Raw genomic sequence first — 72,089 nt, forward strand, 5'->3', positions numbered from 1 at the left:
TTGGAAACCAAGGTTATGCAAGTCATTATATATATGCCATTGCCCTAGTTTCCTTTCATCAACTTTTAAGCATCACAAGAAGTCCGTTGTATGTGCTAGTGCCTACTGTAACATAAGAACTGCAGTTTTATTTTGTTTCTTTTGTCGTTCAGAACCCCATCAGTTTACCAGGTATAAATAGGTTAAAATAACTTATTATTTCATTATAATGGTATTTTGTTCCAGAACCATTGTGTCCAAACTGTAGACAATTCCTTTATCACCAACACAATTTCCAAATCAAACGATAAAAAATGAGGAAAACGACAAAGCTGACATGTTTTTGCCCGGAAGAAAAAGGTCAGGTCTGTTGGCCCCTGGATCTCCCGCACGGGTGAGCCGACCGCTCACCGTCGTTCCCGACCACACACTATGGCTGGAGGAACAAGAGGGAGGGAGAACAGAGCGCGCACACACACAGCACAAGCACCAGCATTGGCCGGAGCTCTGCAGAGGAGATGACAAAACTGAACTCGCACTCTTTACTGAGTTGCAGTGGAAAGCTATATATACAACTATACACATCTAATCCTAGTACACAGACATGCCAGGCTGCCATGCTGCTACAGTGACTAAATGTGACAGCAGGGCTGACTTTGACGCCTGCCCCTGCTGTGGCTATAGTGCGACAGGAGAGCCTTTCGGCACCTGCCCCTGCCGCGGCTACAGTGCAACAGCAGGGGAGCCCTTTCAGCGCCTGGCCCCGGCCACGCATACAGGGAGGGCAACAGATTACTTTACAATTCTTTCCCTAATCCTGCTACTAACCCTAACCTCCATCATACCGATCATCTTCTTTAGCTCTGTAAACCGAAGACGGCCGAGCGGCTTGGTGAGGACATCCGCGAGTTGCCGACCAGTTTCGACGAACTCGATGACTGATCTGCCCTCCATCGACACAGTCCCTGAGGAAGTGAAACTTGATATCGAATGTGCTTGCTCCGGTCGTGGAGAACAGAATTCTTCGCGAGGGCAATGGCGAGCTGGTTGTGCACCATCAGTGCTGGTGGATGAGCTTCCACACCTGGTCAGCTCACCCAGCAGCCGCCGCAGCCACACAGCTTGGCACGCCGCTATGGCCGCCGCCACGTACTCTGCCTTACATGTGGATAGCGCCACCACCTTCTATTTCAGCGACAGCCATAAGATTGGAGCTGGACCCGAGCAAGACGAGCACGCCAGAGGTGCTCCACCGTCCGTCGATGTCCCCAGCCATGTCTACATCGCTGAACACAGTGAGTTGCAGCCTACTTCTGCTGGTATTGGGGAAGACGATCACCTGATCCACCGTCCCCTTGATGTAGCGCAGTAGCCGCTTCACCGTAGCCCAGTGATCCTCTTAGGGATCCTCCATGAAGCGGCTGACGTAGCCCTATGGCGAACGCAATGTCCAGCCTCATGTGGACTAGGTAGTGCTAGACCGCCGATGATGCCCCGATAAAGTGTTGCATCTACCTTCGCCCGCGGCACTGGCCTTCATCAGCTTCAGTCGCTCCTCCATCGGAGTCATGCACGACTTGCATTCAGCCATGTCCGCTCTGCTCCAACAGCTTCGAAGCATACTGCGCTCTAACCGAGCATGAGCGCCTTCTTTCCCCTACCTCACCTTGATGCTAAGGTAGTAGGAGAGCGCACCGAGATTGCTCATTTGAAAATGAGCCACCATCTCACGCTTGAAACTATCGATGTCCTCTACACGCTCGCCAGTGACGATCAAGTCATCCACATACACACCGACGATGAGCTCCTCCTTCCCCCGTCGCCGTGTGTAGAGCGCATGCTCGGTTGCGCACCACGTGAACCCAAGCTTGCCCAACGTGGCGTCAAGCTTGGCATTCCACGCTCACAGGGCCTACCGCAACCTATAGAGCACCTTGTGTAGTCAGAGCACCCTATGCTCCGCTCCCTTGATGGTGAAGCCTGGAGGTTGCCTAACGAAGACCGTCTCCGCTAGCTCGCCATTGAGGAAGGCCGATTTTATGTCCAAGTGATGGACGTGCCAGTCCTTCGCTACTACCAAAGCCAGCAGCAGTCGGATAGACTCCATGCGCGCTACCAGCGCAAAGACTTTCTCGAAGTCGATGCCCTTGCACTGGACAAAGCCTCAGGGCAATGAGGTGTGCCTTGTGCTTGACAATGGTGCCGCGCTCGTCTCGTTTGACCTTGTACACCCACTTTAGGCCGATCAGGACGACATCCTGGAGGTGGATCAATGAGCTTCCCAAGTCTCAGTTTTCCTCAATCGTCTTCATCTCCTCTAGCATCGCACATCGCCAATTTGTATCGCGCTCAGCTAGCGCGAACGTGGGTGATTCCTTTGCACTAATGAGAAGCAGCTCTAGGTCATTGAGCAGCCGACCCACCAGGCCTGAGGACCCTGTGCCACTGACGATGTTGTCCAGCCTGTGGAACCACACCTCCTCACCATCATGGAAGGCATCCATGAACTCGATGATGTTGCTTGGAGGTGAGGTGAACTCGATCGGCGTCGATGGAGTCCCCTGTTCTGCTGGAGTGGTCGGCACAGAACATGGAGTGCTCAGCACCCTGGCTATAGTGCTCGGCACTACTCATGGACCGCTTGTCACCACTCCTAGAGTGGTCGACACCACTGTAGGAGTGCTCGGCACCAGTCTTGGAGTGGTCGGTACCACTGCAAGACCTCTTGCTCCGCTATGGGAGCATTCGGCACCCACCCTGGAGTGGTTGGCACCATTGTAGGATCGCTCGACATCACTCCTAGAGTGCTCGGCACCCCTCTTGAAGTGCTCGGCACCGCCCTAGGAGTGCTCGGCTCTATTGCTAGAGTGGTCGGCACCTCCTTTCCAGCGTCTCCACCACCGTGGATGACCAAGTGCTCGACGACGAAGGTGCTAGCGAAGCCGCCAAGCTTCCCCCGTGCCCAGACTATCCCAGTCCTAGGCCACCTTCTCATCGAACACGATGTCACGCGAGACAACCACCTTGCCTCCGCATGGGTCGTAGAGCCGGTACGCCTTGGTACCTTCATTATAGCCCAGGAGCACCATCGGTGTGCTCCTATCCTCTAGCTTGGTGAGGACCGGCTTTGTCTTCCTGATGTAGCCGATGTAGCCGAATGTTCAGAGGAAGGACATGCTCGGCTTGCGCCCATACCAAGTTTTGAATGATGTCTTGCCCTTTAAAGCCTTGGTGGGCGTGCGGTTGAGGATGAACACCGCTGTGGTCACCGCCTCAAACCAGAACCTTACCGGTATGCTCTTGGCCTTCATCATGGATTGAGCCATGCCGACCACCATCTAGTTCCATCGCTCCACCACACCATTCTGCTATGGTGAGTATGGTGCGGTATTATGTCGCTCCACACCCTGATCCACGCAGTACACAGTGAACTCCACCAAAGTGAATTCGCCACCGCGATCAGTCCATAGCACGCACATCTTCTTACCGCTCTCCACCTCCACGAGCGCCTTGAACTTCTTGATTACCTCTGCTGCCTCATCCTTGCTCGTTAGGAGTTGTAGCCACATATAGCGACTACAATCATACACGAGCAGGAGGAAGTACCGCCGACCACCGTTTGAGGCTATTGTGATTGGCTCGTAGAGATCGCTGTGGACGAGCTCAAGAGCATCCACCGTGCAATACTTGACCGCCTTTGGGAACGACAGCCTCCTCTGCTTCATGGCCAGGCAGCTGTCACACAGTTCGCCTGCGTGCTTGATGTGGGGCAGTCCTCAGACCATCTTCTCCAGCCAACCAAGCGCATCGAAGCTGAGATGGCCGAACCGGGCATGCCACAGCCACGGCTCCTCGGTGTGCCATGCTACCAGGCACATCGGCTGCTCCACCTTCAAGTCGAGTAGGTACAATCAGTTACGTGAGCATTTTCCCTTCGTGACAAGATGTCGCTACCGATCCTGAATCTTCAGGATCCTGCTCTCGATCAGTACCTCGCATCCACACTCGTCCAGCTACCTGATGCTGACGATGCTTGAATGTAGTTGTGGGATATAGTACATATCCGTCAGCGCGCGGTGCTCACCGTTCTGGCACCTGAAGATGATGGTACTGCGTCCTTGAATCGCTACCCTTGAGCCGTCACCGAACTTCACCGTGCCGATCACGTTACCATTGAGCTCAGAGAAGGGTTCCTTGGAGCCTGTCATGTGGTTGCTGGTGTCAAAGTCTAGGTACCACCGTTGCTCCTGCTCACCCCCCACATGTTCGAGGTAGACTTGGGCGCGTGGTTCGTTGAGGTTAATAGCCTTCAGAGCCTTGCTGTGCCCTTTCACCGCCATCACCTCTCCCTTCTCTTTGGCCTCAACGTCGTGCAATGCATAAAACGTCGCCATCAGGAGAGTGGCCTCATCATCCTCATCAGCCTACGCTAAATGAACCTCAGCCTTCTTCTCCTACTTGTGATTTGAGCACTCCTTTGCCCAATGACCCATCTTCCCGCAGCGTCGATGAGCATTGGGGTAGACCTTCTTCTTCTTCTCCAAAGAAGCCTTGCCACGGCACTTGTCATCACCACCACATCTAGAGGAGGCTTCCTTGGACTTCTTCTAGGAAATCCACTCCTCCTCTATCACAGCAGCTTGCCGATGTCCGTCATTGTTGTGGCCTACTCCATGTGCTCATCCACCACCCACAGACGGCCTATCATATCCTCAATGTTGAGGGTGGACAAGTCCAGCATCGTCTCTATGGAGAGAGCGATCTGGATGTACTTCACTAGCACGGAGTGGAGGTACTTGGAGACCGCCTCTTCTTCGTCGATGGTGATGCCATGGCTCCTTAGCTTGCTGATGAGCGACTATAGGCAGAGGGAGAAGTCCTCCACTGATTCACCATTCTTGAACTTGAGATTAGTGTACTCCTGCTTCAGCAGCTGAGCCGTCGCCTTCTTTGCATGGTCGGAGCCGACGTGCATCGCTACAATGGCCTCCCATGGCCTCCTTAGTAGAGTTCTTCTCCCCCAACTGGCTCCCTATACTTTGCTGGCATAGCAGCGAGGATAGCCTCCAACGCTGACATGTCGTCTTCTTCAGTTGTCGGTGCCCTTGTTAATGGCATTCTAGAGCCGTCGGGCTCTGAGCTTGACCTTTATGGTCACCGCCCACTCGCCATAGTTGGTGCGAGTCAGCGTCGGCCTAACTGGGGCCTGCTGACCTCCTGCACCGTGTGCACAACGACCTCCTATCATGACTGGACAGCCACAACAGCGTCACTGCTGTCGTCCATCTCCAAACCATCCGTCATCACCAGCGGTTAATCCGGCGACTGGTGCTTGTATGACTTTTATACCACTTGTTGGCCCCTAGATCTCCCACACGAGTGAGTCGACCGCTCACCGTTGTTCTCGACCACACACTATGGTTGGAGGAAGAAGAGGGAGGGAGAACAAAGCGCACGCACACAGCACAAGCACCAGCGTTGGCCAGAGCTCTACAGAGGAGATGGCAAAACTAAACTCATTCTCTTTACTGAGTTGCAGTGGAAAGCTATATATACAACTCTACTCATCTAATCCTAGTGCACAGACATGCCAGGCTGTCATGCTGCTACAGTGACTAGATGTGACAGCAGGGCTGACTTTGGTGCCTGCCCCTGCTGTGGCTACAGTGGGGCATGAGAGCCTTTTGGCGCCTGCCCCTACCGTGGCTACAGTACATCAGCTATAGTGTAGCAGCAGAGGAGCCCTTTCGGTGCCTACCCCTGCCGTGCGTATAGGGAGGGCAGTAGATTACTTTACAATGCCATAATCCTTCATGAACTTCTTGAGACACCTGATGTGCAATTGGTACTGCCTGCATCCATCGAGCCCCATTCAGATTAATGAGTCCTTACCTATGAGCACGTGCACAAGCTTCTTATTTGCTATCCTATAGGATCAGCTTTATAAAAAAGGCATGGGTAATGGGTTAGGCATTTCATCAAATGGAAAGAGGATGGATGAACTTGAGTCATGGATGAACAACTATAATCATCAAATGGTGAATTCAGTATAGGGTACAGAGCACAATTTTACCTTGCAGCAGCATGAGTAGTGTCGAATCCATCTGTATTGGCCAGATCACTGAATCCGTTCTACCATTGGAGGTCAGAAACTAGAAATTTATGAAAGCATTAGTTAGCAATCTGGTCACCGGCAGTCCAGCGCCCTGGTCTAGCGACCGGCGGCCTAGCGGCATGCGACATGGCCTGGTGTCCGGCAGGGCTACCAGGCTGCCGGCCGCTAAACCAGGGCGCTCATCGGACGCCGAAGATCCCATCAAGGAGCCACCGCCGCTGGAGGAGAGAGATCCATGGCGTCCTCGACGCGTCCATTGGCAGCGGTGGTGTGGAGCGTTGGCATCCGGTCGACACCGAGGACGTTTCGCGCCCATTTCCGGAGCCGAGATCCGCTGCGGGCGCTCGTCTTGCCGCCGTTGCCAACCTAGCGTTAGGGCTGAAGAAGAACCAGACTCCCTTGTCTCTACCGCCGGTGAGACTGCCAGGCGCTCGTGCTTCCACATGAGATTGTAGGGGTGGTCGGAGTTCACGTCGGTGTCGTGGATGGAGCCGCCGGCCACATCCTTGCCGGTGATCTTGGGGCGAAGGTACATGTTGATGAGCCTTTGATGGCTTGCATTTCTTTTTTTATTATTATTCCGTGTTCCCAGCCTTCGAACCCTGATCGCTGGTGTGTGCGTGGGGAGCATTGCGTTTGAATCGCGTGATAGGGCGGAGAGCGGAGGGCATGCGAGGGACGAAGGGCGCGGGATGAGAAGCCTCATCAAACATCAGCGGTCGGATGCGTTTTGGTGTTTTATTAGCATTTTAATGGAGACAAATTCATGTGTGTATTTTTTTGGGTGCATAATGATTGGAGACTCTTGGCGGGGGACGTTTTCCTAGGGAGACCTAGTGTAATTTTGATTGGTCCATTATAATAGAGATGTAGCTTGCTTATACGCTAAGAGCAAGTATAATAGTAGGCTGTAAGCTGGCTAAATACTGACGTGGAGGAGAGAGAGAGAAGAAGCGGGTTGTAAGCTTACAGACGGCTTAGGCACAAAAAACAAGAAATTTTGTGAGAGAGACATATGGACCGTGTATTAATAGTGAAGATCTAACTACTATATGGGTGAGCTGAGAGAAGGCTGCAAAGAAACCTTATAGTCGGTAGCCGGCTGTATTACTAGCCTTGCTCTAAAGAAACCTTACATGGTAACTTTAATATTATAAAGACCCCACATGAAAAGAATAACTCAAATTACAATGATAGCTGGCCTTACGTTGACAGAATTTTAGTCTAAACAAACTGGGATTCGAAGTTCAATCGCGCTTAGCTAGAGATATTTTTGATCGCACGTCCATAAAGTGGATCGCCCCTTCCATTACGATTTGAGTTGGGGTGTCTACTTAGAGATGATTTTTTTAGGGAGGCACTAGCGCCCGGACGTCCGGCGCCCGCAGCGCGTTCGGACGTAGGTCCCAGCGTCTGCCAGTCCCTAGCGCCCCCGTCCGTTAGCCCCCCCGGCGCACCGCGTGCCCCGTCCGCCGGCCCCCGGCTCGCCCCCAACCGAACAACATAAAACACTTGCAACATGAATGCAACATAAGACTGAAAACAGATGAAACATTTTAAAACATGCTTTTGCAATATGTGTGTGAAACACAAGAAACATCCAAAATAAAATACTTGCAACTTGTAACATGAAACCACTTGCTGCAACAAAAGACTAAAACGACTGAAATATTTGGAGCATACTGTTGCAACATATGCAACATCCAGATAAAAATGATCGCAACATACATATAGAAATAGATAAAATATTTTGAACAAACGCTTGCAACATGCCTCTCAAAACACTTACAACATGTGCAACATCCCTCGATCTACTTTTGCAACATCAAGATGAAATAATTACAACATATATCTAAAACGTCTGAAACACTTAAAACATACATATGCAACATACGGGAGGGGAAGGTCGGGCCGGTCGATTCCGGCCGTCGGGGTTGGAGCCGGCGCCGAGCCACGACGAGCAAGCACCACTAGAACCGCCCACGCTCGTGGGTGCCCTTGCTCGGCCAGGGAAGACATGAGGCGCCACGGCACATGTGCCTAGCGGCCATGCCGGGGTCAGCGGCATGTGCGACGGCAATGGAGATGGATGGACAGACGAACGGTGAGAGAGCGAGTGGCACAGGTGTCTGAGACAGGTGCGCGGCTGGCTGGTGATGGGGCACGGGGCGGTGGGGCATGGTGTGGTAGCCGACGCGTGGTGGGGGAAGGGCGCGGATAATGAGCGGCCACGCTGCTTCAGGGTTGTGCGGATAACTACGAAGGAGTAGGGGCGCACGGGCGGATAGACACGAGTGAGTGAGGATTTTTTTTTGTTTTTTTTTTGTTTGGGGCTGTTCCTAGGAGCCGTGTCTAGACGGAAGTCACGGAAGGACGCTGGCGTTGGATCATATCATTTTTTATATGGTTATAAGGAAGTGTCGATAAGTGTGCCCTTAAGAATGATTTTAAGATTAAGACTAAACGCCTTCGCCAGTACTAAAAATATATCAGTGCAGCCTAGAATAAAGAGTTTTCATGATGGGCGAAAACTTGCATGAGATGAGATCTCTTCATCAATTGTGGACGCACTAGCAATTAGCAAATACATCCAACTTTCTATTGGTCGGAATTGGCCAGCTGGTCTGAGAAATAGCTTCTACGGGTCATACTGTTAGGATCGATGTGTGAGTGTACCTCTCTGTGTAACCCGTAGATCCGGGTAGACTCCTCGCCTTTCTCTGTTGCAACGCATCGGCAAGCATAGACGCCGGTGCCACGGCATTGTAGTCGTCCAGCGCGGTGGAGATGTAGTCCTAGTGGCGCCGACGGTGACCTGTAGGGACGATGCAGAGTCGGTGGGGAGGCACATCCCATCGCTGGCAGCAGCTCTTTAGGATCAGATTAGGGTTTCTCTGTAGGTGGGTGGCGGCTCCGTTCAACCTCATGAAACGAGCCCCGATCCCCACCTTCTCTATTTGTATGTGCTATGCGACAGGGGCCCACCAACCAGTTAGGGTTGGGCGCCCCCGATCAGGGCGCAGAGGCAAGGGCCCAATAGGCCGTTGGGCCTATTGGTGGAGATCAACTAACATTCTCCCCCTTGATCTCATTCCATCTTTCAATTTCATATCATTTACTTTTGTTCATTCCATTACAGATTAGCTCATAGAGCATGTCTCATCGTCATGGTCCATTGCCGATAGACTTAACAGCTACAACTCACTACTCTATTCTGAAATAGATACTTATCTTTGGGCCTTCTTTTGTCTAGAAATTTTAGGCTTTCCCTTAAACCCATGCTAGCTACATGTTCTCTGAACACCATGTTCTCTGAACACATTGGGTGGTAAGCCTTTTGTAAGCGGATCCGCGAGCATCTTTTCTGTATTTATATGCTCAAGACTTATGACTTGATCCTAGACTTTATCTTTCACAACATAATACTCTATGTCAATGTGTTTGGCAGCACCACTTGACTTATGTTGTGAGCATACTGTACTACCAAATTATAATCGCAGTATAACTTTAAGTGGTCTATAGATGTCATCAACCACCTTCAAACCGGGTATGAACTTCATTAGTTAGTTCACCTGCCCGTTGCCTCATAACACGCTACAAACTGTCATACATTGTGGACGATGTAGTGACAGTTTGCTTTGAGCTTTTCCATGAAATAGCTCCCCTTTGTGAGATGATAGAAAATCCACGTCTGGATATGCATTCACTCTCGCATAATCAGAATCTGAATATCCCACCATGTGGAGTGAATCAGATCTTCTATATGTCATCATGAGGCCTTTCGTTCCTTGCAAACAATGCAAGACTTTCTTTACTAATTTCAGTGTTCTATTCCAGAATTGCTCTGGAATCTGCCAAGTAAAACCTGGTAACAAATGCCAAGTCAAGGCACGTACATACTTGAGCATGTTGCAAGCTTTCGACAGCTGAAGCATATGGAACCACTTTTACTTTATCGATTGAGCTCATATTGGTTCCTAGGGCATTGAAAATCCCCATATCTGTCGCCCTTGACTATAGGAGCAGGTGAGGGACTATATTTGTGCATACTGAATTTCTTTAAGATCTTTTCTATGTATGCCTTTTGTGACAGTCCTTATACCCTTTTTCTTCTATCTTGGTGAATCTCGATCCCTAGAACGAACGAGGCTTCGCCAAGATCTTTCATACCAAATTTCTTTGTCTCCAGTAGTAGACTGACATCACTACTAGCAAGTAAGATATCATCTACATACAGGACAAGGAAGATAAACTTCCCATTCTTAAACTTTGTATTGACACAATTGTCCTCTACATTCTCTTTAAACTCAAAATTCTTTATTGTCTGATCAAACTTCAAGTACCACTGTCTTGAAACTTGCTTTAATCCATAAATGGATTTCTTTAGGCGGCATCCCATTCGTTCTTTTTCTTCCATGACAAAACCTTTCGGTTGTGCCATGTAAACATTTTCCTCCAAGTCTCCGTTGAGAAATGGCGTCTTTACATCCATCTGATGTAATTCTCAATCGTAATGTGCCACTAATGCTATTATGATTCTGTAGGAAACTTTACATGAGACTGGAGAAAAGGTCTCATTATAATTAATCCCTTCTCTATGCATTAAGCCTTTTGCCACAAGTCACACTTTATATGTCTCTATATTCCCTTGAGAGTCATGTTTAGTCTTGTAGACCCATTTACAGCCTACTGTTTTGACTCCTTTAGGAATTATTTCCAAGTCCCAAACTCTATTGGCATTCATCGATTTCATTTCATCTTCCATGGCCTCAAGCCACTTTGATGAATGATCACTTCTCATGGCTTCTTCAAATGAGGTGGGATCATCCTCCATTTGAAATTCCTTAGTGTTATACACTTCATAATCAGCAGAAATAGCTAATTTTCTAACTCTTTGAGACCTTCTAGGGGCCTCCACATTTGGCACATCTACTATTTGAGGCTATTGTTGCTCCCCCTCATGTGTGGCAATAGGTTCTATAGGATCCTGAAGAACAGGTTTCTCATTTTCATTCATTGTTGCCACAGGTGGAATAACAACAGGTGCTGACACCACAGTATCTAGCACTGTCGGTGTAGCGACAGTAGGTAGTGAGAAAATTGGCTCATGAATCATTGGAGTGGGCACATACACCCGCTTCACTTCAAGGTCAATTTCTCGAGCTACCATGCTCCCCCTCATCTTTCATCCTCTATGAAAACAGCGTGTCTCATTTTCACAAACTTTGTGTGTCTCTGTGGATAGTAGAAACGAAAACCTTTTGACTTTTCTATGTAGCCAACAAATGACAACTTACTGTCTTGGGATCTAACTTCCCAATGTTTGGGTTAACTACTTTAGCCTCAGCGGGGCTCCCCCACACACACGCAAGTGGTTTAGTGAGAGCACTTTTTCTGTCCACAACTCATACGGTGTTTTGGGCACCGACTTACTTGGTACTCTTTTGAGAGTATGAATGGGGTTTTTAACGCCTCCATCCACAGGCTCAACTATAAGGTGGAGTAACTTATCATACTGCCCACCATATCTATCAGGGTATGATTGATTCTTTTAGTTACTCTATTATGTTGAGGTCCATCCGGTGTAGAATACTGGGCTACTATGCCATTCTTTTAGGGTATGCTGACCGTAGTACTCCTCCACGGTCAGACCTGACTATCTTAATCTTTAATATCTTAAATTTATCCAATACATCTTTTCTTTCTTTGATTGGATAAATATAGCCATAACGGGAGTAATCATCTGTGAATGTTATGAACGAATCATAACCATCCACACTCTTTACAGGAAAATCGACCACAGATGTCAGTGTGGATAATCTGTAAAATTCCTGTGCTTCGTTTGTCATCTTTCTTTATATACTTTCCTTTTATGCATTCTCTGCATTGTTCTTAATCTGAGAGCTCTAATGGAGGAAGAATATCATTCTTAACTAGTCTTTCTATTCTCCCCCTCGAAATATGGCATGAACGATAGTGCCATGATTTCGACGACGCATTGTGAGCTCTCTTATGCCACCATTATCAAAGTGACTATCTATCGCCAGTTGCTTTATCAGCTGGATAGCACATGTCTTTGAAGAGCTAGTGACCTGACTCTTTATTCTATCGAGGTACTCGGTGACCGTGTCACACTCTGAGATTGAGCCCACAATTGCAAGCTCAATCATGTTCTTTATCATAGCCAAACTTTTTCTTGTTGGTAGTGATTCATTTCCTATGTCCAAGGAGTCATAGGATATCTTTTGGGATTCAAAATCCCTCTCTTTAGTTGCCCAAGTGGCATCATTCTCTTTTGTCTCCCTCACCGGTGCCACAAACTCAGTGGAACACGGTGAGGTGACTACCCAGACCACCTTAGACAAGATGAAAACCAGATCAAAACTTTTCTTAACATAAAAATAACACCATTTGCATGCCTTGATTCCAACGTTGGTCAAAATCAAAATATACAATTATTCTTATACACTAATTCTACATCACCGTTAGGCAGAAATAGAATTAATGCATAAATCATTAACATTATCAATTTTTCTTATACACTAATTCTACATCACCGTTGGGCAGAAGTAGAAATAATGCATAAATCATTAACATTATCAAATTTTCTTATACACTAATTCTACATTACCGTTGGGCAGAAGTAGAAATATTGCATAAATCATTAACATTATCAACTTTTCTTATACACTAATTCTACATCACCGTTGGGCAGAACTAGAATTAATGCATAAATCATTAAAATTACGATATTGTTATTAACAACGTTGGTCAGAAAATAACAACATCATAATCATATCAAAACTCTCTTTCTCCAATTAAATACCACATTGGTTCAAAATAACTGGAGAATGAACAATTTCTTTAGCAGCGAAAAAACTTTCTTTTTCTCCAATTAAATATCACGTTGGTACAAATTAACTGGAGAATAAACAATTTCTTTGGCTGTGGAAAAATTCTCTTTTCCTTGAATTTCACCCACAGGAAGAATTGCTTTTTCTATTTTCTTTAATCCATTAATCAATTTCCAGGAAATAAACATTTACTAGAAAATTTTTCTTTTTCTCCAGTTAAATAACACGTCGGTTCAAAAACACTGGAGAATATACTTTTTCTTTAGCAGCGTAGAAACTCTTACTCAATTTCTTGAATTTTACCCACAGGGAAAATTGCTTTTCTATTTTTCTTTTGAGCCAATTTGCATTTTCAATTTTCCAGGAAAAAAACGGACTCACTCTTTACTGTTTCGGCCCAAAACCGGCAAAACCGACTCGGCCCATTTCTTCGCGCGCGCGCAGGCCGCACCCAGGCCGTAACCTGGGCCTAGGCCGGCAAAGTGGCTCGGCAGCGCGCGCCCGCCTGGGCCTCGAGTTGGCCCATTCAATCTCGGTCGTCCATCTTGATCCGACGGCCGAGCGTGCATCTCGCTGAGGATAAAACCGCGATGCCGCGCGCCCCCGAGCAAACCCTAGGTCATTTTCATTCAGTCTCTCTCTCTCTTCGCCTCACTGCTCTCTCTCTTCTTTCCTCAGTGCCGCCGCAGCAGTCACCGAGCGAGCGAGCTTTGACGGCGAGAGCGAGCAGCGAGCCCCGGCGCCATCGCCGGCTCCCTCGCCGGCGTGCGCGCTCCCCAGCGAGTGAGCGCGCCGCCGTCGAGCGGCCTGGCCGCGGCGCCCCTGTGGCCTATTCCGGCGAGCAGTTCACCCGGGTTCGGCCCACTTTTCCTCGCGCGCCGGCGTGACAGCAACGCTGCACGGCGGCGAGGTAAGCCACCCCCTTCCCCTTCTTTCCCCTGCGGTTTTGATTCTCTTTTTATGTTCTCAGATTCGACCGATTGGGGATAGTTAGGGTTAGGGTTTCTTTTCTCTTTAGGGTTTTACTGTTTATCTACCCCGTGATGTCTTCACGGGTTTGAGGTTCGGTTTCCAGTTGAAACCATGTTTTCATCCCTATCCCAAAAACCCGATCTAGGGTTTGGATGTTCCTTTTCTTCACTTTTCCCGAACCCGATCTAGGGTTAGGGTTCGGTTGAACCCTATTCTTGTTTTCTTTTGGTTTGATTCAAGATCTGCGAGATTATCCCCTTCCCCTCTTCATTTCTTTGGTTCTTGTGCTCGGATTTCATCCGATTTGGGTTAGGGTTGGGATTCTTGAGATCCTTTTCCCCTTTCTGTTCACTATTGTTTCACCCGATTAGGGTTAGGGTTGGGATAACCCGAGAATATACTTTTTCTTTGTCGTGCGCCGTCGAACGCTGCGACATCTTTTCTTCCCGCGCGGTGGCGGTGGTGACCGGCGTGACCGGTAGACAGTGATGTCCGCCACCTCGGTCTCTCTTTCTTTTTGCTTTTACCCGGTTAGGGTTAGGGTTACACAGAGGCAACCTAGCTCTGGTACCATTGTTAGGATCGATGTGTGATTGTACCTCTCTGTGTAACCCGTAGATCCGAGTAGACTCCTCGCCTTTCTCTGTTGCAGCGCATCGGCAAGCGTAGACGCCGGTGCCGCAGCATTGTAGTCATCCAGCGCGGTGGAGATGTAGTCCAGTGGCGCCGACGGTGACCTACAGGGACGATGCAGAGTCGGTGGGGAGGCACATCCCGTCGCTGGCAGCAGCTCTTTAGGATCGGATTAGGGTTTCTCTGTAGGTGGGTGGCGGCTCCGTTCAACCTCGTGAAACGAGCCCCGATCCCCACCTTCTCTATTTGTATGTGTTGTGCGACAGGGGCCCACCAACCAGTTAGGGTTGGGCGCCCCCGATCAGGGCGCAGAGGCAAGGGTCCAATAGACCGTTGGGCCTATTGGTGGAGATCAACTAACACATACATGCAGCAAACATCCAGCTTCTATTGGTCGAACCTGCAGCGAATTTGCACTAAATAGTTTTATAATTAGTCTACGTCTAATACTTTTAATTAGTGTCAAACACTCAGATGTAACAGGGATTAAAGTTTTGGTGGCGTATCCAAACACCCCTAAGCAGCGAGATGCCGTGCCGAGACCAATATTTGGCATATGCTTTTCCCCGTCGGGTTGTTTAATTCCCGATGGGCTTTTAAGCTAAATCTTTCTTCTATACTCCGTGAATTTGATTGGATCATATATCTCCATCAGATAGGCCACGACAGTGTGGCAGTAGGGCCCAGAGACCTCGGCGTCAGGTCAATTAGCGGTGAGCCTCAGACCTCGGTGTCGCCCGACTCAATTCACACCACACCGAGCCGCAAACCTCGGCATCAACTGACATCACGCCGAGCTGCAAACCTCGCGTGAGGTCCTAATGCGTCGGGCTGCTATTTTCAGAAAATGTTTCGCCATGAATCTATTTGTAAAAAAATATTTTCAAAAAAGATCAAAATGCAAAATTTTCACATTTCGTTTTACGGTGGTACCACATTCTGCATAACGTGCGACATTCTCTGCAAGACTACAACGTGCACTTTGGATGCCGCAACCGGCTTGCATTCTCCTCAGCTCACCTCTCTACTACGTGTGTTCCTAAAAAAAGAATCTTGATTGCCATTTTTCCCCATTCACCTAACCACAAGCGCGGTCGCCTCCCACTGCGCCTTACGCCCGCCGTGGCACCGCGCCACCCACCACCGCGACATCCGCCCGCCGCGGCCACTCCACCACACCGTCTGCTCGCCCCACTTTGTCTCGCCTACCGCGGTCATCCCCTACCGCACCACCACCCCGTCACGACCATGGTATGCACCACGCCACTACTACCCCGGCGCTACCAAAAGGAAGTTGCCCGACGACACTGCAGTCCCACCAGGTAAGCCATGGCCGAAGGCAACATTGTGTTTCACGTGTTTCAGGTATTTCAGAGTTATGTTTCAAGTGTTCCATCTAAATGTTTCAAAAGTCCATCTAGGATGTTGCATATGTTGCAATGACAATATATACATGTTGCAAGCCTATGTTTTAATTGTTTCATGTGTTTCGGATGTTTTGTTTCAAATATTTTATTTGGATGTTTCAAATATCGATCTGATGTTGCACATGTTGCAATGATTATACCCGCATGTTTCAAATGCATGTTTGAAGTGTTTTGTCTGTCTTCGGACGAATGTTGTATATATTTTATCTAAATGTTTTAAAAATAGATCGGGTGTTTCACGGCGCAGGACTTTGACTCCTACCTTATGCCTTCCTCGAGGAACAGGGGGCGCGGCGCAGCAAGGCACTGCAAAGGAGAGCGGGGCCAGGGCCGACGGAAGGGGGAGCGTCGGGGCATGGTGACGAAGCGCGCGCTCTACCCTTCTCTTACGCGGGCAGGAATAATAGGCTTCCGTTGGATTCCAGTCGGTAGCCCAAGCCCACGTATTGAGCTACGGTTGGCTGGTGGGAACTTGCGTCCAGACACTGTGCTGGGTCCGGACGTCCGGGCGACGGTGCATCCGTATTTTTATTTACGAGTGGGAATATGCCATCGTGTATGGGCTTTGGACACAGATCTCGTGCACGACCAAAACTGGAATTCCACCAAATTTCAGGTGGCTGGGCTCACTTCACGTGGGAACATACAAGTGTTACAACAACCGGCCCAATCTTTGAAAGAAAACAACCACCGGCCCAACTGGCCCAAATCTGTTTGTACGGGACGCGGCGCTCCGGGCTTCGGCAATCTGGCGTGTGCAACTCTGGCGGTGGCGGCTGGCGCTGCTCAACTGCCCGTTCCGTTCGACGGCGCGTTGCTTCTCCACCAGCGGAGACGGAGAGAGGGGGAGTGCGCGACGCGAGGGCTCGTGAGGAACACGGCGTGACAGTGACCTAGCAAGCAACGTCGAGTGCGTCCAACGCGCTCGCTTGGCTTGGCGCAGTGCCATCGCGGCCGGCCGAGTGGGAAAGCCGCACGCGTGGTGCTCGACGAAATGGCTGGGGTCACAGGTCACTGGAGAGGGCTTCCTGCGAGCGGCTGATACTGTTAGGCCAAACTGTGCAATCTGGGGAAGGTTTCAGGTTTGTGGAGTCCAGAACGGTTCAGACGGGCTGTCCATCATTCAGGTTCAGGCGTTCAGCCATCTTGGGAAGAGCTAGGCGTTTTTGCGGGAAGGTCAGTGAGAAAATGCCCTGGAAATTTCCCTTCCAGAATACTGTAAACACATGTACCCTTGTCTCATGTCAATGTTACATGCAATTTTAAAAAATATATGCAGATATATATGGAGTGTCCGTTCTTATTGTGCTGTCATGCCCTGACGCCCAGCTCCAGGAGAGTAGAAGTAGCTTCATGTAATCCTTGATCCATGTCATCCTTTGTGCAATTACTCTCTATATATGCATGCTTGGTTAGAAAAAGTTACTGGAAAAATTTCAAGTTGAATTGTTTCTCTGGGTGTTCCTGTCAGCAGGTTAATTCTGAAGGAAGCAGCTAGGATGCGCTGTTATTAAGCAGTAAGCACTATTGTGCTGTGGTGATTAATGTCAAATTTATACTGCAACACTGTTCAAATGGTATGCTTCCACCTTACATGTGTACTTTGGGTCGAGCTATCATTGTTTTTTCTTTCAGAATTCAAGGGCCAAGCAGGCTCAAGGGTTTCATATTACCATAATAACTATGTAGAAAAACAGGGGTTGAGAATAGGTGGAAATGGAATATAGAAAGATCATTTGTTACTGTGACGCACAACCAAATAAATCTCATCTTCAGGAAACTGTAGCTCAAAAGTCAAAAGTGTCTGGATCGAGAGGGGGTTGCACCTCATATTTTTTCCCATCTTCAGTAAGTTGCTTGTAACTTAGGAAACAAAACGTCATGCATATATTCTGCATGTATTGATACTTGTGCAGGAAGTTAGGAAGGTATGGTGATATAGGGCAAGGTCGCAAGGAACAGAAATGAAAATGAAAAACAACCCTTCGAGTCACAAGAAAATATAGGTTCAATGTTATGAGTCACATTTCTAGACTCAACTAGCTGCTGCTGTATCTATTGTGAGGGTAAAATACTGTAGCCTGGCTTTCAATCGGTGCTGTAACAACGAGCCGAACATGGCCGAAAACCTTAAACATGATCCCGGCATTTACTTTTCCTTTTCCCTTTGAGAACAACGACGTGTGGATTTGGAATCTTTTGATGCAAACAGAAAACTTATCTGCACCATAATTGTTCCATGTTTGGTTACATCTTACATAAATATGGACCAGTTGCTCTCCTACAGTTGCGCTATTGGCCTATTGGGAATAAAAGTTTATCTAAGGCTACCTAACTACTGTTGTTGTCAGAAAGGATTGGGATGACCGGATGAGTGCTCAGTTAAGTCAACTAGGTCCATATTTTTATATGAACGTCACTGATGAGAAACAACAAAGGGCTAATTGGACCAAATTCCATATGCTTGTTTGTTAAGCTTTCTTTAGTTGTAGTTGTTGTTCCATGTTGTGATTAAGTTAAAACTACAAGGACTTTATAACCAGAGTCTGACATGGCGCTGACTAATTAGTTGTATTAACACAACTGCTCAAGTATACTACAATGACATTCATTCTGCAAGCATTTCAATGGTTTTGGGTTGTATTTTATTTAAGATGGAAAACGTCTTTACCTCAGATACTGAAAAATTGTTGGTTCTCATAACTTTGTGTGATATATATTTCAGATAGCATTTTCATATTTTTTTGAACTTTGTATCATTAACTTTTTGCAAATGGGGCATGCATCAGCTCACGTTGGCACTTTGAAATATAAAGTTCCCTTTTGGCAGGGTGGAATACTCTACGTATTGTTGGTGAGATGGTTATTAAACACAGTAATATTTAGGATTTGCAGTACTTGGATTAATATTTTTTATTTTTCCCCCCAAAACAGTGGCATTGAATCAATAGTCATTCTCAGTTGCAGAGTACTTAGGGATAAACTGGGTCAACTGGATCGGGTCATCTTAATCTAGAAGACTCTTAAAATAGATGCCTTCCATGTTTATCGCCTTACGCTTTGGGCATATTTGGATAAGGAAGGTATATGCTCTCCAGATTTTTCTGAATTTTGGATAATAACAGGACAAGGAGGGTTGGCCACCCGGTTGGTATTGACAATACGTTTGCATGGATTTTGTAGAACTATTTGCCTGTGCATGTTGTTTTTGTAAAAGACACTCACCATGACCAAATCAAATTTTGGTTTCACTAATCAAACTTTTGGCACGGTCGCACAGATCCACTTCTTCCTCACAATCAAACTCCCTGCATAAATGAACAACAAAGTAACTCACAACAGACTACAAGAGAGATCATGCTGTCATTTTTGTTCAGTCATATAGATTGTGTGATTTCTCCATACCCATGTAATAAGCAAGCTTACCAAGCTAATCTGCTCATTACTTATTGCACTTTCACACATTCACACTGGACGTCACTGTGCACAATGCACATAAATGTACTGACAATCGATTATTAGCTTGCAGCCACTCCAGTGAATCCTGAAGAACCCGATTGATCAGCGAGAACATCATCTGCGGCATTAGCAGGGTTGATGACCCTGCAGTTGCGCCTGATCTCGCCCTGTGTCCCTGTCAGCACCTCGATCTGCCCCATCTTGAGCATGGACCTGGTGAACTTGGTCCTAAAAGTCGCCTCGCTGCTCACGAAGGAGTCGACCAGCGCCTTCATCGTTGCGTTGGTCAGCAGCGCCACATCTGATTTGAAGAGCCCCAGGTTGTTGGTCAGGCCGACGTAGTACTTGTTGTCGAACCCTTCCGGCGTGATGAGGTCCATGAACACCATCGTGTTGGGGAAGAACTGGCCGCTGTTGGACGGGCAGATGCTCTTGAGGAGAAATGCGTAGGCTTTGCTCAGCGCCGGGTCAATCTGTACACAACAGCAGTGGATATATGGATAACGTACTGGGTAAGAACTAACCGAAGTGTTATGCTTAGTTTCTAGAGAGGGAAGTGTTAACCCCGTCAGCTGAGCCGCTGAAGTTGTAGAGCCGGTCGCCCTGGTTGCCAATTCCGGCGAAGCTGCTGCAGTGCGAGACGCCGATGGTGTGTGCGCCGGAGAGGACGACCAAGTCCTCAATACTGAGGTTCTTGGAGGCGAAGCTGTCTGCCAGTTGGGTGGCGTTGAAGAACGGCGGAGGCAGGTCGTTCAGGGCTTCAGTGGCATTGGATATCTGGCCGTCACGGCGTCCGGCGGGCACCGGGTAGCCGAGGCCACCGGAGAGCACGACGCTGTCCCTCGCCGCGAAGGCGAGCACGTCGGCGCAGGAGACCACGCCGGGGCACTGAGCCTCCAGGGCCGCCTTGGCACGGTCGACCACGTCAAAGAACCGGAGGCTGGGGTTGTTGGGTGGCGCGTCCTTCTCCGCCGTGTTGTTGGCCGTGGAGTCGATCAGCACCGAGCCGTCGCAGCCCTGCACGCAAGGAGTTTAAAGGTATAGTAGTGAAAAAAAAAGTCTAGCTATATATATACTGCATGCGTGTACATACTTACCCTGACAAAGCAGTCATGAAAGTGCATGCGGATCAGTGCCGGAGCGACGCCGGAGTTTTTGGTGAACGCGGTCGCCACGGTCTGCTGCACGATGGTCTCGGCGGAGGGGCACGTCCTGTCGTAGAAGCCGACGTCGAGGCAGGCGGTGGCCGAGAGAAGGTACGCCAGGACGGTGGCGAAGCGCAAGCAGTGCCGCTTCGTCGTCGTCATGGCTGTATGCCTGTATGTGTAGAGCACGTCCTGTTGCTGCTCTTCTTGTCTGGACTCTGATGCATGGCTTGGTGAGGCACGGGGGAGTTTTATAGGATGTTAGGATAGGATGCTTGCCGGCCCGTAGAAAATGGCAGTGCAATTCACACGAAGACACTTGATTATATATAAAGAGTAAAATGCACCGGAGGTCTATTAACTTTCTTTGGGATGTCATCTAGATCCATTAACTTTGAAACTGTATTTTTGGGTCCATGAACTTTTAAAAATGGTTCACTGCAGCTCCATGCCATTTATTTAACCTTAAATCCAAACTACATTTGCAGAAAACCCCTACCTTTCTTTATTTTCTGACGCGGTCGCCGTCCGCGCACCTCATCAAGCGGTTGCGCCAGCACGAGGCGCTGCAGCGCCGGTGCGGCCCGGGCACTGAGGCGTACAGGGCCACGGCCGCGCGGCTCAAGTCCTGGCGCCACAACGGCACCAAGGACGGCGTCTGCAGGTACCTCGTGGACGCCCTTGAGGTCGGCGGCGCCGGCCAGGTGCTCCATCAGGCCGGAGAAGGTCTGCAGGTCCGGGAGCACGCCCCGCGCATCATCTCCTCGAGGAGGTCCATGGCGTCGGGTCCTCTCCGGTGCGCGGTTGTTGGCAGACGCGCGGAACACCACCTCCTGCTCCGGCGACGTGCGCCGCGCACGGACGAAGCACCTCCATAGCAGTGACCTCAGCGCCCGGTAACTTGTCATGGCGGCCGCCCCGGCCGTGTCCCCGGCTGCCAGGGCGGCATGCGCGACGCAAGCACGCGAGGGCGACCAGGGACGATAGCATGTGCCATGACGCGCAGCTTCGGCCTCGGACAGCAGCTGCCGCGACGAGGCCATCGAGGTCTACAGCGAGCTGGATGCTAACGACGACGACAAACGACGAATGAAGCCAACGAATGACGAGGAGCTCCCATGCTGCACGCACGCACGCAAACGCAGGGACGCATGGACGCAGACTCAGGGACCTGCACGAACCTCTAGGCGGAGGCCGCGGTGGCTATGGCCACCGCGTTGTACTCCCCGGCGCCTAGGTCGCGCTGGCGCACCTCCATCCGGAGCCCGTGCTTCATGAACAGCGTGAGTGACATCTTCTGCTCCACGCAGTGGCTCGGCGCGACGGCGAGGCGGTGGCGGAGGAGCACGCTCTCGGCGATGTTGTTCATCTGCAGGTACGCGAGGTCCTTGCCCAGGCATATCCTCGGGCCGGCGTTGAACGCCATGAACCTGTACGAGTCGTGAGGCTTAAACCTAGTGCCGTCGGCGGACAGCCACCTCTCGGGGCGAAACTCGAGGCAGTCCTCCCGCCACACCGTCTTCATGCGCCCCGCCGAGTAGATGGAGTAGGTCACCGACTAGCCCGCGGGAACGAACGTGCCTTCCGGGAGGACGTCGTCGACGACGACGTGCTTGGAGTCCTCGGGCACCGAGGGGCACAGGGCTACAAGCGGAGCGTCTCCGAGAGCGCCGCCTTGAGGTAGACGAGGCGGTCGAGCTCCTCGAAGTCGAAGGGCGCAGCGAGCCACACCGGGTCCTCGACGTCGCGGGACGCGGCCAGGACGGCGCACAGCTCACGCACGATCCTGCGCTCCATGGCGGGGTGCATGGAGACCAGCCAGAAGAACCAGGAGATCGCCACCGAGGAGGGTGTCAGGTGTCGCGGCCGGCGAGGATGAAGTTGAGCGCCACGTGCTGCAGCGACTCGTCGGAGTAGGTCCCCTTGCACATGAAGCGCGAGAGGAGGTCATCGTGCGGCGTGGCTGACGACGCATTGTTGCCGTTGTCCTTCTGCTTGCCGCCGGCTAGTGGCTCTGCAGCGCATGTCCATAGCCACCGACGCGTGCGCGCGTGCGCGGGCTAGCAGCCGTGGGCGGCCGGGCCACGTCCCCTGAGGTGCTGCAGACGCCGTCCTTGGTGCCGTTGCGGCGCCAGGACCTGAGCCACGCGGCCGCGGCCCTGTATGCCTCGGTGCCCGGGCCGCACCGGCGCTGCAGCGCCTCGTGCTGGCGTAGCCGCTTGATGAGGTGCGCGGACGGCGACCGCGTCAGAAGATAAAGAAAGGTAGGGGGTTTTCTGCAAATGTAGTTTGGATTTAAGGTTAAATAAATGGCATGGACCTGCAGTGAACCATTTTAAAAGTTTATGGACCAAAAAATGCAGTTTCAAAGTTGATGGACCTAAATGACGTCCCAAAGAAAGTTAATGGACCTCCGGTGCATTTTACTCATATATAAATATAGAGAGACAGAGTGGGCTGTGCAGTCCGGCTCCTTGCTGCAGCTTTTCAAAGAGAGAATTTTGTATTTGGCACTAAAATAAATCACTCTTTCGTATTTGGCACTAAAAATTTTGAACTTCTTTATCTAGCATCAACTTGAAAATTTCCTTCCGTATATGGCACTTCCGTCCATTTGATGCAGTAACGGTGTCAAGTGCCACCTAAAATGACATATATGCCATACTATATACCAGCAACATAGTAGTGCCAGATAGGAAAAGAATAAATAAACATAATGTCAAATAAGGAAAGCACAAATATCATAAATATACTTGTGAATGAAAACATAGCATTTTGATAATTAAAGAGTGGCAATAATAATCAATAAATTTGATGCACAAGCTTCACAAATCTGACCTACATTGTCAGCATACTTAAAAAACAAAAAAATATAAACACCTTGCACACCTCACATTAGCTCAACAAATCCATACAATAGGGGTCTAAGTTCATATGTCCAGATTCATAAATATGCATACATTACTAGGTTAATAAACATAAACACATGAAGGATTCATACATAGGGGGTCTAAGTTTACATTACCGAATAACAGGTTCATCATACACACATCAAGTTGCTACCACATTATAGTTCATAGAGCATATGCCTTACACATTGCCAAGCATATCTACATAGAGAATTATAGGCTCAACCTTCTCTTGCTTCTTGTGCTATTTGCAGGACTAACAAGCTTAGCTGTTTTAGTTTCTGGTGCCCATTGCAGCGCTGTCAAGTGGCAGCATAGAATTTTTTTTCAGGTTTGAAGCAAGCTGTTTTTTTCGGTCCTTTTAGCCTTCTCCTTTGTTGGAGAATAAAACTCGGTGGAAATTGGCTCAGGTTGATTGGAGCCGCTTCTTGAGGCAGCACAAATTTAGGCCTTGTTTAGATCCAAAAAGTTTTCCCAAAAAGTGCTACAGTATCCATCACATTGAATCTTGCGATACGTGCATAGAGCATTAAATGTAGACGAAAAAAATAATTGCACAGTTTGGTTGGAAATCGCGAGACGAACGTTTTAAGCCTAATTAGTCCATGATTGAATACTAATTGCCAAATAAAAACGAAAGTGTTACAGTACTCAAATTCTCGAATTTCACCCAACTAAATACAACCTTAGTACAAATAGACAAAGCGGAAAGCTATCCACCTTGCGCACAAAATTGTCGTGAAAGGCAAGACCAAGAAATGTGGTACCAGATGCATGATGAAATGGAGAAGTCAAGCTACCTCGCTGCATTTGTCAGGCTGCACGACAAACCTGATTCTCTTAGGCAAATCTAACGTATCACAGGTTGCTGCTTTGGGAGACTTACACATCAAATTCACTCACGGACAAAAGTAAAATGAACTGAAAAGTAACTCTTCAGTGGCCAACAAATTGCAATACGATATTTCATTATCTATACGCTACCTAAATATACGCCCAAAGCCTAGCAATCTGACCTCAAATTGCTCGAAAGAGCGATATGCATTCCTGGCAAGATGGTGCCGAAGTCCATTGGGTGTTCAATCACATCGTGGTAATCAGGCAGCTGTGTCAATCAATAACCGCGATATGAACACTCAACAGCTCCCTACCAAACAAATTGACAACTCCAGGAAGCATGGCAAATGAATATGGGCTCCTTACCTCCTCTGGATCCATTGGCTCCGCAAACGATGTGAAACATGCATCTTGATGTGAAACCGCAAACGGATGGCAAAAGGAGGAGAAATCGAGCTCATTAAAACTTGACGCAACAAATCGCATCTTGCGTTTGCGACAAAGATGTGAATCACGCACTTTTGAAGCTTCTCGAGAATCATCCCCAGCGCCTTCCGGTCCAGGCCGCAGCGTCGTCCTCGCGGTCCCTAAGTCCAGCAGCAAGCGGGAAAAAGCGCTCAAAAATCAAACATCGAACAAGCAGGGCCGAGAAAACAGAATGTAAATCGGACCTGGTACCGAAGGCCGTTTCGTCCGCGGTGCGCTAGTGGGGTCGCTCCTCCCACCACCACCAACCTACAAGGAGTGAAGATCTAGCGTTAGCAAGCAGCTGTGCGGTGAAGCAAAAGCAAAGCTGGCGGCACTGAGCCTCTAGGGCCGCCTTGGCACGGTCGACCACGTCGAAGAACCGGAGGCTGGGGTTGTTGGGTGGCGCGTCCTTCTCCGCCGTGTTGTTGGCCGTGGAGTCGATCAGCACCGAGCCGTCGCAGCCCTGCACGCAACGAGTTTAAAGGTATAGTGGTGAAAAAAAAAATGTCTAGCTATATATATACTGCATGCGTGTACATACTTACCCTGACAAAGCAGTCATGAAAGTGCATGCGGATCAGTGCCGGAGCGACGCCAGAGTTGTTGGTGAACGCGGTCGCCACGGTCTGCTGCACGATGGTCTCGGCGGAGGGGCACGTCCTGTCGTAGAAGCCGACGTCGAGGCAGGCGGTGGCCGAGAGAAGGGACGCCAGGACGGTGGCGAAGCGCAAGCAGTGCCGCTTCGTCGTCGTCATGGCTGTATGTGTAGAGCACAGTCCTGTTGCTGCTCTTCTTGTCTGGACTGTGATGCATGGCTTGGTGAGGCACGGGGGAGTTTTATAGGATGTTAGGATGCTTGCCGGCCCGTAGAAAATGGCAGTGCAATTCACACGAAGACACTTGATTATATATAAATATAGAGAGACAGAGTGGGCTGTGCAGTCGGCTCCTTGCTTGCAGCTTTTCAAATAGTTGGATCAAGATCAGCACTCTGAATATTCGCCCAAAACAGGTGAGTTGTCTGTTTTTTTTCTGCAGCTTATTGACTTGTTTTTTCATCGCTAGGTCGCTATTGTCACTCACTGGATCCACATTTAATCATCAAACAACAAGGCATATTGAAATCCCTGATACTAATTTGGTGGTTGAGCCTTAACTAGGATGTGCAACTTTGTAGGTTGACAATGCCTTAAAGATCTGATGATCCTTGTTCAGATGGTGAATGTCATCGGAAGCCTCTGCACATGATGAATCAACTAAAGCTTTCGAAACTGAAAGAAGGCTGTCATTTTTCCTAGTCCATTTCTCTTCTATTATTCGATCCTGGCCTTGAACCGACCAGTCGTCATACTTTTTTTTTTCTGAAAGTCAACGGGGAAGATCCCCACCTGATTCATTATATGCGGCCCAAAGCGGCCCGTTAGATGTTACATTTTATTCCGACAACCGTTGTGCCAGTTTCAGAGGCAAGAAAAAACACAAAAACAGTAAGTTCGTTTTCCAGTCGTCATACTGACTTGTGTACGGGCAATATTATTCCGACTGTTGCCTCTCTGTTTCTTCACCTTGTTCGGTACTTCTCCAGTGAATTTCTCCAGCTCTATCGACTTGTAGTTGCTATAATATACTATGGTATTGAACACAGCTCTTTGATATACCATGCAATGTAATTAACTATTTGTGAACTTTGTTGGGAATTCTTGTGAGGCTTCTTGCAAGGACCGTGTTAGTCCTCGCAAGCCTAAGCTTACTAATAATACTGCGTGTTGTGACTCTCCTTTCCTCTTAATGAAAAATGCGGTTAGGTGCCGTTACAAAAAGAAACGGCTCTTTGGTATTATACAATTACAAATAAACATGTAAAATTTGCCAATGATGATGATTTTTTGCTTGATCTTATTGACTTGAGTTAGAAAGTTGGTAGTATATAGTAGTTTCTGAATGTTCAGGACGACGTATTGGATACGACAGTGGTCCTATGCTACATAGGGAGGAGAAGGGACCACTGTTCATGGAGGGATGCAGAACATGGGAGATTTTGATCATGGCTGTCTTTGCGAAGTTTGGCTGGAACTTCATGAGTTGTATTGAGACTTAGTGTTTTGCCTTGTATGTTGTGCTCACTAGTTGGGCTGAACCTTGCTTTTATTAAATTTCCTCTTCCATGTGTTAGTCTTAAGGTGTTGGTTTGTATTGTGGCTGTCAGTTGTATACCATCACCGGATGGTAGAGGCTGGAACTTTATTCCATTATCTAAAAAAAATATAGGAGTTCCCCTCATTGAGTCCTAAATTGGATACTTATGAGAACCTTTTTTGAAACCCCATTAGGTTTTAGCTGTTCATGTACTTAAGTTGTTAGTACAGCGATTTTGCCTAAAATATGTGATGAGTTTCTAAGTTTATTTTCTTGCTTCTAATGGGTCCTGTGTCAACAACAAACAAAAATGAAAATAAAAATGAGATAAAAGTGATCCCATGAAGCAGATGAAAAAAGATCAGCAAGTTGATGACTTGAAATTAAGGAACACTCTAATACAATACACTACTACAGAATGGACTTGTTGTCCCGGGCGGTAACGGCCTTTAGTCCCAGTTACCGCGTCGGGACAACGATCCCGGGACTAAAGGTGGAACCTTCAGTCCCGGGTCATCGAGCCGGGACTAAAGAGGGACCTTCTCTAGCCGAGCAAACCTGGCCGCACCCTTTAGTCCCAGTTGGTAACCCCAACCGGGACTAAAGGTTCCTTTTCTTTTTCTTTTTTTTTGTTTAATTTGTTTTCAGTTCAGTTACACATATTTGTTTAATATATAATATGTTTTTATGTACGTATTTTACGCTGCTAATATAAATACATGCACGCATATAATTACATCTAATTCTCATCTCGAGCATTATTATATTCGAATAAAGTATGAAACTATATATATTATAGATATATATGTATATATACAACACTTTCATAATCTTGTTCTCAAAAATAACGATATCAATAAACATTTAATTTACATCATTAGTTCCTTAGATCAAAGTAGAACTCGCCGTTGGGATTTAACACTTTTTCTAGAAGATATCCTGCTATTGACTCTTGAACTGCTTTCAGATGGTCTTTTTGCATGACCCTTCGTTTCAACCATTCAGACTTGCATTTGAAATAAAAGGAAAAGTATTAATACATATATATATATATATTCATTTAAAAATAAATAAAAATTTGATATATACGTACTCTGAGGACATCTTCAGGAGTTCTTATTATGTATGCAGTGATAAATTCACAAACGTAGTATCCACACAAGTTATTACCTGGTTCCTGCCGCAAACACCACTATACGAGAAGAAGATTATTCTCATCATCTCACACGTAAATTGAAGTACGATATAGTAATTAAACACGTGGGGAAGTATATATAGTACAACTTACTGGTATTTCAACTACATTAAGTGGTGCCTTGCAATCCTTGCGGTGTTGCCGAATAAACTCTTTCCAAACCCTGTGCGACCAATAATGTATGATCGTTAATAAATTATGGCAAAGTCTATTCAATAATAGTTGTGCGCGAGAGATCAAAATTACCCCTGGATAATGTCTATCATATCTTGGTATAGTGCTCGCTCTTTTCTCAATGAGTCCAAGATTACTAACTGACTTGAGTTTAACTCAATGACAATGAGTATCCAGTGAAACCTGCATTGGTTTATACACACACGTACATGCATATAAGTTGTATTGATATTACATAAAATGTGTAGACTACATTATTATTAACGCTTACTCAAAGTTGTACGGGAAAAGTATTGTTGTCTTGTCGTGCTGCTTCATGAAGAACTTCATGATATTCGTCTGTGCTTCAGATACCCAGTTGAAAGGTCCTTGTTGGTTTTGGTAATTGAGTGACAACCTAGGTGGACTAATTGTGTTTATGTGAGATACACAGGTGATTAGTCCATAGGTACATGTGTGTGAGCAACATATGCCATGAAGGTGAAAATGGCTTGGAGATGTTGCAAAGCTCACACATGTGATGATGAAGGAGCTTAAATGCACATGAGACATGACATTGAGTCATGTGATCAAGGTGGAGAAGATCAAGACAAGACTTGGCTTGATGGACCGGTTGCAAGCGTGAAGGGCAAGTCGAAGGCTTTGGAGTGATGGACCGCGTGGCGGTGAAGCTTGAGCAAGACTTGGCGCCGATGGACGATGGCAACGGTGAAGAGCAAGTAGAGTCAAGATCGATGAACCAATATGATCATGTGATGATATGAAGTGGATCATATCATTGTTGATCGTGTTGGTGCATGTGTTGCATCGACATTGAAGGAGATGGAATGGAATGCGCAAGGCAAAGGTATAACCTAGGGCATTTCATTTCACCGGTCATAGGTGTGTATAGAAGTTTATGACCGGGTTTAGGATAGATGGCCGTACTATCAAGAGGGGCAAACTTGTTTGCATATCGGTCATCTAGTGCCACTCGAGTGATCTAACTTTGCATTGTCGCTAGGATCGAGTGGCGTGGCAAGTTGAGTGGCTAACATCCTTTGGGAAATGATTGTGAAAATGCTAACACACATACACATGATGGTGTACACTTGGTGGTGTTGGCACATTTTCAAAGGAGGTAGTGTTTGCAGGGGTGAGATGGGTTTTGGGTCCCTCTCTCCCTCCCGCCGTTTGCATCCGGCGCAATAGAAAATAGACATTCTATTTTCCCGAAAGTCCCAAAAATGCTAACACACATACACATGATTCGGCACTTTCGGGAAAATAGAATGTCTATTTTCTATTGCGCCGGATGCAAACTCTTGGTGGTTGGCACATTGGAGCAAGGGTGAAGAAGTTAGAGAAGAAAGGGATTCGGTCTCACTGTTTAACAGTGACCGGACGCTGAGTCCGAAACGACCGGACGCTGAAGTAGTGCGTCCGGTCAGGCTGTCGGTCGGCACAGTGCTTAGGGTTAAGCACCGGACGCTGGATCTGAATGCACCGGACGCTGGCAGGCTGCGTCCAGTCGCGCTGACGTATGATGACGCAGAAGCTGGAGAGTGACCGGACGCTGGTGCTGCGTCCGATCGCGTTCGACCGGACGCGTCCGGTCATGCTCGGGAGCTTACTGGAAACGACCGGACGCTGGGGGTTCTGCGTCCGGTCAGTTGAAGTGCTGCGTCCGGTCGGCAGATGACCGTTGGGATCAGAAGATGACCGTTGAACGCAGGGGACACGTGGCGAGTATCGCGTGACCGGACGCTGAAGTCCAGCGTCCGGTCGATCGGACCGGAGCGTCCGGTCGGCCCGAGTTTTGCCCAGTGAAGGGGTAACGGCTCTATTTGCCCACGGGGTTATAAATAGAGGCCATGGCCGGCCTTGGGCCGGTAGCTGAGCACACTAGAGCCTTGGTGGCTTGTGTAGTAGTGCTTGGGAGCCCTCCATCACACATATACTTGATAGTGATCATTCGATTGTGTGAGTGAGCGATTCTAGTGCGATTGCATCGTGAGGTTGCATTGAGTGGCACTAGGTGATCGAGTTGCAAGCCAGTGGTGCTTGTTACTCTTGAAGGTTGCCACCTCCTAGATGGCTTGGTGGTGGTCTCCGTCGAAGCGCGCAAGAAGCTTGTGCGGCGCTCCGGAGAAGTGTTTGTGAGGGGCATTGTGCTCGCCCCGCGGGAGCCGCGAAGAGCAACTCTAGTAAAGCGAGACGCGAAGGGCGACAAGTGGTCCGGCCGGGTCAAGTGCTAGAGCTTGTGGTAAGCACTCCACGTGGGAGAGTGTGACTTGCGAGTCACCACTAGCAAGAGGACCGGCGGCAACCTTGAAGCTTGTCTCAACGGGGACTAGCGTGTTGGCAAACACGTGAACCTCGGGAGAAAAATCATCGTGTCAACTTTGTTCTTCCCGTTGGTTTGCATCCCTATTACACAAGCTTGCAATTACTTATATATATATATCTTAAGCTTGTGTAGTTGCTCTTGTAATTAGATAGCTTGTGTAGCTAGCTAATTACCTTCTTGCTTGTGTAGCATAGAAGTAGCTCCCTTGCGTGGCTAATTTGGTTTTAGTAACCTTGTTAGTCACATTGCTTAGTTTGTGTAGCTAAGTATTTGCGCTCTCTAATTAGGCATTAGTTGCCTTGTTATTGAGCATTGCTAGTGAGCTTAGTTAGCTTTGTGCTTTTGCTTACTAGCATGTGTAGGAGCTCCCTCATTGCATAAAGTACTAGTGGCATAGGTTTATGTGACCTTGCACCTAGAATTGATTAGGAGAGCTCTAGCTAGCCCGGCACCTTTGTTGCATAATTGTTATCTTTGCAAGGTGCTAGTGAACATATATAGAGGGGTGTAGTCTTAGCTAGACCGATTGTTTTAATTCCGCATTTATATCGGTTAGCCGACGCGATTAATTTTAGAAAAGACTATTCACCCCCCCTCTAGTCCGCCATCTCGACCCTTCACCAGTGCTCCTTGACGATAATATCGGTTTTGAATATGATATAAGGATCAATAAAGCCAACACTGGTGTCTTGTATTCTTTGGAGCTCTGACATCTGAAATCTATATATAAATATAAGTTACATGTGAGGATAATTATATACACGTACGCATGGAAGTGAGTTTATTAAATAAAAGTAAGAATCACTTACAAACAAAAGGAGCTAATGATTGATTTGTCCAGAGCGTCCAAGTGGAATAGTTGATGCAATTCTTCGAAACTAATATGTAAGATGTCATCTCCACGGAAGTAATGATGGTCTCTAAATCTGACAAAGATCCACTGCTCACCCCTGCCACACGCCTGCATGTACCACTTGTTGAGCAAGTACATTTGCGTACCCAATTCATTTAGAGCCACAGGGTTGTACAGACTTTTGCCAAATTTATAAGTCTTCTAGGTATCAACTTCCAGGTTCTGGATTGGAGCTTTGCCCGTCACTTGATCCAAGGTTAAACCAGTTTGTTCAAAAAAAGCATTAAGGTTTTGAACCGACACTTCTCCAGAGTTGTCTGGTCGATAGACTTCTATGTTGGAACCATATTCATTAGCAACAACAAGATTTTGCAGTGGTTGCTTCTGTTGTCCGAGCTATGGGACATCCTTCCCTGATGCTCTTTTCCTTTTCTTATGTGCATCATGTGACTTCACGAGGGAGCGGTCATAGTCTGATAGTGGCGGAGGCTTACGAACTTCAAGCATCTTTTTCTTGTGAGCTTCGACCTTCTGCCTCAGCTGATCCTGTGGTATGTAAAAGTACGACTTCTCCTTAAGCTTCGCTTGTCTCTGCTTTTGGATATCTATAAAAAATCTTTCACTTTTTTGTCTTCTTCAGCTGCTATTTGCTCATCAGTCTTTTTAGGAGGTATTTCTTGAGAAATAACTCTTTTTTGGGTCTTCTTTACCGCTGGGACCTTAGACGTCTTTGTAGTGCGTCGCTGTGGAGGGGGTGGGGGCGGTGTTGGAGACCGGCGTGGAGGCGATGAGGCCGGTGTTGGAGTCCGGCGTGGAGGCGTTGGAGATCGTTGTGGAGGCGGTGGGGCCGGTGTAGGAGTTGGAGATCGTTGTGGAGGCGATGGGGCCGGTGTAGGAGTTGGAGATCGCCGTGGGGATGAAGTCGTCTCACCCCCCCCCCCCCCCGCGACGCTGTGATGAGATGGGGAATGAATGATTGGGCTAGACTGGGGAGAGACCCTGCTTCAAAAACAAGTTGTGGGTCAATTATTTTTGAAGCCAATATAAAATTAATGGATAAATAATACTTCATTCACTTTCATTCATACCTAGGGTGAGGTAGGGGAAGCGGTGGCGCCCCAGGAATGATGATGAAGCGTTTGCGCCATTGAATAAATGTCTTCTCTACTTCTCCTAGTGTCTTCTCCCCATCACCGCCTTCAATATCAAGAGGAACATTGCTGTAACCTTTGAGCACTCTATCGACCGAGACGCTAGCATATCCAGGTTGAATAACTGACCCATGGATTCTTGGTGTCTTCGTTCGGTCTATTGGAGATACAACCCCGACAGCCACCATGATTGATGCATTATTACCATCTGGAATGTGCAGCTCACATGTTGTTAGAGGCTCAGTAATGTCATCAACAGGGAAGCGCAACCTAGCATCACCTTGAATAACTGGTAGCTCTGTGGAAGTACAACTGCTTTTCATCTGACCAACGGGGCTAATGGTGACTCCCGGCGTTGATTGCGATTGCATTTGACTTATTGCTAGCTGCACTTGCCTCTTGATCTCCTCCTGAATTCTTGCCTCAAGAGATTTTTCTCGTTCACGTGATTCAAGCAATGCTTGTCGTGACTCATTAACAAATTGCTCCAATACACGGATTCGGTCTGCCTCCTCATCCTTCTTTCTCTGGCGGCTTCTGTAGGTATCCCTGTCTGTTGGGAATGCTTGTAGCCACGAAACCGCCCCATAGCCTCTTATTCGACCACCGTGTTCGGGATTCTCTAGGGCATATGTCAATTCATCCTTTTCTCTATTGGGCTTGAAAACACCACTATCAGCTTCTTCCCTAGCACGAGCTAGTCTCTGTGTTGCTCTCTCAATTTTTTGGCTGAAAATTAGCTTGCCAGTGTCTGGGTCTAGGCTTTACCCATGAGCGTAGAACCAATTCTTCACGCGTTGAGGTCAGTTCTTCTCTATTGTTTTAGGTATGATTCCCTTGGCAGTAATCTCTGCTTTTAGGTTCTGCACTTGGGAATCACTCCTATAACCACCTGATCCCATGCGATGATGGTATTGCTTCTATCGGGCATTCTGCTGATTCCTCATCACACGTTCCTCACTCTCTTGAGATGTCTTGTATTGTACGAAGTTATCCCAATAGGACTCCAACTTGACAAATGCCTTAGCATTGAAATTCGGCATTTCATTCTTCAAGATAAACTTTTTATACAATGTCTTCTTCCAACTCTGGAACAATGTTGCCATCTTCTTCATTGTCCAATCCCTCACTAGCTCCTTCAAAGCATCATCTACTTGTAATATGAAATGCTGAGTGATATCTCTCCAAGCTAGGTTCTTGTCACGATCAGATACAAAACTAACATTAGGAGCGGATATCTTCTGCTTCCATTCACGAGCACTAACTGAGATCCTATCCCTTACAATGAACCCACATTGATTGACATATGTCTGAGCATGTGGTCCCAATGGTTTGCCGGTGTCGGTGTTGAATTCTAATATTATGAAACGGCCCTCTAATGGCTTTTTTGGCCCTCGGACTTTCCTACTCTTACCGGTGGTTGATGTAGATCCAGAGACCAGCTACATGAGTAGAAACACAACGATTAACAACAAATATACGTACGCATGCATCTATAAGAGATGATAGATAATTGAATATACCTCGCCAGTATTTTCTTGCGCGACAATTTGTTGATCTTCAACCACCGGCATATTCAGGATATCCTCATAATCAGCAAAGTACTGACTCGTGTCATCTACATCCACATTGGTGCCGGCGTTGATAATATTCGCCATTATGTCATCATTCAAGTTATCATCCGGAGCAGCCATTTGTATCTTCAAGATAACACATAGATAGAATTACTATGGCACATAACATAAGTACAATTTTCTCTCTCTCTCTCTCTCAACACATAGAATAAGTGCATATGTATATATCTCTAGATATGCATGTGATAACACATAGAATGTCTCTCTAGATACAATTTTCTCTCTCTCTCTCAACACATGGAAATAATTAAGTATATGTATATATACACATAGAAATAATTAAGTACATATATATGTATACATATAGAATCTCTAGATAGAATTAATTACTAAATCTAATTAAACCTAACATATATACATAGATAGAATTACTAAATCAAAATTAAATCTAACACATATAGAGAGAGATAGAATAATAATTACTAAATATATCAAAAACTATAATAAAAACTATCTAAAAAACTATCTAAATAAAGTACTAATTAAATTTTAATACATTTAAATCTAATTAACATATATCAACAACTATCTAAAAACTAAGAATAAACAACTAATTAAATTTTAATACATTTTAATCTAACATATATATCAAACACTACCTAAAAAACTATCTAAAAAAACTATCTAAAAAGTATCTAAAAACTATCTAAAACAGGCTATGGATGGCCATGCATGGCGGCTGGGCGTGCTGGCCGGCCACGGGGTCGAGCAGAGCCGCGCGAGGACGACGTACGGCGGAGACTCGACGGCCGCCAGGCGGGGCTCGACGACGACGGCGGCGCGGGCACGGCAGAGACGACGAGATCGACGTTGTAGATCGAAAAGTAGAAGATGAACCATTCAATATATATAGGCCGGGACCCTTTAGTCCCGGCTTGTAACACCAACCGGGACTAAAGATCCTTTAGTCCCGGCTGGTAAGCCGAACCGGGACTAAAGGTCTAACCCTTTAGTCCCGACTCGGCTTACCAGTAGGGACTAAAGGATCTTTAGTCCCGGTTGGTGTTATCAGCCAGGACTAAAGGTATTTTAGGGTGGGCAATTCGCCCACCCTTTAGTCCTGGTTCCTGGCCTGGGCCGGGACTGAAGGCCTGAAATTTTTGCTCCCGCCAAAGTGTTGTTTTTTTATTAAGGATTGTAGATCTTGATGAGCTGCTCAAATAAGACACTAAATGACCTCAGATGAAAAATCTCTGAATACCAAGTTTGATCATCTCAGCAAGATCTACAATTGTTACATAGCTCATTTTCCCATTTGAGAAAGTTTTATCAAACACAGTCACAAATTCTTGAATTTCATATAGACTTTCTAAAACTATGTCACACACTTGTGAAATTTGAACTACATTTTATTCAAACTTTCTCAAATGAAAAAATGGCCTATATAAGGATTGTATATCTTGATGATTTGAACAAACTTGGTATTCAAAACTTTTTAATTGGAGACAATCTAGGGTTCCGAAAACTAGGTTGTAGGCGTCAAAATTTAAAAATCACAAATTTGAACCATCCAAACTATCTCAAATGGAAAGTTGACCAAAACAACAATTGTAGATCTTGATGATTTTAACAAACTTGGTATTCAAAACTTTTCAATTTGAAGTCATTTAGAGTTCATAATACTAGAGTCAAAGTGTTGTTTTTTATTTGGCCAAATTTGACTTGGTCAAACTTGCTCAAATGAGACACTAAATGACCTCAGATGAAAAATCTCTGAATACCAAGTTTGATCATCTCAGCAAGATCTACAATTGTTACATAGCTCATTTTCCCATTTGAGAAAGTTTTATCAAACACTAGTCACAAATTCTTGAATCTCATATAGACTTTCTAAAACTATGTCACACACTTGTGAAATTTGAACTACATTTTATTCAAACTTTCTCAAATAAAAAAATGGACTATATAAGTATTGTAGATCTTGAAGAGCTAAACAAACTTGGTATTCAAAACTTTTCAATTGGAGACAATCTAGGGTTCCAAAAACTAGTTTGTAGGCGTCAAAATTTAAAAATCACAAATTTGAACCATCCAAACTATCTCAAATGGAAAGTTGACCAAAACAACAATTGTAGATCTTGATGATTTTAACAAGCTTGGTATTCAAAACTTTTCAATTTGAAGTCATTTAGAGTTAATAATACTAGAGTCAAAGTGTTGTTTTTTCATTTGACCAAATTTGACTTGGTCAAACTTGCTCAAATGAGAGAATAAATGACCTCAGATGAAAAATCTCTGAATACCAAGTTTGATCATCTCAGCAAGATCTACAATTGTTACATAGCTCATTTTCCCATTTGAGAAAGTTTTATCAAACACTAGTCACAAATTCTTGAATCTCATATAAACTTTCTAAAACTATGTCACACACTTGTGAAATTTGAACTACATTTTGTTCAAACTTTCTCAAATGAAAAAATGGCCTATATAAGGATTGTAGATCTTGAAGAGGTGAACAAACTTGGTATTCAAAACTTTTCAATTGGAGACAATCTAGGGTTCCAAAAACTAGTTTGTAGGCGTCGAAATTTAAAAATCACAAATTTGAACCATCCAAACTATCTCAAATGGAAAGTTGACCAAAACAACAATTGTAGATCTTGATGATTTTAACAAACTTGGTATTCAAAACTTTTCAATTTGAAGTCATTTAGAGTTCATAATACTAGAGTCAAAGTGTTGTTTTTTCATTTGACCAAATTTGACTTGGTCAAACTTGCTCAAATGGGACACTAAATGACCTCAGATGAAAAATCTCTGAATACCAAGTTTGATCATCTCAGCAAGATCTACAATTGTTACATAGCTTATTTTCCCATTTGAGAAAGTTTTATCAAACACTAGTCATAAATTCTTGAATCTCATATAGACTTTCTAAAACTATGTCACACACTTGTGAAATTTGAACTATATTTTGTTCAAACTTTCTCAAATGAAAAAATAGCCTATATAAGGATTGTAGATCTTGAAGAGCTGAACAACCTTGGTATTCAAAACTTTTCAATTGGAGACAATCTATGGTTCCGGAAACTAGTTTGTAGGCGTTGAAATTTAAAAATCACAAATTTGAACCATCCAAACTATCTCAAATGGAAAGTTGACCAAAACAACAATTGTAGATCTTGATGATTTTAACAAACTTGGTATTCAAAACTTTTCAATTTGAAGTCATTTGGAGTTCATAATACTAGAGTCAAAGTATTGTTTTTTCATTTGACCAAATTTGACTTGGTCAAACTTGTTCAAATGAGACACTAAATGACCTCTGATGAAAAATCTCTGAATACCAAGTTTGATCATCTCAGCAAGATCTACAATTGTTACATAGCTCATTTTCCCATTTGAGAAAGTTTTATCAAACACTAGTCATAAATTCTTGAATCTCATATAAACTTTCTAAAACTATGTCACAACAGTGCATCGTTGTATCATGCGGGCACAACAGTGAACTTTTTTTGATGTATGACCCTTGGTTATGATCTTGTCGTAACCATGGTGTGTATTCATCATTTAACATGATGCTTGGATCTTTCTTCACTATGAAGGGTAGAATTCGGATATTTCTTTCATAATCTTCTGACATGTCTGACTTGTCTTCAATTCCCACTATATTTATTTTCTCAGAAAGAACTATGTGGCGCTTTGACTCATTGATCATTGAGTTGATGTCTTCATTTTTTTCTCTCTTTGATTTTGTAGACATGTCTTTCACATAGAACATCTGACTCACATCGGCAGCAAGGACGAATGGTTCGTCTTTGTACCCAATATTATTGAGGTCCACTGTTATCATTCCATACTCTTTGTCGACTGTTACCCCTCCTCCGGTCAGCTTCACCCATTGGCACCAGAACAAAGGGACTTTAAAATTAGGTGTGTAGTCTAGTTCCCATATATCTTCTATGCGGCCATAATATGTTTGTATATTCCCATTTGGATCTGTGCCATCTATGCGAACACCACTATTTTGATTGGTGCTCCTTTTATCTTGGGCAACTGTGTAAAATATATTCCCATTTATCTCGTACCCTTGGTATGTGAGGATATGTCATGATGGTTGCCTAGCCAACAAATACAGTTGCTCATCAATATTGTCATCGCCTTGACATTCTTTTCGCAACCAACCACTGAAACTTTCCATGTGCTGACGCCTAATCCAAGCTTCAGTCTTCCCTGGAAACTTGGATCATAAGAACTCCTTATGTATCTCGATGTATGGATGCACCAATGACGAGTTCTGAAGAACTATGTAGTGTGCTTTATTGAAATAATCGTCTTCCATGCCAATATATGTTTTCTTCCCTAAAGTTCCTTTACCACTGAGTCTCCCCTCGTGTCGTGATTCAGGAACACCAATCGGGGCAAGGTCAGGAATAAAGTCAACACATAACTCGATGACCTCCTCTGTTCCATAGCCCTAGGCGATGCTTCCTTTAGGCTTAGAATAGACTTTCACATATTTCTTCAAGACTCCCATAAACCTCTCGAAGGAGAACATGTTATGTAAGAACACAGGTCCAAGAATACTAATCTCCTTCACCAAATGAACTAGGAGGTGTGTCATGATATTAAAGAAGGATGGAGGGAACACCAACTCAAAGCTAACTAGACATTGAACCACATCATTCTGTAGAGTAGCTAGTTCCACTGGATTGATTGCCTTCTGAGAAATTGCATTGAGGAATGCACATAGCTTCACGGTGGCTAGACGTACATATGGAGGTAGAATTCCTCTTAAAGCAACTAGAAACAATTGCGTCATAAGCACGTGGCAGTCGTGGGACTTTAAGTTTAGGAATTTCTTCTCTAGCACATTTATTATACCCTTTATATTGGAGGAGAATCCCGATGGGACCTTGATGCTGCTTAGACATTCGAACATGTTGTCCCTCTCTTCTTTGCTAAGCGTGTAGCTAGCAGGACTTAAGTAATGACGTCCATCATCTAGTCTTCTCTGGATGAAGGTTGTCTCGTTCTTTCATGCCCTGCAAGTCCTAGCGTGCTTCAAGTGAATCTTTTGGCTTCCCGTACACACCCATGAATCCTAACAGGTTCACACAAAGATTCTTTGTCAGGTGCATCACGTCGATTGCATTGTGGACCTCTAGGACTTGCCAATAGGGTAGCTCCCAAAAGATGGACTTCTTCTTCCACATGGGTGTGTGTCCCTTAGCACCTTTGGGAACAGATTCGCTGCCTTGTCCCTTTCCAAATACTACTTTCACATCCTTGACCATTGCGAGTACATCTTCTCCGGTTCGGTTATGAGGCTTCTTCCGGTGGTCTGGCTTACCTTTAAAATGCTTACCTTTCTTTCTTACTTGGTGATTCAAAGGAAGGAATCGACGATGGCCAAGGTACACGACCTTTCGACATCTTTTCAAATATATACTATCAAGGTCATCAAAACAATGTGTGCATGCATTATATCCTTTGTTTGTCTGACCTAAAAGATTACTTAAAGTAGGCCAATCATTGATTGTTACGAACAACATTGCTCGTAGGTCAAAGTGTTCTTATTTGTACTCATCCTAGACACGTACACCTGGTTTGTTCCATAAAACTAGAAGTTCTTCAACTAATGGCTTCAGATAGACATCAATGTCGTTGTCAGGTTGCCTCGGACCTTGGATGAGGATCGGCATCATAATGAACTTCCGCTTCATGCATAACCATGGAGGAAGGTTGTAGATACATAGAGTAACTGGCCAAGTGCTATGACTAGTGCTCTACTCCCCAAAAGGATTCATACCATCTGTACTTAAGGCGAACCTTAAGTTTCTAGCCTCATTTACAAACTCTGGAAATTCCCTGTCTATCGCTCTTCATTGGGACCCATCAGCTGGGTGTCTTAGCATATTGTCTACCTTACGGTCTTCTTTATGCCACCGCAACAACTTTGTATGGTCTTTATTTCTAAACAAACGTTTTAAGCGTGGTATTATAGGAGCATACCATATAACCTTGGTAGGGATTTTCTTTCTAAGATGTTGTTCACCCTCGACGTCACCAGGATCATCGCGCCTGATCTTATACGGCGTTGCTTTACATACCGGGCATTCATCCAAATTCTCGTATTCATTGCCATGGTAGAGGATGCTGTCATTAGGACATACATGTATCTTCTGGATTTTTAATCCCAAAGGGCAGACAACCTTTTTTGCTTCGTACGTAATGGTGGGCAATTCATTTGGCTTCGGAAGCATCTTCTTTATGAGGTTCAATAAATTCCTAAATGCCTTGTCGGATACACCATTCTTTGCCTTCCACTGTAGCAATTCCAGTGTTGTACCTAGCTTTTTTTGCCCCTCTTCGGCCGTCGGGTATAGCAACTTCCTATGATCCTCAAGCATGCGCTCGAACTTAACTTTCTCTTTTTCACTTTCGCATTCTTGTTGTGCATCACGAATGACATCACCAAGAGCATCACCGAGATCATCTTCTGCCGCTACCTCTTCTTCATCTCTCCCCATTGTAGTATCATCAAAGGCACCATACTGAGCAATAATGTCATCAATGTCTAAATCTTCTCCTTCACCTTCTTCCATCATGACCCCGCTTTCTCCATGCTTAGTCCAACATATATAGTTTGACATGAAACCTGACTTAAGCAAATGTGAATGAAGACTCATTAAGCTTGAATATTCCTTTAAATTCTTACATATGGCACATGGACAGCACATGAAACCATCCCACTTATTTGCCTCGGTCACACCTAAGAAATAGTGCATGCCCTCAATAAAGTCTTGGGAGCGGCGATCGGCATTATACATCCAATGGCGTGACATAATCTGCATTACATGACAAATTATGAAAACCTTGAACATAATTAAGTATTTTATTACACAACATAGATGACACACACACGGTTGATTAATTAACTAAGCTTGGCTACAACGTAAGCAATCCCAACTATCACTAAACAAACTAAAACTACAATGCACTTCAGTAACATAATTATTTCATGATCGTACGCAACTAAAACAGACAAATCATTCTTCTGTTGAATATCAATAAGCTTCTCTTGCTGGCTCACTGCCTCATCATCAGCAGCCGCTACCTCAAGCGCATCGAATTCTGCACGTATGTAGCATAATCTTCCTCCCAGTACCAACCATCGCATCCATTGCCCTCCCACTAAAATTAAAGCCAAAAAATATTTAGTCAAAAATATTCAAGAAAAGCAGGTCAATTAGCCATAATAATTAAATGCGTAAGAAACTCACATTGCGATCCGAGCACTTGTAGAAAACACGACCCTTGTTGGGTCCCTGTCTCTTGACTCGGTACTCCATCATAATCTTCTGCTTACACTTGCCACAGATAATGAGAGGGAGTTCTGGCCTCAGTCGTTTCGCAACCGAACGAGAGGCCGAGGATCCGGTACCAGTTGTCATCTACTTTCTATACTTATTTTTGCAAACTAGTGTAAATTTCATATTTTCTAAAATGATATATTTAAACAAAACTAAAATTATTTATTTATCTAACTAAACCATGAAATATGTACTATGTATAATAGTAAAATACCAAACTATCAAGTGATTTTACTATTGTAAATCATCATGTGATTTTGAGCTAAAAATGACATAGAAATCACATAGCTCAAAAACATGTTTCAATAAATAACCACCCGTACTAGTTGACTTTGCTAACGTGATCATCTCGGCGAGCATTTCTCCACCAGATGGCACCGTACTTGGCCAAGGAAGAGCTCCGATTCTACGAGGAAGGCAACACAGTCTTCCACGACCGTTGCCGCTCTCCCTCGTAGAATCAAAGCTCCTTCTTGACGCCCGTTACAGCTCGGCAGAGAACATGCTCGCCGAGATGAACACGGTCCGCAAGTTCAACTAGTACAGATTTTCTATAATTTTCTAACTATTTTCTAAGTTTTTTATTTCATGGAAAAATTAATTCTAAAAAATAAAAGGCATGATTTCTAAGTAGTTCATTTTATGGAAAAAATAATTCTAAGTGACCTGCTCGATATCGGCGAGCTCGCTGGCGTTTAGGTTGCCGAGGATAGTAACATTTGTAGATGACATTTGTAGGTCTGAAGTTATCAAATATCCATCAAATTATTGCTCAAAAATATGTTTCAATAAATAACCATCCGTACTAGTTGACTTTGCTTACGTGATCATCTCGGCGAGCATTTCTCCACCGGACGGCACCGTACTTGGCCAAGGAAGAGCTCCGATTCTACGAGAAAGAGAACACAGTCTTCCACGACCGTTGCCGCTCTTCCTCGTAGAATCAAAGCTCCTCTTTGACGTCCGTTACCGCTCGGCAGAGAACATGCTCGCCGAGCTGAACACAGTCCGCAAGTTCAACTAGTACGGATTTTCTATAGTTTTCTAACTATTTTCTAAGTTTTTCATTTCATGGAAAAATTAATTCTAAGATCACGTAAGCCGCCAGGGACGAGGATGACGCGTGCTCCAGCGAGGACGAGTGAGGCGTGATTTTGATGAACTAATTTAACTTTTGTTTATCCAAACATATATGCAAATCATCATGTGATTTTGAGCTAAAAATGACATATAAAATCATAATAAAGTCCAACGTATAAAGTTACACATGCATCTACATCGCAAAATGAGATAATCTACTAATAAAATATAAGAGGATTAAGTTTGTTACCTTCAAAATCGAAGAGCAACACCAATGGAGGGGGAGAGAGCAAGAACAACAGCAAGCTGAAGAACAGAGGCAGTGAGTTTGAATGGAATGACTCGGGCTCGGAGAGAAAGAAATGAGCTGGATTATAGGCCGGGATAATTAGTCCCGGTTAGGGGGCCAAACCAGGACTAAAGATTAATCTTTATTCCTGGAGCATCACCCAAACTGGGACTAAAAGCTTTAGTCTCGGCTGGTATTATCAACCGGGACTAAAGGTAAACCTTTAGCCCCAGTTGGTAATACCAGCCGGGACTAAAGATCCCTGCCCCGTGGACGACCGTTGAGCAGGGACCTTTAGTCCCGATTGGTATTATCAACCGGGACTAAAGGGTCCTTTAGTCCCGAGGGCTAATACCAACCGGGACTAAACAAAAAATACCAAGACTAATGCTAAATTGGGACATCATTCTAAAATCTGTTCTCTAGTAGTGATACCATCATCACACCGTACCACTACCTAACCCCCACAATGTTTTTCCTGAAGAAAAAAATTCAGCTGCATGCCAATCGTGGCATTCGGGTTAACAAAAAAAGGTACTGTCTAACATCATGTGACAAAGTGTCAACACATCGCCAAATTCATTTTTCTTTCGTAATCATCTGGATATTTAGACAATTTTCCAATAACCTACTCTTGATGCATATGACAATGCATAAGCCGTGTGTGCATCATCACAAGTAAACTATATCCACCATTGGAATGATTTCTTAAGACAATAAGGATTAGGATGGATTAACTAACACACGATTAATTTATTGGTGACACATGTAGAGATGTCCTGGTTTGTAAGTATCGTACGTGACAACGTGCACGAAATCTTCTGAAATTTTTATCATAGCCTTCACATACGATATCACGACATCTCAACAAGTTTCATGATTTTCGGACTTCATTTGCTTTTTATAGAATTTAAAAATACTTCGCACGCAAGTTCGCGGTCATGTTTCGTGAACAAGATGTTCGAAAATTCGGGTCCGTTCCTGAATACGGCCTCACACTACACTCAATAACATGACTATCATTTTTTTGAATCATTAAATCCCATTATTCGTACCACGTGCAGTTCAAATTTATATTTTTCGAAAAAATTCAAGTAAACGAAATAAAGTAACTAAATATATCAAAAAGCCACAAAAGATCTCCAAATTCTAACGAGGAGTTCCTAGTACTTTAAAAGGGTTGCACAAAAAAATTTGGAGGCCAAAAACAAAAAAAAAACTTTGCCGAGCGCCGGGGCATGGCACTCGGCAAAGGGGGTATTTGCCGAGTGCCAAGAATAAGGCGCTCGGCAAAGAGGATTTTTGAATTTTTTTTAGAAATTTCCTCTTTGCCGAGTGCCTTCGTAGGGGCACTCGGCAAAGACATTTCAAAAAAAGTAATTTTTTAAATTTCTATCTTTGTCGAGTGCTGAATCAGTGGGCACTCGGCAAAGGCATTTAAAAAATATTGAATCTTTGCCGAGCGCCGTGTCAGGGGCACTCGGCAAAGAATTTTCCATAAAAAATGTTGCGAGTGCCAGATCTGGGACACTCGGCAAAGAATTTTTTTAAAAAAACCTTCTTTGCCGAGTGCTAGGCCAGGTGACACTCGGTAAAGAGGCGGTTAAAATTTTTTAAAAAACCTTTGTCGAGTGCCAGATCGGGGGCACTCGACAAAGGGGGGATTTAACCCCGCCGGCTGGGCCGGCCCACACACCCCGCACACACGCACGCGTTGCCTGTCACCGTCCGCGGCCGCGTCGCCCGGCCGCCCAAGCCGCCACCGCCCGCGCCGCCCGCCACCGTCCGCGGCCGCACTGCCCGTGCCGCCACCGCCCGTGCGCCCGCGCCGCCCACACCGCCCGCCCGCCACCGCCTGCGCCGCCACCACCCACGCCACCCGCCACCGCCCGCGCCGCCCGCGTGCCCGCCACTGCCCGCGCCGCCCGCCACCGCCCGCGCCGCCCGCGTGCCCGCGGCACCGCGACGCCAGGCTGCCCGCATGCCCGGCAACGTCGGCGGGTGGAGGAGGGAGAGGAGGTGAGGAGGAGGCGAGGAGGAGGAGGAGGAGGGGGAGGAGGAGAGGAGGAGGAGGAGAAGGAGGTAGAGGAGTAGGAGCCGGTCCTGCCCCCGGCCACGCACCATGGACCGCCCGTGCCCGACCCCATTCCTGACTCTGGTGACCTCGACCCTAACCCCGACGCCGCCCGCCCCTACCCCCGGTGCCCGTCAGGTATGCCCTCTCTCTTGTTGTTGTCGTGGTAGTGATAGTTGTAGTAGTATTAGTTGTAGTAGCAGTGCTAGTGGTAGTAGTAGTATTAGAAGTAGTGATAGTAGTAGTAGAACTAGTGGTAGTAGTAGTAGCAATAGTGGAAGTAGTAGTAGAAGTAGTGGTACTACTTGGATATATTCTTCTGCATGGATTGATGTCCAAACTACATGGCTTCTCTTGAGACATATGTGATTGTCGGCCATCGTGCCGTTGTTTTTTGCAGGTTTTGGAAACCTCACCGTGCAGCGGAGGTTCTGCCGATTTTTTTTAAATGAAAGTTTTTTGTTCCATTTTTGTAGAGAAGAGCCCGTCGGAGCCGAGTCGGAGTTCCCGTCGCCGTGCCAGTCTGCCTGCACCACGTCGCCTCGCCACTGCACCGACCCACCATGGCCCCGCTAGCCTGACTTCGCCACCACCCTAGGTATAACCCCTCTTTCCATATCATGGTCGTAGATCACATAACCCAGTTAGGCATCTCCTATTCGAAAGAGATATGGTTGGAGATATGCAGATCTTTGCATATCTATGACCGTATCTGTTTCGGATTGTCCACGTTTTTTGGACAACCCATGGATGCGTAGATGGGTTAGTTTCCACGGTCTGCTCTGGTCTGAGACATAGTTTTGGGATCACCTCCCTGTTGTTCTCTGGATACACACTCTTCTTTGGCAGGACCTGTATCTGGAGAACAGCGAGGAGGTGCTACCGAAATTCTATCTCGGATAGGAGTAGAGCATGGAAACTAACCTCATCTTTGCATCCGTGGGTGAGATTAGGACCTATCCTCACCTATTAGATAGTAGGAACACCATGTAGATGCAATTGATGGTTACATTACTCACTGATACATATGTTAGAGGATGGATGACCATCAGTGGATGTACATGGGCTGGAGAAGTCAGAGTGATTACACCACGGAATGGATGAACAAGACCGATGCTTTCTTGAACAGTGCATTTGGCAAGGCTACTAAAGGACATTGCGTAGTTTTGTGTCCCTACAGCAAATGTGGAAACAGGAGAAGGGTAAACAAGGTGGAAATGGGTAAACATCTTGTGAAGAATGGATTTACGCCGGACTACACCCGGTGGGTCCACCATGGTGAAGCCCATCGTATGAGAGAGGAGGTTGTGGTGAGACCATGGGTGGAGGCTTTTGATGCTGATGCCGGGGTAGCAGACATGTTAGATGACTTTCACCAAGGACAGTTCGATGAGGGACGTGAGAAGGAGGAGATAGAGGCAGTCGCACAAGCGTTCTACGACATGATGGACTCGACACAGAAACCCCTTCACGATCGGTCAACGGGTGTCTCAACTGGATGCCATTGGACGCTTAATGGGGTTGAAGTCCGAGTTAAACTTGAGTTGAGAAGGCTTCGATAAGATGTTGGCCGTGATTGGCACCCTACTTCCGGAGGGCCACATTCTGCCAAAGAGCATGTACGAGTCACAGAAACTCCTTCGTGCACTTAAGATGCTGTATGAGCAGATAGATGCTTGTCCGAAGGGGTGCGTCCTATTTGGGAAAGAACGCGAGCATGCAAAGTTCTATCCAAAGTGTAAATCCTCCAGGTACCTGGAGGTAGACTTTGATGATGGCTAGAAGAGGCAACTTATGATCCCCGTGAAAATCCTATGGTACCTTCCGTTCCTACCGAGGATCCAACGGCTATACATGATCGAGGAATCCGCAAAACAGATGACATGGCACAAAAATGGCAAACGGTACAATCCTGACAAGATGGTACATCCATCCGATGGTGAAGCTTGGATCCGCTTTAATGACAAACATCATGACAAAGCAAATGAGGCTCGTAATGTATGTGTTGCGCTGGCAACAGATGGGTTCAATCCTTATGGAATGATGGCTGTCCCATACACATGTTGGCCCGTCTTCGTTATCCCCCTTAATCTCCTCCCTGTTGTCTCCTTTCAACGACATAACATATTCTTGTCGTTGATAATTCCTGGACACCCAGGGAGTAATATGGGTGTGTTCATGGAGCCCGTGTTTGATGAATTGGTTCGTGCTTGGGATAAAGGGGTATGGACATACGATCGAGCTATAAAGACAACCTTCAAAATGCACGTTTGGTACCACTACTCCCTGCATGACTTCCTAGCGTATGGGATATTCTACGCCTGGTGTGTTCACGGGAAGTTCCCATGCCCAATATGCAAGGAAGGTGTGAGGTTCATTTGGTTGTAGAAGGGTGGCAAGTATTCGTCGTTCGATAGACATTGTCAATTCCTACCTCTTGACCTTCCATTCAGACAAGACATCAAGAACTTTATGAAAGGTGTCAAAGTGAAAAACCCTACACTGCGGATGACGACTGGTGCCGAGGTTCATGCTCAGATAGATGCTCTCGTGCCCAATGAAGAAGGTGGTTTTGTGGGATATGGTGAGCAACATATGTGGACTCATATCTCGGGCATAACGATGCTCCCCTATTTTGATGACCTTCTTCTGCCACATAACATTGATGTAATGCACACTAAAAAGAATATCACTGAGGCACTTTGGGCAACACTCATGGACACTGAAAAGTCTAAGGACAACCCTAAGGCTAGAGTGGACCCAGCAACGTTGTGCGATAGACCAAATCAAGAGATGCAGCCTCCTAGTCGTGGCAAGACCTAGAGAAGGCCTAAGGCTGATTTCATCTTGAAAAAGGACCAAAGGAGGGAAGTACTTGAATGGATCAAGACGCTAATGTTCCCTAATGGGTATGCAACGAATCTAAAGAGGGGAGTGAACTTAGGCACTCTACGAGTCAACGAGATGAAGAGTCATGACTACCATATATGGATTGAGCGGCTTCTTCCAACGATGGTTCGAGGCTATATCTCGGAGCATGTCTGGCAAGTGCTGGCAGAGTTGAGCTACTTATTCCACCAGCTTTGTGCCAAGGAGCTCTCTCGGACCATCATTGATGACTTGGAAAAAGCAGCACCCATGTTGCTCTATAAGTTGGAGAAGATCTTTCTACCCGGCTGCTTCTTGTCGATGTAGCATTTGATTGTGCACCTCCCGTATGAGGCATGGATGGGGGGGGGTCCGTGCAGAACCATTGGTGCTATCCAATCGAGAGATGTCTAAAGACTCTTCGCAAAAAATGTAGAAATAAAGCCAAAATGGAGGCTTCCATTGTAGAGGCATACATTCTAGAGGAGGTGTCGAACTTTACAGAGAAATACTACACTGAGAACCTTCCTAGCGTTTATAATCCACCCCCTCGTTACAATGCTGGAGAAAATGAATCGAACCTCAGCCTTTTCCAAGGGCAACTCGGAAGCGCAAGTGCATCGACCACTAAGCAATTGAAAAATGAAGAGTGGCGCAGTATCATGCTATATGTGTTGACCAACCTTATCGAGGTGCAGCCGTTCATTAGGTAAGTTCTGAACGAACTTGTTTCATTTAGCCGTATGTCCTTGTTTCTTCGTCCAACCCCCTTGTTTCTCATTGGTATAGGGAATTTCTTTGTCAATCCTGGCATAGATCAAGGCAACCTACCCCGCAAGAAAATGATACCCTTCTTTCACAGGGTGCGGGAACAGAGAGCCCTGATTTCATTAGTTGGTTCAAACAGAAAGCCTAAACTAATGTGCCTATAAGTGACGAGCAGAGACAGGTTGCAAACGGCTATGCCATTAGGGTCAAGTCATTTATCAGTTATGACGTGAATGGATATTGTTTTCACACAGCAAGCTACGAGCAGAGTTGGCCCAATCAAAAAAACACAAACAACGGAGTTGTTACGCCCGGCACTGATGGACTCGGCTATTATGGAAGAATTGAAGAAATCTATGAACTATCATTCTATGGTTCCAAACCTCTTACTCCTGTCATATTCAAATGCCACTGGTTTCATCCTGGAGTAACGAGACGGACCCCTAATCTTGGGCTAGTCGAGATTCGATAGGATTCCGTCTATCTAGGAAAAGATGTCTACATTGTGGCTCAACAGGCCATCTAGGTTTATTATACGTCATACGCGTGCAAAGACGCCGAGCATCTTAAGGGTTGGTCTATTGTGCACAAGGTATCGCCACACGGTAAACTACCTGTCCCAAACGATGAAGATTACAACTTCAACCCAAACACATATGATGGAGAATTCTATCAAGAAGAGGGGCTACAAGGGAGGTTTGACATAGACTTAATCGAAGAGATAGGAATGGAAGTAGATAATGAAAGGGATGATGACGAGAATGCTGGAGATGAGGTGCGAAATCTAAAGTGCATATAAATGCTTGAGCGATTACATTTAGGCAATGACAATGAAGACAACATTCCTCCTTTGGATAGTGTTGATGAGTTGGACAATGTTGATAGTGATGACAAGACCTATGATCCAGCTAATCTCAATCATGAAGATTATTTCTAATACATGTAATACTATGTTTTTTGTAATTATGTTTTGTTCATTTTTGCATATATTTCTAATACATGTATTACTATGTTTTTTGTAATTATGTTTTGTTCATTTTTGCATATATTTCTAATACATGTATTACTATGTTTTTTGTAATTATGTTTTGTTCATTTTTGCACCTATTTCTAATTACGTCTTGTTTTTCTTTTTTATTGTAGGTGATTGAACAAAGATGGCGGGCGACCGTCATAGGTCCGTGAACTCGATTTACCAAAGACCACGCCGGCTGCAAGGGGAGGCGGAGGGGGCGACGGAGGGATCGGACAGGAGGAGGAGGACCGCCAGCCGCAAGAGGGGGGCATCTCCTCCCACGCCACGTGAGGAGGAGGTGGTGCCCGTGGATGAGTCGAACGAGGGGCTGGTTCGGTAGACAGACGAGGAGGAGGAGGAGGGGGAGGCGACAGGCACGGGTTCCGCTTTCTCTGACTCCTCTTTGAGTGTCTACTTGCGAGGTCCCGCGAGCCTCCCACAGGTTCTGCTTCTCACCAACGCCCAGTGATTTGCCCCGAAGGGCAAAAGTAAGTAACTTTATATGTTATCACCACCACTTCATATGATATGATGAAAAAAACTAATAATTTTTCTTAATCACTTGTGCAGGAACTAGGTGGTAGCGCACGGCTAGTCAACGACATCCTAGGTCTTCTGTGCAGGCAACACTTCCCCGGCATTGTCATGTACGCATCGAAGACGGAGCCAGCCTACTCGTTTGACCACTACGCCGTCGCCCTCGATGCGGAGTACCCCAACAAGGCGGCGCGGGTGAAGGCAGAGTTTTGGGTAAGTCTCCCTCGCACAGCATTGCTCAATACGCCACAGTCATTGGACTTTTCTTGAAATAATGAATGGATACATCGCTTTTGTATGCAGACTTATTACAGATGCGAGGAGGGATTTGAGGCCAGGGCGGAGCAGGTGACTACCAAAGCCTGTAAAAAACTCGTCACCGACATGCATCACGAGGTGCGCATCCAGGCCATCGTAACCTACTATGGGTCGAAGCTTGGAGAGAGGAAAACCAAGAAAGATGCAAGAGAGATGCAACTGACCCGGGAGCAGTACCTTGAGGTAAATGAAGAACATCAATATTGATTTGTTTTGAGATTAAGTTGGTTGAATTTGATCTTCTTATATGTCCAATACTTGATGACGTGTAGATGATTCCCTGGTGGTGCCAAGCGTATCCCGAGTGCTGGACGATGATGGTGGAGAGGTGGTTCACGGAGTACCTCAAGATGCACAGGGATGCCCGAGACCGTCGTTTGCAGATACAAGGTCCAGCACACCAGCACACCATCAAGGCAGCCGCAGCCTCGCCGGATACAAACACACATGGGTACGCGAATTCATTTATCTATTGTGACGCTTAGGTCTGCCTGATTTCTAATCATAGTGCTGTCTTTCTCGTAGTCGGCGTCATATAGTGGCCAGGCTTGCTCAGACTTCTAGGCATGGTGTATGGCCCATAAGGGTAAGGCGACGTCCAATGTCTCCTTCAACCTGGAGGACCTGCCCGAGGCATACACGAACCCGAGCGTCCACTCCCGCATCAGTGAGTACACTGAGGCGGTGAGGTCGCTCCATGGGTCAGACCACGATCCGAGCACCCTAGACTTCGATGGAGAGGCCGTCATGAGGGCGGGACAAGGCAAGAAGCATGGGCGGTTCTGGCTTGGCGACGGCATCATCAACACGGCCTCTACTCCCTCTCTCTCTCAGATCCGAGCACGGAGCACGAGCGAGAGCCCGGCCATTCGCACACGGGCGACCGCTGCACAGCACCGAGTCGACGCACTCGAGGTTATTCCTATTTTACTCGTCATACATTGATCTTTACACACCTTAATTAGCTTTGTATTACTGAAACATTGGAGTGAAATATTGCAGGCCCGGTTGGAACAAGAAATGAGGCAACGTCAGGAGCCGGAGGCCGGGCAGCAGAGGATGGCGGCCTAACTGGAGGCCGAGCGGGCCAAGCGGTAGGCTCAGGCGTAGAGGCTGACGGACATTACGGAATTCCTATAAGGGCTTGGGCAACGTGTGGGTTTCTCTCTGCCAGCTGGGCTGTTGGTTCCACCTCCGCCTCCGCGTCCTGCAGCTGCAGCTACTCCTGTGAGTATAAAAGTTTTTTACTTTCGCTTGTGCTTTGCTTGTATGGCCTTTACCTTTCTAGATTAGCTATCCAAATAATCTTATCTCACATGCAATCTTTTTTTCTTTTGCGCAGTCTCCATCTGACGGTGGTTCGAATAATCCACCTCATGCACCTTCGAATAATGGAGCTAGGTCTTCACCATAGTCGCAGTGGTCGAGATGAGTGCACGTTGTATTTTTTCTATTTGTTTTTCACTTGGTGATGAACTTGTGATATACTTGTGATGCACTTATGGACTTTGATGGACTTATAGATTTATTTGGATGGATTTGAGCACTTATTATTATATATGTGATATATATTGTGATGGATGTGATATGTTTGGATGGATGTGGATAGATGAGATATATATGTGATGGATGAGATATATATATGTGATGAATGAGATATATATGTGATATATGTTTGTATGAATTTATTTGTCATGATGGAATGTAAAAAAAATTAAAAATTACTGTTTTGGGACACTTTGTCGAGTGTTGCACTCGGCAAAGGACCCTGTTGCCGAGTGCCATGGTCACAGCACTCGACAAAGCTGGAAAAATAGGCACTCGAAAAACCATTTTTCTAGCTTTACCGAGTGCCATGATCATGACACTCGGCAAAGATAAAAAAAATTCAAACTTTGCCGAGTGCCGGCCAGAGAGCACTCGGCAAAGATTTTTTTTAAAAAAATTCAAACTTTGCTGAGCGCCGGCCAGGGGGCACTCGGCAAAGAATTTTTAGAAAAAAAATAAAACATCTTTGTCGAGGGCCAGATAGAGGGTACTCGGCAAATTTTTTTTAAAAAAAATAAAAAATCTTTGCCGAGTGCCTGCAGGGTTGGCACTCGGCAAAGCGACCGTCAATAGAGCCGGCGCCGTGACGGTCGCTTTTCTTTGCCGAGTGGCCGATAAAAGACACTTAGCAAAGAGAGCTTTACCGATCAATTTTTTACCGTGTGTTCTTTGTCAAGTACCGCACTTAGCAAATGCTTTGCTAAGTGCAATTTAGCATTTGCCGAGCACTCGGCAAAGAACCTGAATCCATCGGTAGCCCAAGCCCACGTACTGAGTTAGGTTGGCTGGTGGGAACTTGCGTCCAGACACTGTGCTGGGTCCGGGCGACGGTGCATCCGTATTTTTATTTATGAGTGGGAATATGCCATCGTGTATGGGCGTTGGCCTTTTGGACACAGATCTCGTGCACGACCAAAACTGGAATTCCACCAAATTTCAGGTGGCTGGGCTCACTTCACGTGGGAACATACAAGTGTTACAACAACCGGCCCAATCTTTGAAAGAAAACAACCACCGGCCCAACTGGCCCAAATCTGTTTGTACGGGATGCGGCGCTCCGGGCTTCGGCAATCTGGCGTGTGCAACTCTGGCGGTGGCGGCTGGCGCTGCTCAGCTGCCCGTTCCGTTCGACGGCGCGTTGCTTCTCCACCAGCGGAGACGGAGAGAGGGGGAGTGCGCGACGCGAGGGCTCGTGAGGAACACGGCGTGACAGTGACCTAGCAAGCAACGTCGAGTGCGTCCAACGCGCTCGCTTGGCTTGGCGCAGTGCCATCGCGGCCGGCCGAGTGGGAAAGCCGCACGCGTGGTGCTCGACGAAATGGCTGGGGTCACAGGTCACTGGAGAGGGCTTCCTGCGAGCGGCTGATACTGTTAGGCCAAACTGTGCAATCTGGGGAAGGTTTCAGGTTTGTCGAGTCCAGAACGGTTCAGACGGGCTGTCCATCATTCAGGTTCAGGCGTTCAGCCATCTTGGGAAGAGCTAGGCGTTTTTGCAGGAAGGTCAGTGAGAAAATGCCCTGGTAATTTCCCTTCCAGAATACTGTAAACACATGTACCCTTGTCTCATGTCAATGTTACATGCAATTTAAAAAAATATATGCAGATATATATGGAGTGTCCGTTCTTATTGTGCTGTCATGCCCTGACGCCCAGCTCCAGGAGAGTAGAAGTAGCTTCATGTAATCCTTGATCCATGTCATCCTTTGTGCAATTACTCTCTATATATGCATGCTTGGTTAGAAAAAGTTACTGGAAAAATTTCAAGTTGAATTGTTTCTCTGGGTGTTCCTGTCAGCAGGTTAATTCTGAAGGAAGCAGCTAGAATGCACTGTTATTAAGCAGTAAGCACTATTGTGCTGTGGTGATTAATGTCAAATTTATACTGCAACACTGTTCAAATGGTATGCTTCCACCTTACATGTGTACTTTGGGTCGAGCTATCATTGTTTTTTCTTTCAGAATTCAAGGGCCAAGCAGGCTCAAGGGTTTCATATTACCATAATAACTATGTAGAAAAACAGTGGTTGAGAATAGGTGGAAATGGAATATAGAAAGATCATTTGTTACTGTGACGCACAACCAAATAAATCTCATCTTCAGGAAACTGTAGCTCAAAAGTCAAAAGTGTCTGGATCGAGAGGGGGTTGCACCTCATATTTTTTCCCATCTTCAGTAAGTTGCTTGTAACTTAGGAAACAAAACGTCATGCATATATTCTGCATGTATTGATACTTGTGCAGGAAGTTAGGAAGGTATGGTGATATAGGGCAAGGTCGTAAGGAACAGAAATGAAAATGAAAAACAACCCTTCCAGTCACAAGAAAAATATAGGTTCAATGTTATGAGTCACATTTCTAGACTCAACTAGCTGCTGCTGTATCTATTGTGAGGGTAAAATACTGTAGCCTGGCTTTCAATCAGTGCTATAACGACGAGCCGAACATGGCTGAAAACCTTAAACATGATCCCGGCATTGACTTTACTTTTCCTTTTCCCTTTGAGAACAACGACGTGTGGATTTGGAATCTTTTGATGCAAACAGAAAACTTATCTGCACCATAATTGTTCCATGTTTGGTTACATCTTACATCAATATGGACCAGTTGCTCTCCTACATTTGCGCTATTGGCCTGTTGGGAATAAAAGTTTATCTAAGGCTACCTAACTACTGTTGTTGTCAGAAAGGATTGGGATGACCGGATGAGTGCTCAGTTAAGTCAACTAGGTCCATATTTTTATATGAACGTCACTGATGAGAAACGACAAAGGGCTAATTGGACCAAATTCCATATGCTTGTTTGTTAAGCTTTCTTTAGTTGTAGTTGTTGTTCCATGTTGTGATTAAGTTAAAAACTACAAGGACTTTATAACCAGAGTCTGACATGGCGCTGACTAATTAGTTGTACACAACTGCTCAAGTATACTACAATGACATTCATTCTGCAAGCATTTCAATGGTTTTGGGTTGTATTTTATTTAAGATGGAAAGCGTCTTTACCTCAGATACTGAAAAATTGTTGGTTCTCGTAACTTTGTGTGATATATATTTCAGATAACATTTTCATATTTTTTTAAACTTTGTATCATTAACTTTTTGCAAATGGGGCATGCATCAGCTCACGTTGGCACTTTGAAATATAAAGTTCCCTTTTGGCAGGGTGGAATACTCTACGTATTGTTGATATTTAGGATTTGCAGTACTTGGATTAATATTTTTTATTTTTCCTCCAAAAACAGTGGCATTGAATCAATAGTCATTCTCAGTTGCAGAGTACTTAGGGATAAACTGGGTCAACTGGATCGGGTCATCTTAATCTAGAAGACTCTTAAAATAGATGCCTTCCATGTTTATCGCCTTACGCTTTGGGCATATTTGGATAAGGAAGGTATATGCTCTGCAGATTTTCTGAATTTTGGATAATAACAGGACAAGGAGGGTTGGCCACCCGGTTGGTATTGACAATACGTTTGCATGGATTTTGTAGAACTATTTGCCTGTGCATGTTGTTTTTGTAAAAGACATTCACCATGACCAAATCAAATTTTGGTTTCACTAATCAAACTTTTGGCACGGTCACACAGATCCACTTCTTCCTCACAATCAAACTCCCTGCATAAATGAGCAACAAAGTAACTCACAACAAACTACAAGAGAGATCATGCTGTCATTTTTGTTCAATCATATAGATTGTGTGATTTCTCCATACCCATGTAACAAGCAAGCTTACCAAGCTAATCTGCTCATTACTTATTGCACTTTCACACATTCACACTGGACGTCACTGTGCACAATGCACATAAATGTACTGACAATCGATTATTAGCTTGCAGCCACTCCAGTGAATCCTGAAGAACCCGATTGATCAGCGAGAACATCATCTGCGGCATTAGCAGGGTTGATGACCCTGCAGTTGCGCCTGATCTCGCCCTGCGTCCCGGTTAGCACCTCGATCTGCCCCATCTTGAGCATGGACCTGGCGAACTTGGTCCTAAAAGTTGCCTCGCTGCTCATGAAGGAGTCGACCAGCGCCTTCATCGTTGCGTTGGTCAGCAGTGCCACATCTGATTTGAAGAGCCCCAGGTTGTTGGTCAGGCCGACGTAGTACTTGTTGTCGAACCCTTCCGGCGTGATGAGGTCCATGAACACCGTCGTGTTGGGGAAGAACCGGCTGCTGTTGGACGGGCAGATGCTCTTGAGGAGAAATGCGTAGGCTTTGCTCAGCGCCGGGTCAATCTGTACACAACAGCAGTGGATATATGGATAACGTACTGGGTAAGAACTAACCGAAGTGTTATGCTTAGTTTCTAGAGAGGGAAGTGTTAACCCCGTCAGCTGAGCCGCTGAAGTTGTAGAGCCGGTCGCCCTGGTTGCCAATTCCGGCGAAGCTGCTGCAGTGCGAGACGCCGATGGTGTGTGCGCCGGAGAGGACGACCAAGTCCTCAATACTGAGGTTCTTGGAGGCGAAGCTGTCTGCCAGTTGGGTGGCGTTGAAGAACGGCGGAGGCAGGTTGTTCAGGGCTTCAGTGGCATTGGATATCTGGCCGTCACGGCGTCCGGCGGGCACCGGGTAGCCGAGGCCACCGGAGAGCACGACGCTGTCCCTCGCCGCGAAGGCGAGCACGTCGGCGCAGGAGACCACGCCGGGGCACTGAGCCTCCAGGGCCGCCTTGGCACGGTCGACCACGTCGAAGAACCGGAGGCTGGGGTTGTTGGGTGGCGCGTCCTTCTCCGCCGTGTTGTTGGCCGTGGAGTCGATCAGCACCGAGCCGTCGCAGCCCTGCACGCAAGGAGTTTAAAGGTATAGTGGTGAAAAAAAATGTCTAGCTATATATATACTGCATGCGTGTACATACTTACCCTGACAAAGCAGTCATGAAAGTGCATGCGGATCAGTGCCGGAGCGACGCCAGAGTTGTTGGTGAACGCGGTCGCCACGGTCTGCTGCACGATGGTCTCGGCGGAGGGGCACGTCCTGTCGTAGAAGCCGACGTCGAGGCAGGCGGTGGCCGAGAGAAGGGACGCCAGGACGGTGGCGAAGCGCAAGCAGTGCCGCTTCGTCGTCGTCATGGCTGTATGTGTAGAGCACGTCCTGTTGCTGCTCTTCTTGTCTGGATTGTGATGCATGGCTTGGTGAGGCACGGGGGAGTTTTATAGGATGTTAGGATGCTTGCCGGCCCGTAGAAAATGGCAGTGCAATTCACACGAAGACACTTGATTATATATAAATATAGAGAGACAGAGTGGGCTGTGCAGTCGGCTCCTTGCTGCAGCTTTTCAAATAGTTGGATCAAGATCAGCACTCTGAATATTCGCCCAAAACAGGTGAGTTGTCTGTTTTTTTTCTGCAGCTTATTGACTTGTTTTTCATCGCTAGGTCGCTATTGTCACTCACTGGATCCACATTTAATCATCAAACAACAAGGCATATTGAAATCCCTGATACTAATTTGGTGGTTTAACTAGGATGTGCAACTTTGTAGGTTGACAATGCCTTAAAGATCTGATGATCCTTGTTCAGATGGTGAATGTCATCGGAAGCCTCTGCACATGATTGAATCAACTAAAGCTTTCGAAACTGAAAGAAGGCTGTGATTTTTCCTACTCCATTTCTCTTCTATTATTCGATCCATACTTTTTTTTTGAAAGTCAACGGGGAAGATCCCCACCTGATTCATTATATGCGGCCCAAAGCGGCCCGTTAGATGTTACATTTTATACAATTACAAAAAGAAAGTTAGAAAGTTGGTAGAATTTGCCAATGATGATGATTTTTTGCTTGATCTTATTGACTTGAGTTAGAAAGTTTGTAGTATATAGTAGTTTCTGAATTTTTAGGACGACGTATTGGATATGACAGTGGTCCATGCTGCATACGGAGGAGAAGGGACCACTGTTCATGGACGGATGTAGAACATGGGAGATTTTGATCATGGCTGTCTTTGCGAAGTTTGGCTGGAACTTCATGAGTTGTATTGAGACTTAGTGTTTTGCCTTGTATGTTGTGCTCACTAGTTGGGGTGAACCTTGCTTTTATTAAATTTCCTCTTCCATGTGTTAGTCTTAAGGTGTTGGTTTGTATTGTGGCTGTCAGCTGTATACCATCACCGGATGGTAGAGGCTGGAACTTTGTTCCATTATCTAAAAAAATATAGGAGTTCCCCTCATTGGGTCCTAAATTGGATACTTATGAGAACCTTTTTTGAAACCCCATTAGGTTTTAGCTGTTCATGTACTTAAGTTGTTAGTACAGCGATTTTGCCTAAAATATGTGATGAGTTTCTAAGTTTATTTTCTTGCTTCTAATGGGTCCTGTGTCAACAACAAACAAAAATGAAAATAAAAATGAGATAAAAGTGATCCCATGAAGTAGATGAAAAAAGATCAGCAAGTTGATGACTTGGAACACTCTAATACAATACGATCATCACACAATATTTAGGCCATCTCCGGTGGCGGAAAAAAAGCGACTCACAGTCCTAGCTGGATCCTGATGAGTCGAACCATACCACTGCAGCAATCGAATCATTCAAGGAGGGACTCGTCGTGATTTAAAAAATAAGAACGGACGGAAGTTTGCATGGAAAGCAGGTACTAGGAGAGAGAACGTGAGAGAGGTTTGGATTTTTTATTTGTATATCTGCGGCTAGATGGTAAAAAAGTCGACTCACCACTGGACAACCACTGGACACAGGTATGAGTCGAACCAAACAACATACCCATGTCAGCCTTTTTACCTGATGAACCGACTCACCACTGGCGATGCTCTTAGAGCAACCCTCACTGCTACATAAATGGTTTTCGCCAATAGTATTTTCATCGCAGGATCTGCTAAAATTGTTGATGATAATATATCAACACCTATTTATAATGAAAACGGCGGTAAAAATGAATTTCACTATCGGCTCGTTATCACGAATCGGCAACAAAAATTGGCGAGGTTTTCACTACTGGTTCGTGTTGAATTGCCGTGAAAATGAGAACATGCCCATTAAGGGACATATCACATGAAGTCCCAGCCCCCACTGCACACTCCCCTCCCTCGAAAAAGAATCATTCTTCTCCACTGCACACTTGCCCACTCCCTTGGCACCATGCTGTAACACCTCGGGTGTTTAAAATACTAAAACCTGACATATCATCATATGCATTGCAAAGCATTTGGCATTTGGTGAAAACTTTGAGATGCATACACTAAAACAAGTTTATATTCATGTGGTATGTGTTGAATTGTATTGTTTGACTTAAATTCAAAGTTTGTTTGGATTTTTGAATTTTTCGAGAAAACCCCGCTTTTCAGCATTTAAATCCTACCCTGAAAATCCATTTCAAAATCTAAGCATAATTTGGGGTTGATCCCAAAAGCAAAAGTGTAGAGCTTGGCAAGTTATACAAAGTTTGTTTTTGGAGTTTTTCAAGTTGTTTAGAAAAATTTTGAGTAATTCAAAAAGGCGTAATTCGTTAAATTTCCCTATTCAAATTTAAAAGTTCATTTCAAAATCTAGACCGAATTAGGAGATGGTTATAGAAGCAAAGTTGTAGAACTTTTGATTTTGAACAACTTTTGTTTTTGGAGATTTTTGAGTTGTTATGAAAATTTGAGAGTAATTTGTGAATTTTGGCGAATGGCAAACTTGTAAATATTGTGAACAGTGTTCACCGCCGAAGCTACATAGCCGGCGACCGTCTTCGGCGTTCCAGGCGCGCGCGTGGCGGCCTTGGCTTCGCGCTGGCGCGGGAAAGGCGTCGCCGTGGCTTCTCATTGCTTCCTTGAGCTTCTGAGCCGTGTTATTTGGACCGAGGCGCCGTCGTCGTCGTTCTTTCCTCTCCTCTGTTTTCTCCCGCCGCCACCGCCATTCTCCGTTGAGCCCTCGCCGTCGAACCAGCGTCTGCGCCGTCGCAGCGATGCATGTCCCAGCTCCGCTAGTTCCTTGCGCACCCAGCCAGCTAGCTCTAGTCGCTTGATTTCGCCGTGAACTCACCGTTCATCATTTTCTTCCTCGCGGCCGGCAGCACCACCGTGGTGTGCGCGTCGCCGTGGCCAGCGCGTTACGGTGAGCCTCTACTATTTCTGACTCTTGCTTCAGCTTCGCCTCGATGCCGTGGTGCTTTGTGCCCGGTTGATTGACCATTTTCTCCACCGCAGTCGCCGGTACACCATCGCCGACGACGTTTTGCTCCGCCGTGCCCGCTGTGACCGTCGAACCGTGTCTCCGTTGCTTCTCAGGCTCGGCCAGCGACTCCAGTGTGTTCGGGGTGAGCTCCTGATTCTACCCGAGTTGTTTGTTTCATCGTTACCGAGCTCCTATCGCCGGCGTAGCGCTGCCGTGCCACCGCGTCCGCCATGGTCGACGACGAGCTAGTATAGGACCGTAATCAGTGCTGATAGGGACGTCAATCGATGCGCCTAGACTTGGTGATCATTTTGGTACGTTGGTCGTCGCCGGTGAACTCACCGTCGACGAGAATTCGCCGGTCAGAGCCGTCGCTGCCGTGGTCAACGTCGGAGGTTGAAGATGACATGTGGGACCCGGATGTCAGTGACTCAGCGTTCTAAGTAGATTTTCTATTTTTCAGAATTAAATGAATAGTGCTGTAATTTGTTATTTTTGTGTAGAATTATTTAGAGCTCCAAAGATTATGAAAATTTTTGTGTGAATTCTCTATGAGGTATATTATATAACAAAAATTTGAAATATTGATTTTCAGTATTTTTGGGGTATGATAAAAATTGCTCAATTAATTAATAAATGACTTTCCATGATTTTTCTAGGCTTATTTATTTATCCAAAAATTATGAACTTTGTTTTGCCACTTAGTTATCATGTAATGAACATTTACAAAAATTTTGAGCTCAATTGGAATAAGTTGATTTATTTCATAATTTTGAATTAAATAATTAATTCATAAAAGCAAATAGTAACCTTTAATGATTTAGGTTTTGTGTGAAATTTTGATTGAGTGATGACCTTGGGTCATTTGTTGATAATGATCCTTAGCAGTTGATGTATGTGTTACGAAAAAGATTTAGTTTGTTTGACTTGCAATTGTACCGTGAAGGAAAGTTGTATTCAAATTGTTAATTTTTGTATCCATCATCGAGCATCATATTTCGTATTCCGCATCATGTTAAACGTGGCATTGTTATTACGTGTAGTGAACGAAGGTGAACACGTGGTAGTTAATCAAGCTGTTGAGGAGGTTAATCCGTCTGTTGAGGTCGGATCGAATACTTGTGTGACGTCGCAGGAATCGGACTTTTCTGTCAACGAAGGCAAGCCCCGGATGCATACAACCCTACCTTGTGTTTTACAAATTAATTTCGCTTTTGCTTTCCGTTACTGCATTAAGTGATTAGGAGTTAAGTAAAAGCCTAATTGGTGCATTACCACCCTTGTTATTCCATATTTACCATATTACCAGTTTTAAACTCGTATATGCCTAGTTTTGCTTAGCTATGCGTAGAACGATAAAAGTCGGGTGATTACCTGCCACCTGCAAGTTTTAAATGGAACCTTGGTTACTTATGTTATCATGTGATATGGGAATGTGGAGTAATAAATCTAGACCGGGCGGACTCGGTGTGTGTGAGCCACAAGACATGGAGGTCTTGTGAGCGGATTCTTTCCGCCTGTGTCGATTAAGGCACGTCCGTTGTTGAATTGCATGAGGTGAGAATTTGTAGTACTAACCACATACTCCGGTAAGCCTGAACTTGGCGATTCTATTACGAGAATGGCTACTCGCGCACTGGGAGTGGAGAGATGGCGGGAATAGCGTGTACCCACGTGGCTATGGGCTGGATTGGTGGAGTACTGTATTCTCGGGTGGCGCGGACCCGTTCTTGTTTCAGAGGATCCGAGGGTAGGTTGGTATATGTAGGTCAGGGACCTGCATATGTCGTGTGGTCTGGAAGTCCCAGCTGGGTTTATAATCGGTTCGAATCGTCGTTGCTCCTCGGTTATGGAGACTCAACTCACTGTTCATCATCGTAGTATTAATAACTGGAACTTGAGAATGGTTGATGAAGGTGTTGGATATGAAGTTTCATGATCTCATTACGGATCGTGTCATCTTTGTATATGATTTTATGAAGTTTAAATTGTTGAAATAAAGAATTTTGTTAAAGAGCTTTTACGCAAAATAACTTTGATTATTGTTAAAACCATACCTTGAATCCCTGAGCCTACATTCCTGAGTTATCAGTTCGTATTTCGGTTAAGTCTTGTTGAGTACTTTTGTACTCAGGGTTCGTTGACCCTTGTTGCAGGTGAGCCTCGTGAGCAGATCTGTTTTGGATCGTGCTGCATGACAGTTGTACCTCGTGATGACGATGAGAAGTAAATGTGTGGCCCTTGGGCAGGGCAATCTACTTGTGTGTTTTGTATTATATTATAATGCCACTCCACTATTTCGTTTTGTAATAAACATCGAACCTAGTTGCGAGGTTTGAAACTACTGTTTTGTAAATTATGTTATTGTAAGACTTCCGCTGTTTTTACTCTGGTGTAGATATTTGAATAAATGTTGTAATACTGCAATGACTCTGTAACGTGATCCTGCTCGGAAATCGTGGATGATTCGGGGTTCTCCAAGGACACCCGACAGACTTCTTAAGTTACCAGGAACATATGCATTGTTGTGAAAGGTCGTTGGACATTGACAAGTGTATGTGGGTCCTATAATTTAGGAGGTTCTGCCACACATGCTCCGCCTCTCCCTTGGTCGATGCCCACTCCCGCCCCTAGTCGAGCAGCAAGTGGCCGCCACCGCCACACGGATGTGTCTGTTGGCTTGGGGCTTTAGGTTCACCCAACCACGATGCACTGCACCCGGTCACGGATCTCACCGAGGATGATGCCGAACGTTAATAGCAACACCGTAGGAGGTGGACCCAGCATGGGCGGCGCCACTCCGAGATGATCCTCTCCTTGTCTCGTCATCTCCTTCTTTCTCCTCTCTCTCTCTCTCTCTCTCCCCTCACTTCACTAGTGCAGCACCATGCCAAGATCCAGGACATCGCCGACTTTGGGCATGTGCAGCTTCAAGGGCATGGCAAGCAACGCCGGGTAGTTGTAAATTTGTAAGCAATTATCACTGCTAGTTTACGAACGGCGGTGATGAACTTCATGTTGACCACCAGTGATTTTCATTGTTGGATTGTTAACCAGCAGTGATAGGGGTTAAGAAGCAACGATAAAAATGTTTGTAAAGTAATGTCTCTTCCACTGCGTTTGGATGTAGATATTTAGGTTTAGAATTTGGAATTGGCATTGCCCCCCATAGCCATGGTCGAGCTCCCTCCGCAGTCGAGGTTCGGTCCCTATGGCTGCGGTCGAGGTCTGGCCACCTCCTCGCTCTCTTCTTCTTTAGCTCCGAACTCCCTCCTCACCATCTTCTTCCTCAGCTCGATTGGGGGCAAACCATCTTCTTCCTTAGCTCGATGGGGGGCAAGGTCAAGTAGGGGATGGGGTTGGCGGGAGGCGCCACCAGGAGATGGAGCCGATAGTTGGGTGGTGGGCGTGGCCACTGCCGACGATGAGGATAGGGAGCTGTCATGCGCGCAATGGGGAGGAAAGAGAAGATGCGTATATTCCAGTTTATACACATCCAAACAAAAATTGGTATTGACAACTAGCAATGCCAACATCCAAACGGACCCTTATACAATATTGGTGCACTCACAAGCCGTCCATCATTACGACCATGTCATTTAATACATTTCCACAATGTTGAACTCCTCAAGTCATATCCACCGTACCACTACCTAACCCCCACAATGTTTTTCCTGAAGAAAAAAAAATTCAGCTGCATGCCAATCGTGGCATTGGGGTTAACAAAAAAAAGGTACTGTCTAACATCATGTGACAAAGTGTCAACACATCGCCAAATTCATTTTTCTTTCGTAATCATCTGGATATTTAGACAATTTTCCAATAACCTACTCTTGATGCATATGACAATGGATAAGCCGTGTGTGCATCATCACAAGTAAACTATATCCACCATTGGAATGCTTTCTTAAGACAATAAGGATTAGGATGGATTAATTAACACACGATTAATTTATTGGTGCAGCCGTGACTATTGCCTGCCGTTTTCATTGCTTTCCTATGTAACACAAGGAGCCCGCTGAGGTCTGCCACGCCAGGGTCCACTTATGGAGAGTTACTCTTATGATGTTGCACACGCAAAAACCGACACACGAAATATTAAAAAAAACACATTTTTGACATATAAACAAATGTCTTCTATACATTTTTAAGAATTACACACTGCTACACAAAATCTTTTACGCGGCGTTTCCAAAATGGCCTCGGAGACGGGTGGCCTGTTTGTCCGTCTCAGTTATTCGAGGCAGGACAACCGGGCCAGCAACCGTCTCGATTAATCCTTAACCGAGGCGGGCACGGTAATATAACCGCCTCGGTTAATGCTTATTAACCGAGGCTGTTGTTGTCGATGAAATACGGTCGGCAGTCTACTGAGGGGTATGTCCACGGTAGTAGATGAATCGGTGGAGGTGCGCGTAATAGGTGCCGGATGGTGACACAAGCACATAGACAAGCGATTTAGACATGTTCAGGCTGTCTGATCGACGTAATACCTTATCTCCTGTGTCTTTGGTGGATTGTATTGAATATGAGATGCATTTGAGGGGGTCCCTGCCCGCCTTATATAGTCTGGAGGGTGGGGTTACAGGTCGGTTTAAGTCTAGATCTATTCGGCTATAAGGTAAATATTTACAAGAAATACGATATCTATCATATCCGAACAGATATTCCTTCATCACCAAGATGTCTTCTGATTGCCTTGCGGTGCACGCCGACCAGAGCTGAGCACCGTAGGCCTTGATCTTATGAGCTAGACCTCCCTTTGCGGTGCGGCCCATGTTCATTGCCGTGGGTACCTAGGGTTATACCACCCACAGCTAGTCTCCGAGCGTCTTGTATCCTCTGAGCAACGTCGTCTTGAGCAGGTCCGAGCAGTTTAATTTGGAGTCAGACAGTTAATCTGGCAATCTGACCAATTTAACTGGTAATCCAATCAACAAAATAAAATACCGACCAGTTTGACTGGTAATCCGATCAACAAAATGAAGTGCCGATCAGTTTAACTGGTCAATAGGCCTCGAACATACTCAAGGTATTGCCCCCCATAGCCATGGTCGAGCTCCCCCCGCCGTCGAGGTTCGGTCCCTATGGCTGCGGTCGAGGTCTGGCCACCTCCTCGCTCTCTTCTTCTTTAGCTCCGAACTCCCTCCTCACCATCTTCTTCCTCATCTTGATTGGGGGCAGACCATCTTCTCCCTTAGCTCGATGGGGGGCAAGGTCAAGTAGGGGATGGGGTTGGCGGGAGGCGCCACCAGGAGATGGAGCCGATAGTTGGGTGGTGGGCGTGGCCACTGCCGGCGATGAGGATAGGGGGCTGTCATGCGCGCAATGGGGAGGGAAGAGAAGATGCGTCTATTCCAGTTTATACATATCCAAACAAAAATGGGTATTGACAACTAGCAATGCCAACATCCAAACGGACCCTTATACAGTATTGGTGCACTCACAAGCCGTCAATCATTACGACCATGTCATTTAATACATTTCCACATTGTTGAACTCCTCAAGTCATATCCACCGTACCACTACCTAACCCCCACAATGTTTTTTCCTAAAGAAAAAAAAATCCAGCTGCATGCCAATCGTGACATTGGGGTTAACAAAAAAAAGGTACTGTCTAACATCATGTGACAAAGTGTCAACACATCGCCAAATTCATTTTTCTTTCGTAATCATCTGGATATTTAGACAATTTTCCAATAACCTACTCTTGATGCATATGACAATGGATAAGCCGTGTGTGCATCATCACAAGTAAACTATATCCACCATTGGAATGATTTCTTAAGACAATAAGGATTAGGATGGATTAATTAACACACGATTAATTTATTGGTGCAGCCGTGACTATTGCCTGCCGTTTTCATTGCTTTCCTATGTAACACAAGGAGCCCGCTGAGGTCTGCCACGCCAGGGTCCACTTATGGAGAGTTACTCTTATGATGTTGCACACGCAAAAACCGGCACACGAAATATTAAAAAAACACATTTTTGACATATAAACAAATGTCTTCTATACATTTTTAAGAATTACACACTACTACACAAAATCTTTTACGCGGCGTTTCCAAAATGGCCTCGGGACGGGTGGCCTGTTTATCCGTCTTGGTTATTCGAGGCAGGACAACCGGGCCAGCAACCGTCTCGATTAATCCTTAACCGAGGCTGGCACGGTAATATAACCGCCTCGGTTAATGCTTATTAACCGAGGTAGTTGGTGTCGATGAAATACGGTCGGCAGTCTACCGAGGGGTATGTCCACAGTAGTAGATGAATCGGTGGAAGTGCGCGTAATAGGAGCCGGATGGTGACACAAGCACAAAGACAAGCGATTTAGACAGGTTCAGGCTGTCTAATCGACGTAATACCTTATCTCCTGTGTCTTTGGTGGATTGTATTGAATATGAGATGCATTCGAGGGGGGTCCCTACCCGCCTTATATAGTCTGGAGGGTAGGGTTACAGGTCGGTTTAAGTCTAGATCTATTCGGCTATATGGTAAATATTTACAAGAAATACGATATCTATCATATCCGAACAGATCTTCCTTCATCACGAAGATGTCTTCTGATTGCCTTGCGGTGCACGTCGACCAGAGCCGAGCACCGTAGGCCTTGATCTTATGGGCTAGACCTCCCTTGGCGGTGTGGCCCATGTTCATTGCCGTAGGTACCTAGGGTTATACCCCCACAGCTAGTCTCCGAGCGTCTTGTATCCTCTGAGCAACGTCGTCTTGAGCACAATTTAATTTGGAGTTAGACAGTTAATCTGGCAATCTGACCAGTTTAACTGGTAATCCAATCAACAAAATAAAATACCGACCAGTTTGACTAGTAATCCGATCAACAAAATGAAGTGCCGATCAATTTAACTGGTCAATAGGCCTCGAACATACTCAAGTAAGGCTTGCTAGAAGGATGTAAGGAGCTCAAGTCTAAAATTTTAAAAATTCTCCACTTTAGGTGAAGTGTACACACTTAGGCTTCGTTGGCAAAGTCAGATGATCATCATCTATGACTTAGTCAAAGAGTATGTTAGTATTGATACATGCGCCACAAGGTGCAATATATACATTGTAGTCTCCGAGCCTGACAGTAGGTGAAGAATGCACATGGTGTCAGGATCAAAGAAGTACAACGATCAGTTATTGTCGGCACAAAAACGTGTCGCTGCGCCTGGCACCCAGCAAGCCAGAAGGATCTGCTTGATGGAGCAAGGCTAGAGATCCGCTTGGCTTTAACGTAGGGCTAGCCGATCCTGTGAATTCCCATAGGCGTGCCAGTCAATTTGACCTGCAATTGATAAGGAGAGAAAGTTTATCAGTAATTTAAGGTGGAACATGCCGATTTTTGGTCAGACAGTTCTAAGCGTGCCGCTTCGGGAGCAGCCAGACGGGGAAAATTGACTAAATAGCCGATACGTGAAGAAATCAACTGTTAAGGACTGTAAAGTTCATGGGATTGCGATTGATTTTATGATGACAAGTACAATGCACGTAGATATAAGTAAAATCATCAACTAGATGAATATTACTAGTGTAAAGCATTGAGCCAATGAACCTAGCGAGAAAGGATATAACATGCGAACAAATCGACTATCTAGTACAAATGGATCTATAAACGCTCTGAATCTAATTTGTTACCATCAATAGTGAGGTTCAACCGGATTGATGACAGCTATGATGATAATAACAAACTAAAACCAAAAAATCGATAAAACCGTTTATACATTGACAGGTTTTCTGAAAGACATGCTATATGTGTGAAAGCACAAACGAATCGGCTAAAATAGTCGATTCAGGTAGAAAAGAGATTACAACATGTGAACAATTGACTATTTAACATGGATAGATCTATAAACTCATCAGACCTAACCTGTTATCCTTAACAGTGGAGTTCGACCGGATCGATGACAGCCATGATAAAGACAACAAATCAAGCCTTTAAAATAAACAGATCCATTCACACTTAACAGAATCATGAAGACACACTGTAAGCGTTAAAGTGCAGGTGATCGGCTATTTAGCCGATGCAGGCATAGCAAACGGCCAAGGTCATGCCTGGTCGAAAGCAAATCTACCAGCTAGTATTCTCCGATCTAAAGTACTAACAGTGGTGGTCGACCGGATCGATACATCCATAATAACGAGCTATAAACCAGATTTAACTAGCTAGTAAATCTTCTTAAGATCAGACATGCCTTAACCGCGTACTTTGCATGATCAAGATCGAAGTAGAACAGCCGGTGAAACATAATCCATCGTTTAAAGTAAGAACCATCGCAATGTAGCAAAATAAACGATGGACTAAAAATGATGTGAGGACGATCTAGATCGATCTCGATCGGATAGGTTGATATTGCTGAAACTAATGACAATAAGAACATCAGCAAGATCGGTAACTTAATGAATCTACCCGAAGTACGCCACCCTTAGGTAGAGCCGATAACTTGACCTTAATCTAATTCGAGTAGTGGAGGTCGAACTTAACCGATGTAGCCGTACTTGAACTAGATAAGAGTCAATAACTAGCTTATACTAGAGCTCGCAGTGGAGGTCGAACTTAACCGATGCAGCCTTATAAACAGAAGTATAAGCCATGACGGTACTTACAGACAAGCCAGAGGCCGATCGAACCAATGCAGCCCTGCTTGTTGAAGAACTCGCCGAGATCTACACTACTCCTACTCCTAAGGGTTGGCGTAAAGCCAAAAAAAAGTAATTGTTATTGATTGATTGTATGTCCTTTTTACAATAGCCGGGGCCCGATATTTATACCTAGAACCTAAGCATGAATCCTACTCAAGTACGACTTATTACAATCTTTGGTATAAGAGAAAACATTCCTAATTTAAGATAACTTGGACCATAATCTTTCCCTTTTATAGAGTCCAACATGTCTTTCCCGACGCCTACCGTAGCTCATTGTCGTTATCTGCTGACGTCATTCGAAGAGAGCTGATTCTAGTGCCGCATCTGAATCAGCTAATATCGATCCTTATGCAATCGATTCCTTGATGATACAATCTTGGAAGCTTCGAGTTCCCGCGTTCTTCTTCCCAAATTTTGGTGTAAACACATGCCCCCCAATTTTGGGATAAAAATAATTTTATTCCAAAATTCCTATTTACCTATTCACCATGTCGCAACCGTTTATTCCGAGATATACACGTGACTCTTGATATTCTCGGTCTGAATTTCATATAATACCCCAACAGTTCATTCCCGATTCATTCGACCCATCTACTTTCCCCTTCTTCTTCTTCGAGTGAGCCTCAACAACCAAAACCGCCATCGCCAAGGCCCCAACCCTAGCAAATCCTCTGCTTCATCAAGCTGTTATTCAAGCAATCTTCCCCAGATTTAGATCTATTTTGGCTGCTATGATGACCAACGACCACGTCCCTGAGGTATGCTTTCAAGTTCCCGTTTTCCAAGTATTAGCCGTTATCCTGCTTTTCCTTTCTTCTTGAATTTATTTTACCTGGTTTCTAGGAAATAAAGAATGAAATTTTGATTCCATCGGCTGTTGCTCCCAATGTCTATTTTCTTAGGCCTATGGGTGACTCTAACCCATCTGATTTTGTCCGTCAAGAAACCAACCGAATCCCCTTCAAACAATTTGTAGTGGATTTGTCCTCCAGGAACACCAAAACTCCCTTCAGAAACTAGCCCAAAATGCCTAGGGGATGGAGAGATTGGTTTTGTAGGGTATCGGGAAAAAAGGCTGGAGATTGAGAGATTTATGATTTGAGTCAATGCTTGACACTCTCGTTGTCTAGAATGGAGAGGAATGATTCACTCTTGATTTCTGCATCTTATTTCTGGTCTAACACCCTAAATGCTTTCGTTTTTGGTCATGACCTAATGACCATCATTTTAGCCAATGTTTATATGTTGACCAACCTTAGAATAACAAGATCAATGCAGCCTTATAACTTCTTAAGTGCTAGATCTAAGAAATTAGCCAAAATATCAGACTGCACAGGATGGGCAAGCTACATTCTGAACCATATTAGAGACGGATCAACTATTAGCGAAAGAGAATATGTGACTTTTCTGAACATGTGGTTAGAAAGATTCATCTTCTGTGGGTCATCTTGTGGTCCAACTTACAATCACAAACTTATGGCAGAGCATCAGGTAGTAGGCGCTGATATTCCTATTGGAAAGTATCTGTTAGGAGCTGCTTATCATCTGATGCACCAGGTAGTTGCCCAGTTACTGAAGAATGAACCAGTGCACACTATTAGTGGTCCTTGGTGGTTGATACAGCTATGGCTGAACCTGTATATGCACAAGATTGTAAGACCTAATCTCAGAAACCTGAGCTTTCCCTCCTCCAACTTTGATGAGGAATACAGAGGTGAAGAAAGAAAATCCCGTCAGTGCATGCGCTATGGTGAAGCTGCATCGGCCATAACAATTGCTGTCGATGCTGGTCATCTCTTCAAGAGGTTTTATAGAGGGTTTGATGCATATATTCTGACTTGGATACCCTATGATGAGGATGAAAACAGTGAGTTGGTCTTCCTATTCAAATTTCAATTTGAATCAGGCTGCTCAGACGAAATGGCAGCTGCAATCTTCAACTCCATCAAACTTTGTGTTCTTCCAGCCGAATTTCGTCATGGTCGCGGTAGAATATCTACGGGTTCCTTCCTTCCAGGCAACCTTCCAACCTATGAGTTTTACAACCCTTCTTTTATAGCTTATTAGTTTGGTCTTGGTCAACTACCTCCTCAACTGTTCTTCAAGAATATACTAAAGCCAAGAGAAGGTATTAGTGAAGTAATGGAAGCCTACAGAGTCTTTCAACTAGGATAAAATCTTCCTTCCTTTTGCTTGCATGACTGGACAAGAGTCAACTTCTCTTCCAACCTTTTTGACTCCTGGTGGCAAGAATGACACTCCCATCTCTTCTATGGGTCGGTCCATCCTAGATGCATAGCTCTGGATGGAGAGTTTGCTTCCAACAGTGAGGTAACTTACCATTCCTTTTTTTCAGAAAGATTATTCGATGAATCCCCTGCCAACTGTTCTAATAGACCTTTTTAGGACACCGAATTTGATCCTCCAAGCTTGGACAGGAAGGGGCGTCCTTTAGATTACCAGCCACCATGTCCAGCCTCAAGAATAGGATCAACTGCACCTCCACTAAAGAAGCTGATGAAAACTCATGCTGCCTCTACAATTGTAACGTATCAATCTTCAAAATGCAAGGCGGCCCAGGGGACAACCCAAAAAATCGTTGCTAGGAAAAGACTTCGCAGAACAAGACCATCAACTGCCCAGGTAAAACGATTCATCCTCTCCTCAAAATGATATTCAACATCTAATCCCCTTTCTTCTAAGTTATCAACCATTGTATCCCAATCTGCTCTGGGTGCGGAACTGTTGTCCCAGACGTTTAATTCAGCATCAACTAAACTTTCATCGGCTAATCCTCAAAAGGAGCCAATTTTGGTTAAAACAACCGATGCTTCCAGGACAACAGAAGATGAGAATCCTCCCACTTCACTTTCTAATGTTGTCAAGGTATCTCCTCCAAACTTTTAATTTTATTCAATTTTCACTCTTCATCTGATCATTTACCATGCTAGACACTCCCTGAGGAAACATTCAAGCAAGGGTAGGAGCCTGGCAGTCTACCCATTGAAGGTGATCCTGTTGATGTTGTCACCCAGACTATCGAATCTCCAGTCCAGCAAACAATTGATGGTAAGAAAGTCATATGCTTAGTTTATTTTTCTGCAACAAATATGAACTAAGAATCTTCCTTGATGTTTGTAGATACCAATGTCGAGAGTTTAGAGCTGATTCAACCAGATAACATTGGTGCATCATCAGCGGTTCCTTCTTCTTAGATAGAAGCTATGCCAGAAAAGGTACCGTAT

General features: G+C 45.5%; 4 protein-coding genes across 4 annotated transcripts; all 4 read right to left on the bottom strand.

Annotated features, from left to right (window-relative positions):
• Positions 1-19,335: 19,335 nt before the first annotated feature.
• On the bottom strand, positions 19,336-24,865 carry LOC136517291 (peroxidase 5-like). The gene is made up of 5 exons (XM_066510832.1): positions 24,697-24,865; positions 24,510-24,598; positions 20,537-20,813; positions 20,004-20,456; positions 19,336-19,912 (listed from the first exon to the last, which is right to left on the bottom strand). The coding sequence occupies exons 1-5, from the start codon at positions 24,814-24,816 to the stop codon at positions 19,499-19,501; spliced, it is 1,353 nt and encodes a 450-aa protein (XP_066366929.1). The 5' UTR covers positions 24,817-24,865; the 3' UTR covers positions 19,336-19,498.
• A 168-nt stretch (positions 24,866-25,033) lies between these two features.
• Positions 25,034-25,591, bottom strand: LOC136515416 (peroxidase 5-like). Its single transcript, XM_066509008.1, has 2 exons — positions 25,344-25,591; positions 25,034-25,261 (listed from the first exon to the last, which is right to left on the bottom strand). The coding sequence occupies exons 1-2, from the start codon at positions 25,551-25,553 to the stop codon at positions 25,034-25,036; spliced, it is 438 nt and encodes a 145-aa protein (XP_066365105.1). The 5' UTR covers positions 25,554-25,591.
• A 19,029-nt stretch (positions 25,592-44,620) lies between these two features.
• Positions 44,621-45,079, bottom strand: LOC136515417 (uncharacterized). Its single transcript, XM_066509009.1, has one exon. It carries the CDS (start codon positions 45,077-45,079, stop codon positions 44,621-44,623), a length of 459 nt encoding a protein of 152 aa, XP_066365106.1.
• A 10,647-nt stretch (positions 45,080-55,726) lies between these two features.
• LOC136517084 (peroxidase 5-like) lies at positions 55,727-57,301 on the bottom strand. The gene is made up of 3 exons (XM_066510599.1): positions 56,942-57,301; positions 56,409-56,861; positions 55,727-56,317 (listed from the first exon to the last, which is right to left on the bottom strand). The coding sequence occupies exons 1-3, from the start codon at positions 57,206-57,208 to the stop codon at positions 55,904-55,906; spliced, it is 1,134 nt and encodes a 377-aa protein (XP_066366696.1). The 5' UTR covers positions 57,209-57,301; the 3' UTR covers positions 55,727-55,903.
• Between the last annotated feature and the right edge of the window lie 14,788 nt (positions 57,302-72,089).

The sequence above is a fragment of the Miscanthus floridulus genome, chromosome 17 (assembly GCF_019320115.1).
Source record: "Miscanthus floridulus cultivar M001 chromosome 17, ASM1932011v1, whole genome shotgun sequence".
Classification (NCBI taxonomy): domain Eukaryota; kingdom Viridiplantae; phylum Streptophyta; class Magnoliopsida; order Poales; family Poaceae; genus Miscanthus; species Miscanthus floridulus.

Excerpts from the sequence above, each read along its gene's own strand:
- LOC136517291 (XM_066510832.1), bottom strand. The coding sequence starts at position 24,816 with ATGCGATTTGTTGCGTCAAGTTTTAATGAGCTCGATTTCTCCTCCTTT. Across the intron at positions 20,814-24,509 it reads GCTCTTTCGAGCAATTTGAG|CCATGCATCAGAGTCCAGAC; the intron begins GTCAGATTGCTA and ends TGCCTCACCAAG. Across the intron at positions 19,913-20,003 it reads TCAGCGGCTCAGCTGACGGG|ATTGACCCGGCGCTGAGCAA; the intron begins GTTAACACTTCC and ends TGTTGTGTACAG.
- LOC136515416 (XM_066509008.1), bottom strand. The coding sequence starts at position 25,553 with ATGACGACGACGAAGCGGCACTGCTTGCGCTTCGCCACCGTCCTGGCG. Across the intron at positions 25,262-25,343 it reads TTCATGACTGCTTTGTCAGG|GGCTGCGACGGCTCGGTGCT; the intron begins GTAAGTATGTAC and ends CGTTGCGTGCAG.
- LOC136515417 (XM_066509009.1), bottom strand. The coding sequence starts at position 45,079 with ATGGTGCGTGGCCGGGGGCAGGACCGGCTCCTACTCCTCTACCTCCTT.
- LOC136517084 (XM_066510599.1), bottom strand. The coding sequence starts at position 57,208 with ATGCATCACAATCCAGACAAGAAGAGCAGCAACAGGACGTGCTCTACA. Across the intron at positions 56,862-56,941 it reads TTCATGACTGCTTTGTCAGG|GGCTGCGACGGCTCGGTGCT; the intron begins GTAAGTATGTAC and ends CCTTGCGTGCAG. Across the intron at positions 56,318-56,408 it reads TCAGCGGCTCAGCTGACGGG|ATTGACCCGGCGCTGAGCAA; the intron begins GTTAACACTTCC and ends TGTTGTGTACAG.